Source organism: Zingiber officinale, chromosome 3B (assembly GCF_018446385.1).
Source record: "Zingiber officinale cultivar Zhangliang chromosome 3B, Zo_v1.1, whole genome shotgun sequence".
Classification (NCBI taxonomy): Eukaryota; Viridiplantae; Streptophyta; class Magnoliopsida; order Zingiberales; family Zingiberaceae; genus Zingiber; species Zingiber officinale.
In genome coordinates, this window is record NC_055991.1 from 19,546,240 (window position 1) to 19,618,328 (window position 72,089).

General features: G+C 38.3%; 1 protein-coding gene across 4 annotated transcripts; it reads left to right on the forward strand.

Annotated features, from left to right (window-relative positions):
* Positions 1-19,335: 19,335 nt before the first annotated feature.
* LOC122056087 lies at positions 19,336-45,334 on the forward strand. Of its 4 annotated transcripts, none has more exons than XM_042617868.1 (22): positions 19,336-19,506; positions 19,767-20,408; positions 20,619-21,288; positions 21,414-21,492; positions 24,242-24,354; positions 27,132-27,189; positions 27,304-27,446; positions 27,681-27,853; positions 27,946-28,085; positions 28,181-28,465; positions 29,743-29,892; positions 31,727-31,981; positions 32,154-32,294; positions 32,375-32,689; positions 32,828-33,001; positions 34,764-35,775; positions 35,880-36,070; positions 38,060-38,164; positions 39,041-40,411; positions 42,172-42,735; positions 42,813-43,023; positions 44,084-45,334. In XM_042617868.1, exons 2-22 carry the CDS (start codon positions 19,781-19,783, stop codon positions 45,010-45,012), a joined length of 7,707 nt encoding a protein of 2,568 aa, XP_042473802.1. In that variant the 5' UTR covers positions 19,336-19,506; positions 19,767-19,780; the 3' UTR covers positions 45,013-45,334. The 4 variants fall into 4 exon arrangements, with proteins under 4 accessions (XP_042473802.1, XP_042473803.1, XP_042473804.1 ...); XM_042617869.1 differs by having other exon boundaries at positions 20,673-21,288; XM_042617870.1 differs by lacking the exon at positions 19,336-19,506 and having other exon boundaries at positions 19,954-20,095; positions 20,178-20,408.
* The last annotated feature ends 26,755 nt before the right edge of the window (positions 45,335-72,089 follow it).

Sequence of the window (72,089 nt, forward strand, 5' to 3'; positions counted from 1 at the left end):
TTATTATTACTTATGCATTTTATATTACTGTACTAATCTCTATTTTATAGGAATATACTGTTTAAATCTGTTTTGCAGGTTTGGCCTGATCAGTCCCTAATGATGTGGCACAGATCAGCTCGGTCAGAAGCAGAGAAGGATACTAAGCTGATTGGTTGAATGAACCAGTAGATCGATCAACCGAACGATACCTCATCAATGCAGCATTAAGTGTGAATCTCGGCGAATAGGGAAATTCTTTGTTCGGTCGACCGAAAAAGGTGATTGGTTGACCAAACACTTTAATAACAATAAATTGCCGAAGATTGAATCAGTATCAAATCTCATCGAAGTTGGAAGGGAGCTAGTTCATGTTGGACCCCGTGGTAGTTTTGATGTGATCAACTAAGTTTAGGTTAGGTCCTTTTTATCTGATCCCTGTGTCTAAGTGTGCAGGAACTTAGGAGCACAAGAAGTCGAGCGGAAGACGCAGCTAGCAAGAAGGACGGCACGGGAAGGGAGCCGACGGGCTCGGTGCATCCGAAGGACGAGAGAGCTGCGGAAGAGTACACTGGTGGGCATGAAGAACGTGCGCGGCGTTCGAGGGTCGTAAAGTCGGGACGGAAGACTGCTCGAGGAGAAGGCCGGGAACTGGGTTCGGGTGAGCCCTATTCCGGTTGGCCAAAATCACCCAAAGAAGCCGAACCAGAGCAAGTCAACAGGAAGTTGACTTGTCAACGGTTCGGTCAACCGAACCCCATGATCGGTCGACCGAACCCCTTTTCATCAGAACCGTTGGTGACACATCAGAAGACACGTCAACAGCCAGCCTGACTGATCGATCGACCAAACACTCTGATCGATCGACCGAATCAAAGATAATCCACAGACTCAGTCGAGCATTTTGATCGGGCCAACTCAACTGGAGACCGTTGGTCGATCGATCGACTGAACGCAAGGATCGATCGACCAAACCTAAGCTCAATCCAGCGAGACTGCACCTGGACGGAAAGACTGGGTAGGTTCAGCAGGTTCGGTCGACCGAACCTAGGGATCGGTCGACCGATCCCTCTCAAGTCAAAACCTGATCCCGAAGATCAGCTTAGCTGATAAGCTTTAGAACCCCTATATAAAGGGGGTCTCGGGTAGCTATTGAAAATAACGAAATCGAACTACAACTCTTGTACTTACATTCTAGCAATAGTTTTGTGCTTCCAAGTGTGTAAAAGGCTTCTCCTCCTTCAGAGAAGGAGATTGTTCATAGCGCTTTATTACTGCCTTGGATTAACAACCTTCTTGGTTATAACCAAGTAAATAGCTGAGTCTTCCTTTTCTGTTCATATTTTAGTTTTGTTTAAATTTATAACTATTGCATTTATTTGAGTTTAAATTGGTCGAGGAGGGTATAGTTTTTATTTACATGCAATTCACCCCCTCTTGCCGGTCCCCGCTGCACCAACAAATGGTATCAGAGGCCAATAGCCTCAGAATGACTAACCACCGTCTGAAGCACAAAGATCAGAACAATGGCCGACGCGAACATTCATCCCCCAAAGTTCGACGGAGATTTCGCTACATGAAAGCGAAAAATGGAGGTATTCTTTAAAACAGATTTTGACATTCTTATTATAATGAAATATGGTTTTGCAGCTCCAAAAGATAAAGAAGAAAACCAATGGACGAAGAAGGAGCAGGCTGATTTCGTCGCTAACGGAAAGGCTGAGTTTCACTTGCTCAGCGTTCTTTCGCCCTAGGAGGTAAATCGAATCGGAAGCTATAACTCCGCAAAAGACTTTTGGGAAAAATTCTTGGAGCTCCACGAGGGTACCTCGGAAGCAAAGCTAGCGAGGCGCGACATCCTTCGGACACAACTAACGAACCTCCGGATGAACAATGGCGAGAAGGTAGCGCAACTCCAAGCAAGGATTAAGGAGCTAATATATAACTCAACTAATCAATCTTGGAGAAGAAGTAACGAACCGGGATTCCATTCGATACGCGCTCAATGCCTTCCCCAGAACTCCAGACTGGGCGTCCTTAATAGATGCATATTACATCTCTAAGGACTTTGAGATAAGTAGTTTAGAAAACTTATTTTCTACTTTCAAACTTCACGAGTCTCGACTTTCAGAGAAACCAGTAGAGAAGTCAAACCTCAACATTGCCCTACAAGCCGAAAAGGACGATCTCGACTCCGAAGTATCGATCGACGAAACCGAAGCGGCACTATTGTTAAGACGTTTCAGTAAATTTCTTAAAACTAATAAATTTAAATCACAGTCGAGGAAGCATCAATACAACAGAAGGACAGTCCGATGCTATAATTGTAATGAGGAAGGGCACATCAAGGATGACTGCCTCAAACTGAAGAAAAAGAACAAGGGGAAGCCTCAAAAGCCGATGCCCTCTACATGCAAGAGCCTGAAGGCTACATGAGACGATTCTTCATCCTCCGAGTCAGAAGCCGAAGCTTTCTCGAGACTAGCACTGGTGGCCAACCATCTCCTTGAAGATGACTCAGACTCAGAGATGAGCATAGATGAAGGGGGAGGATCATCAAAAGAGGAAAGCTACGATGAAGGGGGAGCCTCACCAAGTAAGGTAAGTGAGGTGCGTGCACTAAAACCTAAACAGTCATTTCAATTTATTATAGCTCTCTCTAAAGACTTAGCTAAATTAGAAAAAGAAAATATTGAATTGAAATTGAACTTAGCAAAAGCATGCCCACTAGAAATGTATGATAGTTTAAAATTAGAAAATGAAAACTTAAAAGTTGAAATTGAGAAATTGATAAATCATGATGCATGCTTAAATAAATTTCCAAAATCAAAATTAAGAATTTATGGAAAATTAAACTGGTATATTAGAAAACATCAGGGACAACTTAGGAAAGTTCCCAGAAATTATGTTCCCCCTAAATTTTTGAGTAATCCAGTAGGAAGGAATCTATACTGGATTGCAAAATCTTTACTAAATTAAAACTATATAAGTTAGAGCTTAACAGCGAGTAAATTAAACAATGAATTTATTTATGAAGCTTTGTTTAAGGAAGTGGTTATTGCTCCAATAACCAAGAAGATCTAGTGCCTCGCCACGACCTGGAAGCTGAAATATCGAAATAAAATGTTTAATTAATTTTATGAAAAAAGTATTAAAATTAGAATTAAATAATGCTTTGAAAAGTTTTTTTTAACATTTCCTTAGAAATTCTCCAAAAATTATTTTTTTTACTTAGAAAAATTCTCAGTCTTTGCTAAGTTAAAATCTCTTTTTAAACTTAGAAATTTTCAAAAGACTTTGACAATATTTTTGTACCCCGTTTTTGTTGTGATCAAAGGGGGAGGATAAGTGTAAGTTCAGTTAAGGGGGAGTTTAAAATTTTTTTGTTCAAACAATTAACTAACTAAATTTTGATGTTGCAATTACTTTAAATTACAAATTTATTTCTAAAATGTTAGTTTAGTAATTCCTTTAAATTACTATGTGTTTGTTTTTACACTAACCTAAACTTGGGTTGATACACATCAAAAAGGGGGAGATTGTTGGACCCCATGGTAGTTTTGATGTGATCAACCAAGTTTAGGTTAGGTCCTGTTTGTCTGATCCTTGAGTCTAAGTGTGCAGGAACTTAGGAGTGCAGGAAGTCGAGCGGAAGACGCAGCTAGCGAGAAGGACGACACGGGAAGGGAGCCGACGGGCTCGATGCGTCCGAAGGACGAGAGAGTTGCGTAAGAGTACACCGATGGGCGTGAAGAACGTGCGCGACATTCGAGGGACGTAAAGCTGGGATGAAAGACTGCTCGAGGAGAAGGTCGGGAACTGGGTTCGGGTGAGCCCTATTTCGGTTGGCCGAAATCACCCAAAGAAGTCGAACCAGAGCAAGTCAACAGGAAGTTGACTTATCAACGGTTCGATCGACCGAACCCCATGATCGGTCGACCGAACCCCTTTTCATCAGAACCGTTGGTGACACATCAGAAGACACGTCAGCAGCCAGCCGGACTGATCGATCGACCGATCACTCTGATCGATCGACCGAATCGAAGATAATCCACAGACTCAGTCGAGCATTTTGATCGGGCCAACTCAGCTGGAGACCATTGGGCGATCGGTCGACTGAACGCAAGGATCGGCCAACCGAACCTAAGCTCGATCCAGTGAGACTGCACTGGACGGAAAGACTGGGCAGGTTCAGCAGGTTCGGTCGACCGATCCCTCTCGAGTCAAAACCTGATCCCGAAGATCATGTTAGCTGATAAGCTTTAGAACCCCTATATAAAGGGGGTCTCGGGTAGCTAATGAAAATAACGAAATCGAACTACAACTCTTGTACTTACATTCTAGCAATAGTTCTGTGCTTCCAAGTGTGTAAAAGGCTTCTCCGCCTTCAGAGAAGGAGATTATTCATAGCGCTTTATTACTGCATTGGATTAACAACCTTCTTGGTTGTAACCAAGTAAATAGTTGAGTCTTCCTTTTCTGTTCATATTTTAGTTTTGTTTAAATTTATAACTATTGCATTTATTTGAGTTTAAATTGGTTGAGGAGGGTATAGTTTTTATTTACAGGCAATTCACCCCCCTCTTACCGGCATCGAAGACTCTTATAAAAGAGAGCTCGATGTCCGAGGCTGGGAACGTAATCTGTCGGGTTCAAAGTTCATCTCTCTGCAAGTTGCGATTCGTGCTCGACTACTCATCTACTACTCCAAGAAGTGTCGACTGAGTCTTAACTTTTATATATTGTTGGTATAACTTTCTTTTACTTGCATTGTACTTAATTCAAGTAAGATAGTAGGTTATTACTATCTTACTCGTCTTCTTGTACGCACTACTTCTTTCTGAGATTTTCAGAAATAAGAGATTTAGTGGATTGCCCATTGGTGCGATCAAGGATCGCGAGCCTTGGAGTAGGAGTTGACCTAGGCTCCGTACCAAGTAACCGAACCTGTTCTCTACTTTTCCGCTGCACGACTTTGTTTTAACGAGTAAAAGAATTTTTTTAAAAAGCGCGATATTCACCCCCCTCTATCGCACTCTGTCGATCCTACATTGACCTTTGTAGTAATCTAAAATTTAGAATATATGAATCATCAACTATTGAAATCTCCTCATCTAAGTCACTGTATTACTCTGGGGAAAGTTCATATTATTCAATATGCATATCATCAGTTAAAAATTCTTATACATATGTATTGCGTTGTAATTCCTCTGCAATCCGAATATAATGCTCTTGCTCCTCACTCCCAGTAGGCTCAAAGTATTTAACAAGTGTTGTACAAGGATTCAGAACTTTATCTTCTAGGATACTTGCTTCTTCATTTAGATCAAATACCAAATTCTTGTATTTTTATTTGTGTTTCGCAGACCACTATACTTAGATGACGATGGAATATTAGTTCTGGATAATTCTATTACATTAGCTCCACATCCCACGACAGAATTTGCATCAAGCGTATTCCATATCTTAGAGAAAATTTCTTTAGTAATATAATTGCCCTTGAAAAATAAATTATAAACTAAGTTAGCAAAGTTACAACTACATAATCAAGTGGTGCTATAATTCAAAGAGTAAGTAACGATAGATATGATGTATATACTAGATTTTTATATTTATTAATGGTTTTGACAGAATCTCACTGATGGACCTAGGTGTTAGGATATATACTAAAAGCCTAGCTTTTTGTATGAACATTTATTTTGAAATAAGAATCACATTGGCCAAATGTCTGCATTTAGTAAAATATAGTTGCCCATTTAATTTATATTGTAGATAGCATGGTGTGTGGTGTCACACAGAAGATCATGTTATCAGTTCCTTATAAATTATAAATAGTAGTTCACAACCAAGATGTATTGGGACACATCATTGGAATGGTTGTAGTGTAATTTGACATTAGTTTATCTTGACTATAAAATTACACTAGTACACTATGTGTGTATTGAGCTGGACCATTTAAGATTGTTCTTTTTATACTGATTGTATAAAAGAACACAACATTTGTTATTATGGATGTGCGTATTCTTAATCTCGATATAATAACAAGCACATATACTTAGTATTTATTTCTTTAATTTATCAATGGGTGAGATTTATTCATTAAATCAATAGGCCCGATAAGTTGGGAAATAATATTATTTATATGGTGTGTTGTTGATTATAGAAGAAAATTGTGTTGGTTGCTACTTAGAAAGCCTAGAGGTTCCACTGTACAAAAATTTTGTACAAAGGTCTGAACCTTTTCCTAGCTACCATGTGTTCTTTTAAATTAAATTTTGGATCGCCTGCGGAACTTAACACGTTTGATCCAAAACTTAATCTATTTGTTCTTTTAGGTTTTGACTTGGATCTCCTGCGGAACTTAACACGTTCGACCCAAATCACCTTAAGTTATTAATTTCATTAAATATTAATTTCCATAATTGGTTCCCAGTACTGACGTGGCGAGGCACATGGCCTTCTTGGATATGGGAGCAACCACCACCGACTAGACAAAACCTTTTATAGAAATCTAATATTTAATTTCCTAAAATAACTTTAGGTTAACCGAAAAGAACAATCAAATCACAAGGAAAAATAAAACAAAAGAACACAACTTCGAAAAACATATTCGAAATACTAGAATCGTAAGCCTCTTGTATTTGGTATTATTTCCAAAAATAACTAGTATGATACGGAAAGAAAAAATACTAGTTATACCTTATAGAAAGACCTCTTGATCTTCTACCGTATTCCTCTTCTAACCTCGGACGTTGTGTGGGCAACGATCTTCCGAGATGAGAATCCACCAAAGCACCTTCTTCTCCTTTCTTCAAGTTTCGGCCAAGCACAAAGCTTCCAAAAGATGAATATCTTTTTCCACCAACCAAGCTCCAAGGGATACAAGCTTTCTCTCCTTCTTCTTCTTCTTCTCCAAGTAGTATCCGGCCACCACAAGAACTCCAAGCAAATAGAGAAGGTTCGGCCACCACCAAGAGGAAGAGAGGAAGAGAGGTTGGCCGGCCACAACACCAAGGAAAAGAGGGAGAGAAATAATATAGGTTGTTCACCTTGAAGCCTTCTCTACCCCCTCTTTTATAATCCTTGGTCTTGGCAAATAAGGAAATTTAATTAAAAACTTCCTTAATTCTTTTTCCATGAAAAGGAAAAATTTATTTAATTAAAAACAATTTTCCTTTTCTCAATTTACATGGCCGGCCACACCAAAGCTACAAACAAGGAGAGTTTTAATTAATTAAAACTTCCTAATTTATCTCCAGAAATTTATAAAATTTCTCCAATAATTTAATCCATTCATGATTGGTTTATAAAAAGGAAATTTAATAAATTAAAATCTTTCTTTTAAACATGTGGATAAAAATAAAGTTATCTCTAAAAATTAAAATCTCTTTTAATCTACAAATAAGGAAAGATATCAAATCTTTTCTCAATCTTTTGTAGAAACTAATAAAAGAGAATTATTAATTTTTAAACTTTCTTTTAAATCATAAACATGGTTAAAAGGAAAGTTTTCTTAAAATTTAAAATCCTCCTTTAATCAACAAATAAGGAAAGATTTCAAATTTTAAACTCTCTTTTAAACATGTAGATGATTTACAAATAAGGAAAGTTTTTACCAAAAATTAAAACAATCCTTTTAATCTACAAATAAGGAAAGAGATTAATCTCTTCTCTTAATCTTTTGTAGAAAGTTATAAAAGGAAATTTTAATTTTTAAACTCTCTTTTAAAATCATGATATCCACATAAGAAATAATTTTAATAAAATCCTTTTAATATTCTAGTGGCCGGCCACCTAAGCTTGGGACCCAAGCTTTGGCCGGCCACCAACATGACTCATCCACTTGATCTTGGCGGCCCTAGCTTGGGTTTCAAGCTAGCTTGGCCGGCCCCATTGATGGGTAAGAAGGTGGGTATCACGGTGGGTATAAATCTCTATATACTAGAGGCTACGATAGGGACCGAGAGGAGGAATTGGTTTTGGTCTCCCGATGAAATTAAGCATCCCGTGTTCGCCCTGAACACACAACTTAATTTCATCAATAATAATTCATTCCACTAAAGAACTATTATTGAACTACCGCACCAATCCCAAATTACATTTTGGGCTCCTTCTTATTATGAGTGTGTTAGTCTCCCTGTGTTTAAGATATCAAATGTCCACTAATTAAGTGAGTTACTGACAACTCATTTAATTAATATCTAAGTCCAAGAGTAGTACCACTCAACCTTATTATCATGTCGGACTAAGTCCACCTGCAGGGTTTAACATGACAATCCTTATGAGCTCCTCTTGAGGACATTATCAACCTAGTATCTCTAGGACACAGTTTCCTTCTATAATCAACAACACACACTATAAGTGATACCATTTCCCAACTTATCGGGTTTATTGATTTATCGAACTAAATCTCACCCATTGATAAATTAAAGAAATAAATATCAAATATATGTGCTTATTATTATATTAGGATTAAGAGCACACACTTCCATAATAACTGAGGTCTTTATTCTTTTATAAAGTCAGTATAAAAGGAACGACCTCAAATGGTCATACTCAATACACTCTAAGTGTACTAGTGTAATCATATAGTTAACATAAACTAATACCTAATTACACTACGACCTTCCAATGGTTTGTTCCTTTCCATCTTGGTCGTGAGCTTCTGTTTATAATTTATAAGGAACCGATAACATGATCTTCTGTATGTGACACCACACACCATGTTATCTACAATATAAATTAATTGAGCAACTACATTTATCATAAATGTAGACATTTGACCAATGCGATTCTTATTTCTAGATTAATGTTTATACCAAAAGCTAGGCTTTTAGTATACACTCTAACAATCTCCCACTTATACTAAAAGACTAAGCTGCCATATCTGCTGCCATACATCTGATTCCCAACCCTTCAACATGTCCATCAAAAGCTCTTGCCTTAAGGACCTTAGTGAAAAGATCTATAGGTCATCACCTGATGCAATCTAGGCAGCAACAACTTCTCCTCGTTTATACGATTTCTCGTATTGGGTGGTACTTGCGCTCTATTGTGTTTACCTGCCTTATAGACTTATGGTTTCTTCGAGTTTGATACTGCACCAACATTATTACATTAAATTGTAACAATCTTTGGACAAACCAGAAATCATATCTAAGTCTATCTTGAGGTTATTGAGTCATTCAGCTTTTATGGCTACCTCAGAGGCTTGCCATATACTAAGCTTCTATGGTGGAGTCCAGAAAAACACCTATGCTTATCACTCTTCCATAGTTATGACTATACCTCCTAAAGTAATCACAAAACCCCGAGGTTGACTTATTATTATCCCTATCCGATTGGAAGCCAAAATCCATGCAACCCACTAGGACCAAATTAACTGCCTTGTAAGCTAGCATATAATCTCTAGCGCCTCTAAGGTACTTTAATATATGCTTTACTGCAGTCCAATGTCCTTGTCAAGGGTTACTTTGATATCTGCTAACTATGCCCTTGGCAAAACAAATTTCAGATCTCATGCATAGCATACATTAGGTTGTCTAACTGCCGAAGCATAAAGAACTGCCTACATGTCCTCAATCTCCTTTAATGTCATCGGAGACATCTCTTTAGATAAAGACACTCCATGCTTAAAAGGTAAGAAACCTTTTGAGGAGTTTTGCATGCTTAAAACGAGTAAGGATTTTTCCGATATATCAAGCTTGGAATAAATATATTTTTTCTTGTGATCCCTTATTACTTTGATCTTAAAAATATATACATTCTCCCAAGTCCTTTATATCGAATTATTTGGACAACCATACCCCTACTTCTGACAACATTTTGATATTGTTTCCAACTACCAAAAATGTTATCTACGTATAGTACAAGAAATACCACCACGTTTCCATCACATCTTTTGTATACACAAAACTTTATCCGTTTACTCAATAAATCCATAGGTGTGGATTACTTTGATAAACTGGATGTTCCAAGACCTTGAAGCTTTGTATCAGTCCATAGACTGATTGAGCTTGCACACAAGATGCTCTTAGCACTTTGCAATGAACCCTTCTGGTTGCTTTATATGGATGCTTTCTTCAAGACTTCCATTAAGGAATGTTGTCTTGACATCCACTTGCCAAATAGATAAAAGAATCCGGATAGACTTAAGCATGACTACCAGTGAAAAATGTTTCCTTTTTCATCAAGCCTTGCTTTGAAGGTTTCTTCCTTACTGTCTATCCCTCTTTTTCTATTATAGACCTTTTACACCCAAAGTCTTTTACACCACTTGGTGGTTCTACAAGCTTCCAGATTTTATTAGAATACATATATTCTAATTCTATTATTCATTACTCTTTGCCAAGATGCTTCATATTTATCTTGGAGTGCTTCGTCATATGTCCGGAGATCAGGTTCATGTCCTTTAGGGATCGAGTTCAAAAACTCTCCCAAAACATGAATCTTTTAAGGTTGCTTAACAACCCTCCCACTACGACAAGGCATTTTCTGCAATTGTGTATCATTTGTGATACGTGTTGCAGTTTTCTTGTGGTATCTCATCTTGTACAGTTGGTACTAGATTAGACATGTCTTTTATTATTTTCTTAAGAACAAATTTACTTATGAGCACGTGGTTCATTATATAGTCCTTTTCTAAAAATCAGTCATTGATGTTATCAATGACCTTCTGATTTTTAAGACTATAAACCTACTTTTGTTTATCTAGGATAACTTACAAACAAGTGAACTCCTATCCAACTTATCATTATCTCTCTTTAACATATATGCTGGATTACCTGAATCCGAATATGCTTCAAAATAGGCTTACGCCTATTCAACAATTCTATATGAGTAGAGAGTTATGACTTGGAAGGCACTATGTTCACTTTCATTTTCAGAGTTTATCCTTAAAACAAATTTGGTAATTTTCTTAATAACTCATCATCTATCTAATTATTCCATAAGAGTTCTTTTCCTTCTTTCTACTACACCATTCTGTTGGGGTGTACCAGATGCAGTTAGTTAGGATTGAAATCCAACTTCTGATAAGTGACTCCTAAAATCTCTCAAGAGGTACTTGCCACTACGATCTTCCATAGTGACTTTGTACTTTATTCCTCCGCATCAACCTTGTACTCTTTGAACTAATCAAAGTACTTAGTCTTGCGGTACATTAAGTAAATTTATTTGTATCTTGAATAGTTGTCTATAAATTAGACAAAATATTCAATACTACCTCTTGTCTGGATAGTCATAGGATCACACAAATCAGAATGAACCGATTTCAACATATTTTTGACTCCATACCCCTTAGACTTAAAAGCTTCTTGGTTATTTTTCTTCCAAGTAAGACTCGCAGGTTGGAAAGATTTCCACTACCAATGAACCCAAAAGTTCATCAGCTACCAATGAATCCTACTCAAGTACAACCTAGCTTTAGATGCCAAAGATGTAATTGGTTCATTTCCGAAGGTTGCTTTCTCTTAAAATTAGAATATGTGTTACTAATTTCTATTTGTTGCATCGTGGGAGCTATTGGATTATAAATTGTCAACCATCATACCAAAATAGATAACTTTCCTATTTTTCTTGATAACAACTTTGTTATCAAAATAGACATAATATCTATAATAGTTTAGAAACTGAAATCAGGTTCTTTCTAAACTTGGTACGTAAAGAAAATTACTTAAAATCCATATTTTATTCTTATCAAAGGATAAACATCTCCCACTGCAACAGTTACCACTTTTACAGTAGTGCCCATGTGGACGGTGATTTACCTTTCATTTAGTTGTCGGGTTTCCTGGAACCCTGCAATGAATTGCAGACATGATTAATGGCATCTTGCATCTACACTCCAGGTTCTGGTAGATAACACCACTAGACATGTTTCAACTAATGAATTAAATACACCTAAATTGTTCTTAGTTCTAAGAAGACAGTCTACCTTAATGTCCAAGTCCTATTTCCAATCATTACAATTGGGACTACTAAGTCTTTTTCTATAGTATGACTACTAGGGATTGACAAACATCCTAAGAATCACAAAAACATTTGGTCAAGATCAACTCTTTAAAATCTCCATGAATTTTGTGTATACAAAATCGAAGAGGAGATTTTATTCATTAATTTTATTATCTCGTCAACTTTACTTTATGACAAATAAAATTAATAGTTGATCTGTCTTTGATCAAATATTTGGTCAAAACTCTTTGAATTTAAAATAACATTGATTCCTCAAACAATATTATTTAAATTTACCAACACCTCAAACACCGTGAATTTTGCATGCCACGTTAGTGTGGACGTATACAAATTCAACATTTGTAAAAGGAGGGTTTTACCCATTAACTATCTTGTCAACGTATTTTTATGACAAATAAAATTATCTCAAACACCGTTAATTTTGTATGCCACGTTAGTGTGGACGTATACAAAATCAATCATTTGTAAGAGGGGTTTTAACCCTTTAATTTTATTATCTTGTCAACCTAGTTTTATGACAAATTAATAGTTGGTTTCATTTGGTCACACAAATAATAGCAGTGACTCCGATGGGGAGGATACTATTAGATGTGTCTAAGTGTATACCATTACTTGACACTAAGTCCATTAATAAGATTATGCCCCTTCCGTTGGGGAAGATCACACGCTCTTAATTAACTTCCTATAGTCATCCAAAAATGGAAGTCTGTTCTAGTGATCCACAAACAAGCTCATCCGTTATGGAGGAAGGCACTCAGAGCCAACGCGTAAGCTTGTTTGCATCACTTACAAACCAGTAATGGAGACCATGGGATTTATTTAAAATCCTCTCCCACTTAGTTATTTATAAACGAGGAATTTTAACTATGCTAGCCTACTAGTCATGTATACTAACATGCACACACAAACACAATATAAAAGCAATAAATAGAAAATCTAATTTTCAACTATGATGGCTTTTATATCTTGTTGTCCTCGTTGTGTTGTCATCCCATTCGGCTGCCAGATTTGGCGGCCTCTACCGGTTCGAGTTGTCGCATCCATCTTGCTCCTAGATCCGCTGCGCCTCGTCCTTAGAAGGTTCCACGCTTTGCAAGATTCGATCCATGACATAAATAGAATTTTACATTTTGATCCTATATTCCATAAAAGGAATGTACATGTATCTAGATCAAAATAAAATCCTAATAAAACTAAATACAGCTCCTGCTGTATTTTAATACAATCATGCACACACAGATAAATGCCCTTGACATGTCCAAGGGTCCAATCACACACATAATAACTAAAAGCCATAATAGTTGGATCCTGCATCCACAAAGTTAGCACATCCTACTATTAACCTGCCTAAATTATGTATGACATGTGCATAATTAAACTAATACCAAATACACAGAGGCAAAACCCTAGCTCTGATACCAATTGTTGGTTGCTACTCGGAAAGCCTAGAGGTTCCACTGTACAAAAATTTTGTACAAAGGTCTGAACCTTTTCCTAGCTACCATGTGTTCTTTTAAATTAAATTTTGGATCGCCTGCGGAACTTAACACGTTTGATCCAAAACTTAATCTATTTGTTCTTTTAGGTTTTGACTTGGATCTCCTGCGGAACTTAACACGTTCGACCCAAATCACCTTAAGTTATTAATTTCATTAAATATTAATTTCCATAATTGGTTCCCAGTACTGACGTGGCGAGGCACATGGCCTTCTTGGATATGGGAGCAACCACCACCGACTAGACAAAACCTTTTATAGAAATCTAATATTTAATTTCCTAAAATAACTTTAGGTTAACCGAAAAGAACAATCAAATCACAAGGAAAAATAAAACAAAAGAACACAACTTCGAAAAACATATTCGAAATACTAGAATCGTAAGCCTCTTGTATTTGGTATTATTTCCAAAAATAACTAGTATGATGCGGAAAAAAAAAATACTAGTTATACCTTTTAGAAAGACCTCTTGATCTTCTACCGTATTCCTCTTCTAACCTCGGACGTTGTGTGGGCAACGATCTTCCGAGATGAGAATCCACCAAAGCACCTTCTTCTCCTTTCTTCAAGTTTCGGCCAAGCACAAAGCTTCCAAAAGATGAATATCTTTTTCCACCAACCAAGCTCCAAGGGATACAAGCTTTCTCTCCTTCTTCTTCTTCTTCTCCAAGTAGTATCCGGCCACCACAAGAACTCCAAGCAAATAGAGAAGGTTCGGCCACCACCAAGAGGAAGAGAGGAAGAGAGGTTGGCCGGCCACAACACCAAGGAAAAGAGGGAGAGAAATAATATAGGTTGTTCACCTTGAAGCCTTCTCTACCCCCTCTTTTATAATCCTTGGTCTTGGCAAATAAGGAAATTTAATTAAAAACTTCCTTAATTCTTTTTCCATGAAAAGGAAAAATTTATTTAATTAAAAACAATTTTCCTTTTCTCAATTTACATGGCCGGCCACACCAAAGCTACAAACAAGGAGAGTTTTAATTAATTAAAACTTCCTAATTTGTCTCCAGAAATTTATAAAATTTCTCCAATAATTTAATCCATTCATGATTGGTTTATAAAAAGTAAATTTAATAAATTAAAATCTTTCTTTTAAACATGTGGATAAAAATAAAGTTATCTCTAAAAATTAAAATATCTTTTAATCTACAAATAAGGAAAGATATCAAATCTTTTCTCAATCTTTTGTAGAAACTAATAAAAGAGAATTATTAATTTTTAAACTTTCTTTTAAATCATAAACATGGTTAAAAGGAAAGTTTTCTTAAAATTTAAAATCCTCCTTTAATCAACAAATAAGGAAAGATTTCAAATTTTAAACTCTCTTTTAAACATGTAGATGATTTACAAATAAGGAAAGTTTTTACCAAAAATTAAAACAATCCTTTTAATCTACAAATAAGGAAAGAGATTAATCTCTTCTCTTAATCTTTTGTAGAAAGTTATAAAAGGAAATTTTTAATTTTTAAACTCTCTTTTAAAATCATGATATCCACATAAGAAATAATTTTAATAAAAATCCTTTTAATATTCTAGTGGTCGGCCACCTAAGCTTGGGACCCAAGCTTTGGCCGGCCACCTACATGACTCATCCACTTGATCTTGGCCGGCCCTAGCTTGGGTTCCAAGCTAGCTTGGCCGGTCCATTGGATGGGTAAGAAGGTGGGTATGCGGTGGGTATAAATCTCTATATACTAGAGGCTACGATAGGACGAGAGGAGGAATTGGTTTTGGTCTCCCGATGAAATTAAGCATCCGTGTCGCCCTCAACACACAACTTAATTTCATCAATAATATTCATTCCACTAAAGAACTATTATTGAACTCCCATCAATCCCAAATTACATTTGGGCTCCTTCTTATTATGAGTGTTAGTCTCCTGTTTAAGATATCAAATGTCCACTAATTAAGTGAGTTCGACAACTCATTTAATTAATATCTGTCCAAGAGTAGTACCACTCAACCTTATTATCATGTCGGACTAAGTCCACCGCAGGTTTAACATGACAATCCTTATGAGCTCCTCTTGAGGACATTATCAACCTAGTATCTCTAGGACACAGTTTCCTTCTATAATCAACAACACACACTATAAGTGATACCATTTCCCAACTTATCGGGTTTATTGATTTATCGAACTAAATCTCACCCATTGATAAATTAAAGAAATAAATATCAAATATATGTGCTTATTATTATATTAGGATTAAGAGCACACACTTCCATAATAACTGAGGTCTTTATTCTTTTATAAAGTCAGTATAAAAGGAACGACCTCAAATGGTCATACTCAATACACTCTAAGTGTACTAGTGTAATCATATAGTTAACATAAACTAATACCTAATTACACTACGACCTTCCAATGGTTTGTTCCTTTCCATCTTGGTCGTGAGCTTCTGTTTATAATTTATAAGGAACCGATAACATGATCTTCTGTATGTGACACCACACACCATGTTATCTACAATATAAATTAATTGAGCAACTACATTTATCATAAATGTAGACATTTGACCAATGCGATTCTTATTTCTAGATTAATGTTTATACCAAAAGCTAGGCTTTTAGTATACACTCTAACAAATTGTGTCTTAGTTATCTAGATTGATGATGCCCCTTTGAGGAGCTCATAAGGATTGTTATGTAAACCCTGCAGGTGTACTTAGTTCCGACATGACAATAAAGTTGAGTGGTACTACACTTGGAGCTAGATGTTAATTAAGTGAGTTGTTAGTAACTCATTTAATTAATGGACATTCGATATCTTAAACACAGGGAGATTAACGCACTCATGATAAGAAGGATCCCATAATGTAATATGGGATTGGTGCGGTAATTCAATAATAACTCTTTAGTGGTATGATTCATTATTGATAAACTTGAGTTGGGTGTTGGGTGGGCGAACACAAGAAGCTCAAGCTCATCAGGAGGTCAAAACCAATTCCTTCTCTCAGTCCCTGTTGTAGCCTCTTATTAAAAGCCTTTTTATCTATCCAAAGCCCAACTTCTTACCCAAGCTAGGGGCTGGCCACATCCTTGCTTGGTGCCCAAGCAAGGGGCCGGCCAAGCCCATCTTGGTTTCCAAGATGTGGCCGACCAAGTCTTGCTTGGTGACCAAGCAAGGGGCCAACCACTAAAGAAATAAAAAAGATTTTAATTTTTTGTTAAAATCTTTCCTTGTATAGCAATCTATAAAGGTTTTAAAAGAGATATTTTAATTTTAAAATCTTTCCTTTTTTTTTGGAGCCATCCACATAATTTTAAAAGAAAGTTTTAAATTTTAAAATCTTTCATTTTTTGTTGCCATATATATTGGTTTTAAAAGAGATATTTTAATTTTGGTAAAACTTTCCTTTTTTGTAACCATGATTTAAAAGAGAAGTTTAATCTTTAAACTTTCTTTTTGTAGTCATCACAATAGGAAATTTAAAAGAGAGAGATTTTAATTATTATTAAAATTTTCTTTTTTGCTATGATTGAAATTAAAAGGAAGTTTTAATTATGTTTAAAACTTTCATTTTTTGCATTCACCAATGATTATAAAAGAGAGGTAGATGGTGCCTTATGGAACAATAACACAATCAAAAGGTTCCCTCTTCTCTTTTCCTTGGTGGTCGACCCTTCTCTTTCTCTTCTCCCTTTGTTTTCTTCTCTTGAGGCCGACGACACATCAAGCTCCATCTTCTTGTGATCGGTTTGCTTGGAGGGGAAGAAGAAGAGAAGGAAGTTTCCTATTTTGGCATTCCTTGGGTGCCCAAAACTTGTAAGCAAAGAAGAAAGACTCGGGGTGGATTTCATCTTGGTAGATCGTCGCTCACACGACGTCCAAGAGGAGGAGAAGAATACAGCAGAAGATCAAGAGGTCTTTAATTTACAAAGAAAGGTATAACTAGTTCTTAATTCCGTAGCGAAACTAGTTTTTCTTTGTATGGATCCTGAAATACCTACACAAGAGGCTAGCGATTTCGTGTTTCATTTTTTGTGTTTCGATTTAATGTTTTGATCTTGTGCTTCTATTGAGATCTCTATAGTTAAACCTAGGGTTATTGTAAGAAGTTTAAATATCCAATTTCTTTGAAAGACTTTGTCTAGGAAGTGGTGGATGATCTCATACCCAAGAAAGCCGACTGTCTCGCCATGTTTAACCTGGAAGTCAATCCTTGAAATAGATATTTAATCAACTTCTGTAACATGGGATGAACTTGGATTAATAATGTTAAGTATCGTTTGCAATTCAAGTTTTAACTACTGAAGAACACATGAGTTGAACTTGAAGTAAAAATATTATGTTCCGTTTCCAATTCAAGTTTAACTCATGAGGAACACATAGGTTGTTAGGAAAGTTCTGTGCTTGTACAAATTTTTGTATAGGGAAAGCAGAACGAAATTTTGAGTAGCATCCAACACTATGGTTATTATATTTTTACAAAATTACAACCGATAGAAAGGGTTGAGCAAGAATAAGGTAGATATGGTGTAAAACTAAAGTTGTAATCAAGGATCAAAGTGTGTCTGATATAATAATATTAGATCCAACATGGGCCTGATATGGGATTAAATCAGACCCACATTTAAGATGACACTTATCATAACGTTGGAGCACCTCTAAGAGTCATAAATAAGTAATGGATAATACCATTTGAGTCCTTGCAACACCAGAAACTCATAGGACTTCAAATGAGTACAATCAAACATGTCTAGGTCCATCAGTGAGTTTGATCAAAACTCACTGACGGACCTAAGATATTTAGATTTATGCAAGCTTAGGAGAAGGTAGATATGGTATCAAATTAAAGTTTTGATCAATGAACAAAGTGAGCCTGATATATAATCATATCAGGTCCAACGTGTTGATTTTTACCATATTAGTCGAAACGTCCATGACCAAGGTCTAACTGAAATCTAACATCACAGTGGAGCATCTCATAAACTAATTAATGGAGGATACCATATTATAGGTGTTGTTCCATAATTCTTTCCCACACATCTATTGACATCATAAACATAATTTTTGTAATCACTTTTTGTTACAAAAGTGTACAATATATATTTTTTATACTACAAACCAATTTTACAATAACAAATTAATACGTACATTGCAAAATTTTTATCTATCTTCTTCTACCAATTTACTATTGCTTGAAATTTGTCCTTTAATGATAATGTTCTTCAACGATAATGTTTTTCAATGACATTGTTATTGAACGTTGTTGTTCTTTAAAGTTGCCTCTTGAAACTCTTACGATAATACTCCCACTCATTTGCAATCATGCTAAACTGCACGATGAGTTATGATAAGCAGAGGAGATTCGTGATGATGTCGTGTTTATAAGAGCAAGAAGATGTATGGATGAAGAGAGAGAGAGTGAGAACATGTATATCCGAACCACATAAATTATTTTTAAATAAAAATATAGTTCGGATCCATCGAAAAATGAGATTAGGAAAAGGGAGATTGGAAGGAGAGGTAGAATAAGAATCTTGTGTCATTTGATAAATACAAAACTATGATACCCATTTTGATAAATTCATAATTTGAGGTATGTCATTTGATAAATTGATGATTATAGATTAATATCCTCTTATTATTCATGACCATATAAACATTTTTGTTAATAAATTGTAAGGACGAAATAAATTTTTTTCCATATAATTAATATTCTTATTATACATAATAAATTTGAGTTTAGCACCCCGAGAAATTTATGATCGAGAAAATAAATATAAAACATTAAATTTTTAATATTTTTACAAATTATTTTAACACCAAAACAATCCTTAAAATAAAATTTAATAAAAAAAATATAATTTCATCATTTAAATTGTGTTAAAAAAAAAACTCCCTATTTATATGTTGAACTATCGAAGCAAACCCCGTCACGACGTCTCCTCCCTTCCCCTTCCATTGGAATTGGCTGCGCCGAAATCGCCGTGCTTGTACAAAAACCTTGAAAAATTGCCTCCTTTTGGCTCCCCCTCCCCGTAGTCCGGCGACAGAGACCGTGTTGGCGTCTAGGAGGGTTGGGTCGGACCAGGGGATTCATCGTCATCGGTAAGATGGTTAGGGCTGGCTGGGGGTTTTGTTTTTTTCACAAGCCTTTTATGTTTCTGTTTGGTTTTCTTCTGTTTGCTCACACCTTGCCGTCGTCTTCGATCGAAGAGTGCAACACTCTTCCTTCCTTCCGTTCCAATTTGTGCCGACTGTTTTGTCCTATGCCTATCGTGATAAGTTGTGTTCTAGACAGCATGCTATGTGCACTTCTTCAGTGTTTATTTTGGTTAGTTTATCTAAAGTTGTGTGCCTTTTGGCAGTCGGCATTGAATCTATGGTCCGCGCACCATCTCAAAGAAAAGATGGCATTGGTAGCTCCAAGAGCAAGGGAGCCCCTCCAAACACGAAAGATCTTCTTGATTTGGGCATCTCTCCGACAATGCAAAATGCTAATTCTAGTAGTAAAGTTTCTAGCGGCAGAGGGAAGAACAGAAAAGATATGGTCGCCTCTAGTAATGGACCCAAGGATTCCTCTACCTTGAGGAGATCCGCTAGGGAATTTCGCATGACAATTTCAACCACGTCAAATTCCAACTCGAGGAAATCAGAACGGCTGGAAAACCAAAGCTTGGCCACCCCTTCAAAGAAGGTGAAGATAGAAAGGGAAGTCAAGAAATTGTGTCAGAATTCTCTAAGAAGGTCAGAGAGGATTGACAAATCTTCTGCCTCAGGTTCCTCAAGTTCTAAGAAGGCTAGCAACAGCTCAGATTCCCCCGTGAAGAAGAAAGGTAATGTAGTGACGAATGGAAAAAAGAAGTCAGTTTTAGTTGCTGAAGGAGAGGTTAAGTCTAAAAATCTCAATGAGAGAACTCCTCTGACGGGTAAAAAGAGAAAGCAGATGACGGCTAGGACCTATAGAGCTTTATTATCTCCACAACCTGCTAAGAAAGTTAGAAAGTCAGGTATACATTTCTTGCTTGTTTGTACTACTAATTTTTTTTTTCACGAGTAAAAAGATTCCAGACAAAATTGTACTTATTGGCAACCTTTGTCTTGCTATGTTTAACCAGTATTTAGTGTCGGCCTTTGTGATTCTAGCTCAATGAATCTTTTGACTCTGGTTCTATATTGATTGTTTCATGCTACCTGACTTCTGCCTGGGCACCTTCTAGATTCTGCTGAAACACAGCATGAGTGTGATTCACTAGCTGTTAATTCTGAAACAGCGTTGGAGGGTGGAGATGGTTGCTGTCGAAAAAAGATCAGTGAGCAAAATGTGGAACTTTGCAAAATGGAGATAAAAGAAGATGCAGTGTGTTCTAGTTCAGGTTCAAAAGAAGATTCAGAGAAGACCCTGGGAGTTGAAGGAGATGCAACTTCAGCTTGTGTCGATGCAGCTCCAAACCTTATTAAAGCAGTAGAACCCAAGTATGCCGATAACTTGGAACATTTTAAATGCAGTAATAACTCATTGCAACCTACTCTTGGAGTAATTTCGATGGAAGAAACTTTACATGATGCATTTCAGAGAGTGTTGGATGGTGATGACAATGATCCTGATGCATGTGAAAAAAATGCTGAAGATTTGGAGATCTTTAAGCTAAAAGAATTTTCTTTTCCACATAGATCCAATTGTGCTGATACTTCAAGAGAAAATGAGATCAGTCCAGTGGCTTCCGCAAGCTCCCTGCCGACTCATTATCTTGATCCAGACATGGATTTGACACCAAAAGAAAAGGCTAAACTAGCTCAGGGAGTTCCTGCTGAAGATGTTTGTCTTTCAACCTCTTCCGCTAAGGGGGAAAATTTTGAGAAGTGCACGAAGTGTGTAAAGCTACAAAGGTGCTTGTATTATAATTATATCTTATTTTTATTCTTTTTTGTGCACACTTTGTTCTTTGATGTTGGGTGGGTGGTTTGATATGTAATTGCTAATTTTTGTTTAATGTGTTGCAAACTATGTGCAGGGTGCAAGACATGCTTGCTACGGATCCATGTTCCTGCATTGCTAAAAGGAAAAATGATTTATCTTTTGCTCCACTTGAGGTATAACCCAATTTCAGCATATTTATTTTGTTGCAATTTTGCCTTTCTCGAACTTAGCTTACATCATGTATATAGTGCAGAAATTGTTTTTATCTTGGATTTGCTGGTTTGTTTTGTTTACAATGCAGTTCAGTGGTTGTGATCAAATTCAATGTTTCATCTAATTCCAGATTCAATTTTTGGCGTAAGATGAAATGAGATTTAGCACCATGATACTGTGATCTCCACAGCTACTTGCCAAATGCTTGCTTTTCTGGATTGCTTATATTTCTAAAGTTTTGAATTTTGATAAACATCCCCATGATTGAGGCTGCTGAGTGCTTGGCATGCTCATCATCATGTATTTTTGGTGACATGCCATGGCCGAGGGTTCATCAACACTCAAAACACAGAAAGACTTAGAGGGTTACCTTGTACGATTAAATTAAGATAGAAAATAACGACCATACGGTGCACTTGTTCTCCTAAGTTATTATAAGCATATAACATTGTTTTGGTGGTAGGACATGACATGGCATAGATTTTGATGGTGTGATAAGAATCACAGCCCACCTTGGGCTGTTAGTACTCACTGCTTGTTGTTGTCATTGGCTGTGACAGTACCAGAATAGGACAATGTCAGTCTGTAACTAGAAAATAAAAGTTAACTAGTTTCAATGTAATTGTGAGATACTGAATATCTGCCTGTAATGCTCTTTAATTTGCCGAATCAACCACAATAGGAAGAATGAGGTGTTTAACTATTGATTGCCTGGAAACCCAATTTTTCTTATAAATCTGCCAATTTGTTCCATTTCTGGTCAACCACTCTTGTAATAAGTATGATAACAGCAAAAGAGAAGAAGAGGAATGAATTTGACACCAAGATGGTTAGGAGAGACAGAGAAATTGTGAGAGGTGGATCAGGACAAGAAATGTACTTGAAGGAGAGCTGCAGTGTGTTGATTGTTATTATCTCTTTGCTTGATAACAAAAGGAGAAGCAAAGGTAGGAGGGAAGGCTATGGAAGGACAAGAACATGCACAAGTTGTTGTAGGCTTTGTTTTGTTTTATCTCCATGTGTGAAGGCACAATGGTGAAAAAGAGAGTAATCATGCCCTTAAAGGGGCATTTTTTTAAGACAGCCCCATATGTGTTTGAGGTACTAGAAAGTGAGTCAAACTCTCAACACCATTATGTTAATAAACACAAACATTTCTAATATATAACTTACTAAGCAGAAACTGTAACATCAATGCATATAGCAGAATTTTAAAAGAATGGGGAAACGATACATATTACTCAATTGAGAGATAGTTCAACTTTGTCTTGCTGACCTGTAGTTTGGTTTCTGTCAATTGACCACTTGCTGTCATCTTTTTGTACATATTTGCGAGCTCCTGTTACCTTTCTTAGCTAATTACCTAAGTTCATATCTAATTTATTGATTGGGTTGGGCACATGCAATTTCATCCTTGCTCCACTTTTGGTGGAATCTTGTGTTCTTGCTGATTCTTTTCCCATTAAACAATTTCCTCATTTTTCGTGTCCGGCCTGCCACATGTCACCAATGAGAGAAGCACAAGAAACCATCAGCTAGAAGGATGAAAAAAAATAACAACCACTTCTGTGGGAGGATGAAATTGGGTGATTCCATCCAAATGGAAACCGGTTTTTCTCATCAGTTATAGCTCCCTTTTCTCTCAGGAAGAATGATTTTGCTTTTGTTAGCCTATAATGCACAAGAACAAACCAGTTTCTCCCATTAGCAACGTACGGACTGTGAAACCTAGTTTCTTGCAAGATGATGATATTCCTGAAATAAATCCAATCGGCACCACCTTCATTACAGTAAGCTAAAGCATCAAAAGATTGAGGGCTGGAAAAACATGTTGGGTTTTAGACTGGGCGCAGATTATCTTAATGTTAGAATGATATTGACAGGGATTGCCAGCGAAAGAGTAAATATTGATGGATGGTACTGCAAGTGGACTAATTATTATGAACTGAACAATTTTTCCTCAAAAAATGTGGGATTACTAAAATGCCAGTATTGTTTAGGTTACTCAGAATTTTATTTATATGTATATTCTGAACTCTCATAAGATAGAAAGTAATAATGTTGAAATAACATAAATTTATTAAATTTGAAATCAGTTAGTCTGTGAATGCACCATTAAAAGTTGCTTGCCAATTTCATTTCTTATAAGATTGTTTCTTTTTCTTTTCTTTGCTTTTTAATGTTTTTCTTTTGTTAGCCTATAATGCACAAGAACAAACCAGTTTCTCCCATCAGCAATGTACAGACTGTGAAACCTATTTTCTTGCAAGATGATGATATTCCTGAAGTAAATCCAATTGGCACCACCTACATTACAGTAAGCTAAAGCTTCAAAAAATTGAGGGCTGGAAAAACATGTTGGGTTTTAGACTCGGTGTAGATTATCTCAATGTTAGAATGATATTGACAGGGATTGTTAGTGAGAATCAATATTGATGGATGGTAATGCAAGTGGACTAATTATTATGAACCAAACAATTTTTCCTAAAAAATGTGTGATTAGTAAAATACCAGTATTGTTTAGGTTATTCAGAATATTATTTATATGTATATTCTGAACTCTCATAAGATAGAAAGGAATAATGTTGAAATAACATAAATTTATTAAATTTGAAATCAGTTAGTTTGTGAATGCACCATTAAAAGTTGCTAGCCAATTTCATTTCTTATAAGATTGTTTCCTTTTTTTTTCTTTGCTTTTTACTGTAGGTAGTTGATAAAAAATTTGCTCCAGAAACACTTGAAATTGATGCCAATACTATGAAAGAAGTTGAAGAAAAGGGAAGTCCATTGTCAAAAGAAGAATTAAATGGAGCAAAAAAGTATTGACATCTAAGCTTTCTTTTGTTCCTGTTATATGTTTTTCAATTTAGGGTAAACGATTACTTTCGTTCCTTAATTGGCTATTATTGCAGTTTACACATCTTAGCAATGTATGTCATGATGTGCATATGAAGGAATTAGTAATTAATTGAGGCCAAGTAAAATTAGCGTAACATGAGTACCAAAGTTAAAAAGATGAAATAGTGTATCTTATTGGGTTTATGTTTTAGCATGATCCATTTTACACTCAACTCAAAATGCTCCTCCCCAATAACACACACTGTAGTGTTTGGTCACTATAAATTTGATGTTCAAATTCGCTAAATACAAGCTTTCCAACTTATGTACCACTCTACCCTTTTATCTCAAGTTGAACTGCTCCTTCCCAATAACACACTTCCCAATAACACATACACTAGCGATTGATTACTATAAACTTGATACCATTAGCTATCCTTCTCACCCAACACACAATATTAGTAGTTTATTACACCACTCACAACATCCATAAGTATGCAGGGGTAGTGCACACATACACTCCATATTTAAGGCATATACTTGATGGACAATTATTCTCTTCCTCACAATTATTACTGTCAATCCCTCGAGATAAAACATTGACAAACCAACTGATAAATTCGAACACCACATTACATCCACCTCCAACGATGAAAACCTTCTCACTAGCAAAGCAAACACCAACTTGATGACTGAACAAACTACTCTGACAACATATAAAGGCACCTGATTTTTGACCGCTACATGACAATTCATTTATACAGGTTTTTAATGACCAAACCCCACCATGGATTAGTAACATCTAAAGAACCAAAGAAGAACATATTACCTACAATCCTCAATCATGATCTTTTGACATTGAAGCTTGGCTTGGTTGCACATACAATTGACATGTTACCATTTATGGATATAGATGCGGACATCCTACTTGATCAAGACAAAGCCAACCAAAAGAGAAAGATATCACTTAATTCTGGTAGTGGAGAGGCTCATCGTTATAATCTAGATCTATTTAACCTAGTTACTTTCTCCCTCTTTTCTCTCCTCTCTTCTCACATGGCAAGAGGGTCGATTCCTGACGAAGCCGATGGAAATACCCAAGGGCTTACTTCAGTGGGCCAGTCAGGAGTTGGATACCTAGTAGAAAAATGTTATTCTTTTTGTTATGCCCACTTAGATGAGAGAATTTGCATGTTGCCATGAGCTTGAAATCCTTAGACCCATATAACTTATTTATTTAACCTCACGAAACCTCTATATTAGTCCATAATTCACAATGTGAGATTAAGAGATACTTTAGGCTTGACTACCAAAATCTAGCTCATCCTAGAATCATCCCTAATTTGCAGAATGTGAAGTTTGATCTTGCTACACCATCAGATACATGACCCTTTTCACACCTCACCGCATATGATTATGCTTGCTCTAATACCAATTTTTTAAGCCTTAGATGAGAGATACAACCTCTTAACCTCTCAAGCTCAACCACTGACATAAAATACTTAAGCCCAAGTCAATAATAACCCATCCATCTAAATTGGAGTATCATATCTTCCTCATCGCTTTTCCTATCTTTCTTGTTTCCTATCTGCTCATGTTCCCTCCTTCCTCCTCTCAGCAAAGATTGTGCTCTGTAGAGTTGATTGTTAAATGGATGATGGTACCATCATCTTTTTCTTTCTCTCTTATATGCTTGCTCTCCCTCCTTCCTCCTCTTAGCAAAGATTGTGCTAAGAGTTGATTGTCAAATGGACGAAGGTACCATCATTAGAGATGTGCCCTTGGACAATGCCTCCTTTCTTCATACCCTCTCTCCCTTTTGCCTTGTTCTTTCTCCCCTCTCTTCTTTCTCTCGTGCCTCTTTCTCTCTTCTTCTTTCTTGCTTTGCTTCTCTCTCTTCTTCCTTCTCCCTCTTCTTTGTTGTTCTTCCTCTTCCCTGAACTCTTATTTGTCTTCCTACATCTTCCCTCCTATCACCCTCTTCTTTCTCTCTCCCCATTATTTCTTTCCCTCTTGCTCTCATGCTCTTTCTTCCTTCCTCTTCTTCTTGCATATTCCCCCCTATCTTCTCTTTTCCTTGGTCCCTTTACTCTCTATCTTAGTCTCTCGTTCCTCTTCCTCTCTCCTCTTTTCTTCTTCCTGCTTCCTCTACCACTTTTTTTCTTCGTCTTCTTCTTCTTCTTCCTCCTTGTTCATCTTTTATTCTTCCTTGTTGGAGCCTCGGTGAAGCTTTTTCTTGGGTCAATGGAAACAGTGAGAAAAGTGCAGGAAGATGAGAGGAAGAAGAAAAGAAGTAATAAAGAGAGAAAGATTGAAAAAGAAAACAAACCAATATTTCTTGACTAAAAACTGTCAACTGAATATCCTAGGAAGTTTTTTGTTACTTCAATTTGACAGAATAACACTATGTTCAAAATTGTGGGTTATTTTCATATAAATTCTAAAGGATAAAAAATTGATCTACGAAATTACAATAATACTTGTAGTTCATGCATGGTCATTTGAAGGGGAGCCTTGGCGCAACGGTAAAGATGTTGCTTTGTGACCAAAAGGTCACAGGTTCGAATCCTGAAAACAACCTCTTGCAAAAAGCAGGGTAAGGCTCCGTACAATGGATCCTTCCCCGAGACCCCGCATAGCGGGAGCTTCGTGCACCGGCTGCCCTTTTTTTCATGCATGGTCATTTACCCTTTAACTCATTTAATTAAATTGTTCTAGTAAGAGTGGATGGATCTAAATGTTTCTTCTACTTAAATAGGCCAAGTTGTTGTGTATCCCCAGTTTGTTCAACCAGTGTTGATGGCAATATGGAAAAGGTACTACATCTTTGCAACTATTTCTTTGCCATTCATTGAAAAGCATTGATTAGTTGGACTATGAGCTGCTTGATGTTATAGTTAATTGTTTGCTCTCTTGATATATTATATTAGGCGATTGAGAGTCCCTTATGTCATATTATGGGTAGCTCGAAGAAAGATGTTTGCTCAACCCTTATGAAGGAGCAGTTGGTTGAAATTCAAACAGATTGCCATCCTAATGCTTGTGTTTTTTGTAAACAACCAGAAGCAGAATTGTAAGTCTCTTTCTTCCACATCAATACAGTGTCTGTGCTAGTCGATGCATCGTAATTCTCAGATTGCTTATAACCCATAGTTTTTTTGTTGGCAATGCTTACCTAGAGCTTTTGTTTCTGTGTGAAGCTAAGATTGTCTGCTAATTAATAATCATATGGCAAGTTTTGCCTTGATAACTACAATGTTATTCTTATTTTATAACAGATCTTTTGGTAAATATCTTACAATCACAGGTTCTGTTGTGGTAAAGGATGCAGCATACGCTATCATATTTCTTGTTTGGATCCACCCTTACCAAATGCTCCTCCTGGTATTTGGCTGTGTGTTTCTTGTATAAAAAGGAAAATAGAGTTTGGTGTATACTCCATATCTGAAGGGATTGACTCTGTTTGGAATGTTAAAGAAGGTGAGGAAAATCAACAATTATTATACTATCTTGATAGACTATTAGGTCTCTCATAAGTTGATAATATTTACTTATCCATGTCATGGTTCTAGGAGGGCAGAATAGCAAACAATACCTTGTCAAGTATAATGGTCTTGCACACGTTCACAATCAATGGATTTCAGAAACACAGATGCTTCAGGAAGCTCCTTCACTTCTTTCTAAATTCAACAGGAAGTACCAAAAGAACCGGGTTCGTCCATTCATGAACTTAATTTTATTATTGTACTTTTTGTAGCATAGTGTATATTTCGTTGTACGTTTGTTGATTAACTTAATTCTTTTCAGGTCATTAGATGGAAGCAGGAGTGGACTGAGCCTTGTCGGCTACTTCAGAAACGATTGTTGATGGCCCAAGAACTAGCAGATCAATTTTTTGACAGACTTGGCAATAACTTTACAAAGTGCTACTGTGAGTGGTATGTGAAATGGAAAGGCCTTGGTTATGAAGACGCAACATGGGAGTTGGAGAGTTCACCATTTTTACACACACCCGAGGCACTGTCATTAATGAAAGATTATGAGGTTCGTCTAAATGGAAAAGCAGCATTTGATTCTTCAAATGGTGACAAGGTTGGTTATTATTCAAGGAGATGACCTTATATTGTATATATTTTTCTTCAATGCTCATTGAAGTACATTGAAATAACTTTATACTTTTTTTCCAAAAAGTGAAAAATTAAGTTCACTTCGTCTTTCTTTGGTAGGCAGTAGGCTGTGTACCCTGAACCAAGTCAGCTACTATTTAATAGAGATAGTTGACCCTTAGAGGGAAGTATCCTGATGATTGAAGACATAAATTACTGATTCATATACATATACATTTGGCTATAGATTTTGTTGCATATCACGCAATATGAGTTGCACATATTGTTCTAGTGGATGACCAATTTTCATTGCTGTCCATAAGTCTTATTTGCACATAAAATTTTCATGTTCCTAGATCTTCATTGTTGTGTGGTATATACATATCCACTAGAAAATTTTCATATTTCTAGATCTTCATTGTTGTGTGTTAATAAATAGTTGTCATTACTTTAGTCTGCTTCTCATGTGGGGAGTTTTGTTCACCTCTTTACGCAAGGTTACAAAAATATGTTGCTTATGTGTGACTCACTTGCCTAATTTCACACTTGCAATATTCATTGTGGTCAATGTCCAGCCATTGTGCATACTTCCAAGCAAGATTTTTTTGCTAGTTGCTTTATTTGGCTACTTTGACATGATTAAGTAATTGTACTATTTAAGCATAGTTTGATCATAAGAAAAGGAATCAACACGAGAGGTGAGATATAGTTAGAAAATTACCTAGTTGGAAGAGTTCCCTAATAAAGCCTCCAATAAGAGAGATTAAAAAGTATTATTATTGGAGCAAAAGGTGATATTGCTTACCGCAAGCAGCTCAGTATCACCATCCCCACGGCAAGATATAAGTAGGTAAATCACAGGGACATTTTGCCCTAGCGCAGCAACCCTTTGTAGACACCCAATGAGACATTTTGCATCCGTTGGGAATTGGCCCCAAGACCTATTAGAGTAAACACCCATGCAAGTACCAATTGCGCCAATTCGTGGAGGCAAAAAAAAAAGTATCATTATGATTACAGAGAAATAGGCCATAGGGATTGCGTTATCTTGTATTTAATCTTCCCATATCAAACATTGGTCCAGTTCATCTTAAATATGCTTAGTTATTGTTGTTGTAATTCTTAGAACTATTTGCCTACATATTTTATCCAATTCTGATTTACATGGGGAGCAATTATTTCTCATTTTCTGATTATACAGTGTATTAGCCTTTTGTGAATGCATGTGTTTTTTGCAGCTACTAACGAGACTTGTTATCCCAGGCTCTCGAGTTTAGGAGGAATCCATTTCATAAATTAGCACGGTTACCTGATGGTTGTCCTCGTGGTCTTCATAACCGTCATCTAGATTCTATCAATAAACTTCGTGAGTTTTGGCACAGAAGTCAAAATACCCTTTTCATAGATGATCAGGTATAATTTGATCTTCAAATGTTTAACATTTCCGTTGTTATATTTTCCTCACATTTTTGATTGAGCACCAAACATAAATTTTTGTTGAAATGTCATATAGTTGTAAAGCTAATGAAGCATGCTTTTATGCAATCATTACATATATAGATGTATTGCATTTCTATGCTCTACATGGTTATTTGCTTGAGGAACAATCAAGATACAATATGTTTTTTAATACTTGGAAAACCACTTAAAGATGTTTTGGCAAAACTTAAATAGTGTAGTCTGGTGTTTTTGTTTTCTTGTGCAATTGTTGTGTTAGGCGAATTGAAAAATTGTATGATTGTGGTAACCTTGGTCATAATTTTTATGAGGTAAAGGTGTTGGATGATTGAGAAATAACATAAAAAGTTTGTGATATTGAGATATGGTGTTGATATGGAGGATATGAAGAGTTATTATAAATAAATTTTATCTTATTTTATTATTATTAATCAAGTCTTTTTTTTTGTCTTCCTCGTTTGATGTGCATATTTATCATAGTTTTAACATTTTTTTTTGTCATATCCATACCGTCTTAAATGTCCCTCAATAGATGCAATTCTGATTTTCTCTCTAATATTTTGATTTCTTATCTGTCTATTCTCATATGTCCACACATTTACTTTAACATTCTCATCTATGCAACTCCCAACATTCAGTTCATATAACATAGCAAGTCTAATCGCTATTTTGTAAAACTTCCCTTTAAGTTTTAGATGATCACATAGAACACCCGACTCTATCCTCCATTTCAACTATCCTGCTTGTACTATATGCAAGACATTTCTTAATCCCTTGAATTTTTTGCAAAAAAAGATCCTAAATACTTAAAGCTCTAGTTCCAGATCCTAACAATTGTCTCAATACGTCTAATATTATTAAACTTAAATTTCATATATTCTGCCTTTACGTTATCATAATAGATAAAACAAAAAAATATTCCTATTCATGATAGTTAAGTTTGTGCAAGTAGATAACACTGATGAAAATGACAAATACATTCCTTAAATATATATGTTGAATTTATTGAAGTTAAGGGCCGTGTGTGTTTGCGTGCACACAAAGAGAGGCCATAGAAAACTCTTCTTACCATACTCATATAAGTATTTTAGGTGGCCTAATTAATACTAGTGCTACATACTACCTAGCGCTACAACCTTGAGTTGCAATCTGTCATTGATTTCTCTTATTTATTCTCTCCAAAATACATGACATACACTGCTACATTTCTATCAACTTAGTTGCAATCTGTCATTGATTTTTCTTATTTATTTTTTTGACATTATTGGTTCTCATGTGATTGGGATCATATATCTGCAACATGTGAAAACTCATGAAATCTAATTAATAACTATCTTTCCATTTGAACTATCTATTATTCTTGTTAGTTAGAGAATATGAATACTCAATAGCTATTGGGTATGCTGTGAAATGAGACAATGCTATTCTTGTTAGTTAGGATATGAATACTTCTTCATGGTTTGGACTTTTGCATCAACATTAGGCAAAGGGAAAAAGATTTGATTTTTTTTCCTCGTTATATGTTTGTCACACTCAAACTCCGCCCATGACGAACTAGTCATGACTGGTCCCAAGCCTAGATAAAGGAGGAGGGTTGCATTAGATTGCCGACCAGTGTTAAACTATAACAAATGTTAATGAAACCGACCCCATATAGTGGGATAAGGTTTGATTGTTATATTATATATGTTTTTCTCACTCAAATTAGTGACCATCCTATTTGTCTCTTGTAAGTTGCTACTCTTTTGTATTTAATTGCTACACTAACTATGTGAATTTTATTTTTCAGGAACGAGTTATTATATCCATCCTGCTCATTATGTCCTTGCAATCTTATGCATGTAGGCCTTTTCTCATCATCTGCCCATCAACTTCTCTCTCAGTATGGGAGTCAGAATTTCATCGCTTGGCACCTTCCATCAATTTTATTGTCTATAATGGGACCAAACATGCTCGCAATGTGATTCAAAATTTAGAATTTTATGAGGATGGTGGTCGTATAATGTTTCAAGTGCTTGTTTCACATGTTGATGCGATTCTCGAGGTAAATTGGTTATCTATTTGTAATTAGCAATTTTATTATCATTTTAATTTAAATGTTTTAATTGAAGACTTCATGCCCTAGAAAAATGCATTATATGCCTAAACACATTTTTGTTTACAATATTACTTGAAATTAATGAATTCAAACCTTTTGTCATGCCATGTAAATATAGGATTTTGATAAACTAGAATGTATTGGCTGGGAAGCTCTGTTTGTTGATGACGGCCAGAATTCTAAGATATCCAAACATTTGGAATGTCTTAAACGCTTTTCTACTGGATTCAGGCTTCTCCTTCTTAGTGATATGGTGAAAGTAAGTATTATTATCATCCCTTATGAATGCACGATTCTGTTCTTGTCAACTCTGTTAATGGTTTGTTAACTCTTGAACAGGATAAGATTGCTGAATACCTCAACCTCCTCTCATTTCTTGATTCAGGGATAGACAAGAACTCAGCATTTGCAACTAGTTCTGTCTCAAATGATGCTATTGATACACTTACTTTGAAAGAAAGATTATCACATTATGTTGCATATGAGCGGAAACCTGACTCTTCAAATTTTTTGGAGTACTGGATTCCTGTTCACCTTTCTAATGTGCAGCTTGAACAATATTGTGCTACTTTGATTTCAAGCACTATGTCTCTTCGTTCATGCTCAAAAGATCTTGTGGGAGCTCTTGGTGACATTCTCATCTCAACTAGGAAGGTTGGCCTTCAATTACTATTTGATTAACATCATGGGAGTTTGATAATTTGTCGGAGTTTGTATTTTACAGTTCTTGTTGTAGTTCATTAGCATATCAAAAGTTTTTTTTCACAAATTCTGTATTTTCTTTTGTGGCAGTGTTGTGACCATCCTTACCTTGTCGATGACAATTTGCAAGGTTCACTTACAAGAGATCTACAAGTTACTGAGTACTTGGATATTGGAGTAAATGCAAGTGGTAAGCTACAAGTACTTGACAAGATTCTTCAAATGGTTAAAGACCAAGGGTTAAGGGTGATAATTCTTTTTCAGGTTTGTGATATATTATCTTTTAGGCTTCTCTATGTAACTTCTGAATTCGTTTAGGTCATAGTGCTTGCACTTTGGCATTCATATAATGAAAGTGCATGTAATGCGCTAGTTAAGATATTGATTCTTTGTCTTTATGTGAATAGATGTGCTTTATTGCTACATGCTATATTCTTCTCTGTTTAAAATTGTTCAAATTTACTGGAGATAATGGGTTTTTGGTTATGAAACTAATTAAATTGTTACATTAACATTTTAAGATGAATATTATAATATACACTTTCAGTCTAAGACCAAGAGTACATGCAGTTTATTGTTTAAATCAAGCAGTTTATTGTTTTATTCATCTAAGATATTGTTACTAACATAAATTTTCTTTTTATAAAATGTAAATGAAAATTTGATTATTTACTTAATTTTGGTAAATTTTACTTTCATAATTTGGATCCTGGTTCAATATGTTTCTTGAGGGCCACATAAGTAATTTATTGGTTAGTGAATGGTGTGCAAAACATTTGTTAGACATTGATGAATGAGTGTTTGCAAGTATTCAATTTCTTCAATTTTCTTTTATTGGCTTGCTATGCATTTCTGGCTATCTTTCTACAAATGGATGGTCACATACTTCAAAATTTTAGAACACTTACAGAAATCTGAAGCAGATCTATTATCACATGCTTGGCATAGTCAGCATTAAATTAAGCTTCAATACAAAGATGCCATTTTTCTGTAAAAATACGAGGTTCCTTAACACTACTTTATTTAGTTTTAAGACAATATCATGTTAATTCAAAGAGGTATAAATAGATTAGTTGAAGCTTGAATTGCAGAAAGAAACTCAGAAAAATAATTATTTTAAATTGTGTATAACTAGAATTGAATATAGGGAAATGTAGTTTGGATAATAAGGAAAGAAGTGGGGGAATTGGACAGATGATTGCACATGGATTTAATGTAAGACCTTTAGATATCTTAGATCTATTATTAAACCAGAAAAAGATATTGAAGAAAAAGATATTAATGAAGATATCACTCGTATGATAAAGAGTGAGCATTTAAAACTAGGAGCTTTCAAAATTTGGGTATGCCTTTATGCAGTAGGTGAAATTTTATAAGATTTAAGTACGTTTTAACATACTCATGCATGACAGTGTTAAAAATGTCCATCTAATGGGGATGAGATGCTAAGATTATGCGTAAGTTATTAGAATATACCAATAGTGAAGTTGACCAAAAAGTATCGAAAGAATCCAAATACATTTTTGCCACAGTCATGCCTTCTGCATGACTACCCATCAAAATGAATATCCTCAATGCAGAGAATCTTAATTATAATACTCGGAGGAACTGATTTGGATAAAAATGAAAGATGTTGGTAATAACTTGACAATTTTTCAAAGCACGGACAAAAAATTTGAGATATAAAATGGTTTCTTCAGTTTGCATATACATTTTTTTCCATATACCCTAGAGTTTGTTGTTCCATCAATCAAAAAAAAAATTCAAGGAGGCCTAATCTCATCAAAAATAGCAATTAGGTTGAGAACTCAGGATTATCCTAATATTTAAGCATGCCCAGGTGGATGCCACTTAATTATGCGACTAAGGGGAGAGGACATTATCTCTTATTGTTTCAGTAATCAAAGGTCAAACAAACAGTAATGATTATTCAATTATTTTAAATATTGTGTTGTTGATATTACTGCAAGTTTTAGAATCTCATTCACAGTCATTTAATCCATTTTATGCCTTTTCAATGCAACAGACCATTGGAAGAACTGGAAAGATTTCGATTGGTGATATATTGGATGACTTTCTTCGTCAGAGATTTGGTGCTGAGTCATATGAGCGTGTGGACCAGGGATTAATCATGTCAAAGAGACTGGCTGTGTTGAACAAATTCAATGATAGGACGAGTGGAAGATTTGTATTCTTAATTGAAAATCGTGCTTGCTTACCAAGCATTAAAGTGTCATCAGTTGATGCCATAATTATCTATGATAGCGATTGGAACCCATTGAATGACCTACGTTCCCTCCAAAAGCTGACCATTGAATCACAGAACGATCAGATACTTGTTCTTCGTCTTTATTCATCCTTTACGGTAGAAGAGAAACTTCTGGTGTTAGCAAAACAGAACATGCTACGTGACAATAAAATTGAGAACGTAAACCCCAATGTCTGTCATTCACTGCTTAGTTGGGGTGCTTCATATCTCTTCCATAAACTAGATGAATTTCATCAACCTGATTACTCAGATAAATCAACTGAAGATTCCCCAGATAAAATGCTTTTGATTAATGATGTGAAGGAACTGTTATCATATGTACCAGACTATGCATCGTGTGAATGCTCTATTATAGTGAAGGCGCAGCAAAGTGGACCATCTTATTCAGGAAACATTATTTTGGTTGGCGAGAAAGGAGGAGCATCCTCCTTGGTTAATGATCCACCAAGATTTTGGTCAAATTTACTGGATGGAAGGTATCCTGAGTGGCGATACGTTTCAGACCCATTTCGTAGTCATAGAAGTTGTAGAAAGGTGCATAGTTTGAATGATTCTGCAAAGCAACCTGAACCAGAAAATGATGAACTAAAAAGGAGGAAGAATAAGGAAGTTAGTGGTAGTGCCGTTGGGAGAATATCTTCAAGCAGTTTGCCTCTAGGAAGAGAAGCTGAAGGCAAGAATACATTGTTGTCTGGAAATCCAATTCGGCCATCTATTAGATCATTAACTAGGACAGCAATTGTTCCAGATAGCTTGCTAACAAAGACTGGTATTGCAGTATTATTATTCCATTAATAATCTTGATGGGTAGTGTTTTTCATCTTTTGTTGTAGATCTTTGTTAATCCTTTTTTTTTGTGTGGGTGGAATTCAGTTGTTGCAGAAGTTCATTCTACAAGTCAACAAAATTCTGTGCTGCACGGGTCTCCAGTTTCTGGTGGTACTTCAGATGATACTCATGAAATTGACTCAGAAGTGGGAGAAAAATTACGCACTGCTCAGGGGAACCTTCATCTCTTACTGAAACCACAGTTATCAGAATTGTGTGAAATATTGAAACTTCCGGTAAGTTTGAAACTTCTGAAATGTGATAAGTTTCAACAATTGTTGTAGCTTTTGGAGTCTTTGCATCTTTTGTGAAATATGTATAGTTCATATTCTTCAGTTCAATTAACTAGCACTTCTTTTTTTCATCCTTCAACATTAATTAAAATCATCAGTGCTTAATTGCTTTAAGTGCACTAACAACTCATCTGAAAACACATTCCCACTAGAATGTTGTCATTTTGGTTCTACCCAATTTTGGTTTTGTTATAACTGTCTAATAAATGAGGCTTAGAAAGAATGGTAGTACAATAAAATTCATGGTTGTTAAAAGGTTGATACAAATATGAATTGCCCATGCTGGATTGGCATCAACAAAGGTTGATTCAATTATTCCTAAGAAATTGGCATCTTAAAAAGCTGAGAAGTTTAGAAAAAAACTAGAGTTCAACGAAAATGGTTAGAAATTACTTAAGTTTCACTAGAATATGAATGGAATAAATTCAAATTACTTAGGTTGATTCAATTCAAATTTGGTCATATTAAGAATGAAATTGGATGGTATTGAGTAAAATTTTGTCCAATTGAAATGATTTTGAAAATTCAAGTATTCTAAGATTCTCGTCCATCCCTACTTGATTCCTAGTGAATTCACACAAGGAGGGAGTTTCTGAACATACAAAAGTTTATTCAATGATACACAGTCTAAAAACTGCAGAAGTAACTATATCATGTCTAGATTGAAGAAACACAGTTGCTAAAGTAGTAAAAAATACAGAACTCAAAAAATTTATGTGATAACTCTAACTTCAATAACAATAGTGTCTCAGCAGCAAATGAAGCATTATTCCTAATAACTTGACTCGATGCCTCTTCTAGTCTCAGGTAGGGTTGTAAATGAATCGAACATATGTGAACAAGCTTAGTGTTCGGCTTGGTAAGAGCTTGTTTATGTTTATTCAATATACACAAGATTAATTAAATGAACAAGCTTGAACAACTCGTTTAACTAAACGAACAAGCTTGACCACATGTATTTAGCTCACTTGTTTGCGAACGACGTTCGTGGACCATGTTCATCGATAAAACTCTTATCAACTTGTTAAATAAATAAACAAACTTTCAAAATGAACAAATAAATTTGTGTTATCAAGCTTAATAACTAATCAGCAAGCTTAAAATGTAAAAGTTTCAAGTAATCAATAAAACTTGAATTGAGAGATTGATAATATCTAAACGAACCAAGCTCAAGCCAAGCTCAAGCTCATAAAAAAAGGAACTAAGTCAAGCTTGAACAATCATTTTAACGACTTGGTTCATTTTAGGCTTGGGTTGGCTCAGTTACCTTATCAAATAAGCTTGAACACCATAAAACTTGGCTCGGCTTGACTTGTTTACAGCCCTGGTCTCAGGATGATCTGAAGTCTTGTTTAAAAGTACAATTTTCAACAAAATTGGTAAAAGAGCCTCCCAAAGGAAATCAACTAAAAGATTAGCCAAGTATATAAATAAGAAAGGTGAATGCAGATACTTCATAACTTTTCATATATATATATTCATCTCTATGATGTGTCAAATTCTATCTCAAACTTTTATGTAAACTCTTGAATGGAGAAGCTGCTTGCTATGCGATAAAGGGGTGTATACCACTTATATCAATTGAGGGGTGGCGTTAGCAGTTCGGTTGGAACTAATGACCTTGTTGACAAACAGATTTGTGTGATTTTTGTATGATGCTTACTGATATACTTGAAGTGCTCCAAAACTTCTATATATTCTTTTACCAAAAAAAAAACCAACAGCAAACAGGCTAACATGAGTTTGTTATTTTTGATTTGGATTTAATATGAAATTCATCCTTTCCTGTGTCTTCTTTCTCAAAACCTTCCTTATAATCTTTTCAAGCAGCAATATTAATTTTCTAATGGTAAAATAGGGGGTTTATTCATATTTTTTTATTTATATGAGCAGTTTTATGTGGTTTCTTTGTTGGATGATTTATAATTGCAGGAGAATGTGAAGGATATGACTCAACTTTTTCTTGAGTATATAATGCATAATCATCATGTCAGTCCTGAACCAGAAATAATCTTGCAGGCCTTCAAGATCTCACTGGTTAGAACAACCTTCAATATCTTTATTTCTGTTGAAAATGTGCTTGTACTTTTGCTGCACTTGTATATTTCAATATATATACTTCATCTTCAAGTTTCTATTTCTGAATGTTATTTTTACAGAAGCAAGAGAACTCATGGAATAGAATTGTCTTATCAGAAATGGATCCATTAACCAATTTTTTCTTCTTTTCCCTAAAAAGTCAAGCTTTTGCTTGCCTGACATCTATTTCATGTCTTAGGTACATACCACGGGGACTTAGATTTGTGTTTGTTTCCTATAATTTATAGAAGGAAGTGTAGTTGAAGTTTTGGTCTACACTATCTCCACACGGGTGTCCATCAAAGTGTGTGACAGGGTTGTTTTTTTAACACTCTTACATGAGATCAACATACATGTGCAACACATGCTATGGAACAGTTATTTGATTCCTATTTTAATTTGATGTTTAATGCATATATTTTGTAGCTCCTATCAAACTTTTTAAATCAAATAAATTAGATTTCATTACTGGCCTTTTATGAGATCTCGAGTATCTCTAGGTTGTGTCTACCTTCAGTAGTCAAAATTCTCCATATGCTTCCTCTATGTAAATCAGATTATTTGTTCAAAGTTTGTAACACAGTTTTTAGTTTTTATTCTCTCTTGCCATAGATAAGAGATTAATTTGATCTTTGCAAACATTGGATTGGCCAAAACAAAGTATATAATTAGTAAAATGAAGCTGAACTCTGCAAAACATTTATCTTGAATGCAACCCTTCTCTTGGTTTAATTTGGTCTCTGTTGATTTTGTACTTTGTTCTTTTGTGATCTACCAGCAGTTATGTGCTCTTTATCTGACTTTTGAAATCTGCTTTTCTTTGGGCCTTGAAAGTGTTGGCGAGCTGCTTCCTTCTTGAAGCACAAGATTGACCATGAGGAATCACTTGCGCTTGCAAGGAAGTACTTGAACTTCATGTGTGATGGAGAGCAAGCGTCTAATATTTATTCCAAATTAAGAATTCTAAAGAAGAAGTTTTCACAGAAGGATGGGGCTGCAAGGGAAAAATATGAGCCTGATTTATTAGAGCATCAACCACCTTCATATGGAGCTGATCTTACTGAAGAACATGTCTTCAAGATGTCATTAAATTCTTCAGGGCATGTTTCTGAACTTGAGAAAGGTGAACCTAGTGAGGATCTAGGACAGAGTGTTCTTGAGCAATTAATAATGCCAGAGCAGGAGCAAGTACCTACATATGCGACTCATACAGATTTTCAGGAGCACCCTGGCTCTGGAAATGATGAATTTATTAGAAATCAAATTAATTTGATTAACAAAATTTGCTCAAGAAGGGAAGCAGATCTCTTTGTCAAGCAACGTAAAGAAATTTTAGATTTCAACATCGACAAGGAAAAGATGGAGATGAGTCTTAAAAAGGAATATGAGAAAGGGATTGAGCCTTTTCTCTTGGTCAATGATTCAGCTGAAAAAGATCATAATATTAGATTATATTCGGAAATTTTTTCAAAGAAAATGGCTGCACTTGGTAATCACATGAGTTTGCAATATCAAAAACTGAAAAATATGCAGTCAGTTGCAAAGGATAAGGAGTGTCAGATAAAGAATCACGGGTTGGAAGAAGCCAAGGCTGGTAAATTAGAGGCTGTTAAATTAGTTGAATTTTTTCAGAACATTCCATTGTCAGATTCTGGATTCACACTGGAGGAGTTCAAAGTGTTGGGCCAAGATAATTCTCATGATGATTTGGAAATTGGAACATACGAGTCTAACACAACTGGGCCTTTTCAAAATGAACAAACCGGCAATGTGTTAACTGTGTGCAACTTAGTTAGCACTGAACTGCCTTCAAAAAATTCTGAAGTTGCTGCAGTTTCTTCTCCTGGAGTAGCTGGCTGCCTTTCAGGTCAATATGATATATTTATTTCCCAGTCCAACAGAATGGATGAAGTACTTAGAGATATGTCTTTGGAAGTTCCACATAGTGTTCCATTTTCAGATATGATTGACATGAACATGGATACTGATGCTCTTGCTTCTGAGTTACCTATCATGGACATAGTGACTAATGTGGTTGATGGTATGGCTACCAATCGTGGAACAGCAATAACTGACAAGCAGGGCTTTGAAGATGATTCAGAAAGATCATGCTTGAGAACATGCCCATCTCAAAATATCGATCAAGGCACACATATGGACAACTGCGACGGTGCATGCTTGGCAACTTTCTCTACAGAGAACCAGGTGAACTTTCCTTGGTAAATTTTGAAAATTAGTTATCATCAAGTCACTTTGTGTAACTAATTAGCAAAAAAAGTCTCATTAGTTTCTGATTTCTTAATCACTTGGCATCTTTGTTAACTCATTTATTTTCCTGATTAAATGAACAAACTGCAGTTATGATGCAATCAACAAATGGTAGTGCTTCATTATACATTAAATCTTGACAAGTGAACTATAAAGCAAATTGAGGTTTTGTTTGTTCTGTTGTATGCAATATTTAGGACATAGATGACATGATTGCTCTTCCAGGATGTCATGCATGGATGTACATGCATTATTTCATTCTTGCTTTTATATGTTCGAAGCAATACATGTTTGGTCTAACATACTGAAAAAAGTTGCAGATAGTAACTAAGAAAATCTCTAGAAACTGCAGTCTAGAAAAAAAATGAGCCTTATACAATCTAGACAAAGTGAATTTATAAATTACTGTATGAAACTTAAATGTTTGAGACAATCAAGCTGTTGGATGCCATCAACAAATGTAGACACCAACAGATGGCCTCCGTGGAAGAAACATAGAATCTAACAACATTTGTTATAGGAAAATGTTGTATGACAATTATGGAGCTTATCATCGCTATCCTTACATCATCTTTTGCTTTTCATTCCTTCAACAAACAAGATGGTTGCAAACCTTCTTCAAGGGTCAAGAACCATCATTTTATCATTGCCTCACCAGCTAATCAAAATGATTGTGTAGTTGATGTTGGATGGAAGATTAGAATGACCCCAAATCCATAATGAATCTCCTATACTGAAAGCTCAATTTAACATGAAGTGAAGTGATCTGGGAAACTTACAACTAGATTTGCCTATTTTTTTTTAAAGTATAACTACGGAAATCTTATGCTAAGGTTTTCAGAATTCATATCCAATAAGCAGTAGCATATAGAGACAGTTTGACAACTGCAAACTTAGAATTGCCTAATAAAATTTAGCTTCTTGCTAGGCTAGCAAAACTATACATAAACTGTGGTATGATACAAATTTTTATCTTGCATAATTTGAGAAATGTTGCTTGCTTCATCATGTTTTTCAACAGCAACAACCAATCCTTATCCCATTAGGTGGTGTCGGCTATATAGATTCTTTTACGCTATTGGGCTCTATTCCCTACTATATCATCATCTATACTTAAATAAATTTTATCTTATTTTATTGTTACTAACCAAGTCTGTTTTTGATCTTGCTCTTCCTCTTTTTTGTTTTTTTTTGTTTTTTTTGTATTTTTCACTTAATAAAATAATTGGATGACATTGACATAAGGTACCACCTATATCTATTCCAGAGTTGTCACAAAAAACTTGAAATTACTTAGTTAGGTGTGCACTTGCATAGACTACTAGAATATCTGTGTTTCTTGTTTCCATTGTTAATTTTTCAGCATAATGTTTTTGTGGCAATAACACAGCTTGTGAAGTTGATTGAGACCTATAGTGTATTTCACACTAGCTCCTTTTCCACTTTTGTGTGTATTGTTGTTGTGTTACATTTTTTTGATTCTGTTTCCCTAAGGTGGAGTTTGATAGCATTAATTTGTAGGTAGGCTCAGTAGAACAGCTATGGACAGTTAATTCCAGTTTTAAATAATGTCTATTTCACTTAACCTTTGTTATCTTTCTTCTGTATAGCAGATGCAAAGTATTTGATAGAATCACACGATCAAATCTTTGCATTAAGCACTAATTCTGACAATCTGTCTGGTTGTGCACCAACAGGAACTTTGTATAGATGAGCATGAAAGGACTGAAAATTCACCTGTTTTGGATGGCCAACGCATTGGGTCTTCTCAAGAAATTCCCACATCAAATTCATCTGATTTTCTCAACTTCGAAGATGAACTGACCACCAATAACATTTCTGTCTCAGATTATTTTGACAATCCACTGCCTGTTGATAGAGTCCCTGTGTTTGCACACTGTGAAGATAGTATAGCTGCATCTCGAATTCAACAAGAGCCTTCTGGGCAGATGAGCAGTTCTTTGCAAAATGACATGCCAGTGTCCGGGCTCGCGATGCTATCTTCTGATCTTGAGCAGTCTAATCATTCCTTTGTCCCCCAGATTGTAGATCATTCAATTTTACAAAATTCTCATATCAGAATGCAGAGAAGCATTGGAGATGTAACAGATATTTCTAGACAACCAGAATCAAATTGTTATCCCCTCTTTCCTCTTATACAATTAATGCCAACTAGAAATCTTCAACCAGAACCACTGAAGAATGAACTAGCAAGAATACGGATGCATGAGGATAGAATTGGCAAGATGCATGAGGATATGGTTTGCTTTATATCAGTTATTTTAAATGCTTTTCTACATGACCTTTACTCATGATAACCTTATGTTTTTTTTTTCAGAAATTGAAACTCAAACTTGAGTGTGAACAAGAGTTGCTGAAGGTACGGAAAAAATATGATATGCTTCTTCAGGATGCAGAGTCAGAATATGTGCAGTGTAAGGAGAAGCTTGGGACCATCTATAGTAAAGTGTTCATGAATCAAGTTTTGGCAGAAGAGTTTAGGGCCAAATTCGTTGAGAACAAAGGGCGGTCTTCTTTGACCTCACAAGGTAGGATACTTAGCAAAAACTCTTCAGTTAGGAAAGTATGGCCTGCGGATTGATGTTCTTACTCAGCTTCTTTGTCTTACTAATTTATATTCATACTAAATCCTACCCTTTTAGTTCTTAAAATTTTGAACGTAATTCAATATTAATATGACATTGTACTTATCACGTGTATGCTTGCAAAGATGAGTAATACATTTTGATTTTTTTTTTCCACGGGCAATGAGTTTCTGGTGGAGAAAATGCAACGAAAATTATCATCTGTTTGTTAGTGACCAAAACCAATTTGAGGAGCACTTTTTTTTATAACAGTTTCATTTTTTTTAGATAATTTTTTAGAACATTGGACAGGAAGTGAAATAGATTGCATGATATAGGCATTACTTGGGCCTTATACTGTCAAAATAAGAAAGTAGCCTTCTTGAATCTACATACACCATGTATATCTTTCAATAATGGTTGATCTTTATTAAGCTTGAATAGTATTTTCCTTCTACACGTATCATCCATCCCATGTGTACCCTCTTCGCTTAGGTTGTGAAGATCTCCACATCTGTGGCATGGGCTAAAGATGTTTTATTGAAGCTAGATGTTCTATGTTCATAGTCCCGTATGGACAAGTGCTTTGCTCAATGATGTGCCTATATTGATAGGGCATCCTCCTGAATGAGTTGAGCTAAACTCTGATATAAAGCTGTGTTATGTGCCAGGTATAGAAGAATAGCTACCAAGAACCAGTTTGCAGTCACTTGACCTTTAGAGACTTGTTGACAAATTTGGTTCCATTACTAAGCTAGGGCACTGACTTATCTTTTAGTAAACATATTATCTTGCTGCCATGACCAAAAATTCACTGGCTTGTGTAGATGCACTGCCATTTTTAGTTGTCAGCGCTCAATTTGTGACAGTAATTGTTTAAAATTCTTCTTGACATTGAAGTTCCATATGCCATCCTAGGTTGAGTATTTTGAAAGTAGCCTTGGTTGTGAAAGCACCTGCTTTTGTTCTAATTTTGAGACAGTTGAATGTTCACATTGTACTTGTTAATTTGTTTAAATTACAGGCCAGCGATCATTGCATCATTTACCTCAGGCCTCCCAAACTCAATTTGTACAGAGGGCTGCATTATCAACAACTTCCGTGTCTAGCTCACTTCCAGTTACTCATCCGGCAGTTGCTAACCTTCCTTCAGATATGCTTCTCTCAGCAGCTAACTCACTTCCAGTTACTCACCCATCAGCTACAATTCCACTTCCAGTTACTTTCCCAGCAACTGCTAACCTGCCTCCTGCTACTCATCCGTCAGCTTCTAGTATGCTTCCAGTTACTCACCCATCAGCTACAATTCCGTCAGCTTCTAGTATGCTTCCAGATACTCATCCATCAGCTGCACAATCAAACTTACTTACCTCATTAAGACTTCGAGCACCATCCATCCCTTCTGGTCAGACGGTCTGCAGAACATCTTCAGTTTTCTCAAGTAATTCCGTTCGACCTCACTTTGGATCCATGCTTCCTACAAAAACAAACATTCAGGGCGGAAGTGAAACCCGTGCACCTGCTCCACATCTCCAACGATTTAGAGCCAATGCATCACTGACATCTCCGAGTATTGTTCATACGAGCAGGGCAAGTCAGCATTACCCTCTTGCCAATATTGGCTCAGCCGCCATGGGACAGGTTGCAGCTAACCCTAACCTACAACCGTGTTTTGTGCCAACCAGTGGACCAGGACAACCTGCCTTCTTGAATTCTTTACCTGTTTTTCAAGATGTCTCTTTGTCTAGCGTTGGATTGCCTTTGGATGTCAGGGACACCAGCGTTGGAGCAAATCAGCAAAGCTCATTTCAGATAGCTGATTTAGTCCCAATGTTCGATAGAAGTTCATCCAAGCTTCCATCAAGAACTTCTGGTTTGCCTCAGTCATCTGCCGATGTCGATAGGCACAGTGCTAACTCAGGTGTTGTATGTATATCAGATGATGAGAGTTGATGCTGTCAATAAGGATTCTTAATTCTAGTTGTCCATTCCCGAATTCTGTATGCTTCTGTAAATAACAGGTAACAACCTCAGGCATGCTTGACTGACCATTTTGAGATCAGAAGGTCAGAAGTTAGGTTAGGTAGGTTTTCATTAACTGTCTAGGTGATTTGGCTTTTCTTGTGTTCAAGCAATGAATCAGAGTTTTATCTATTCGTTCTCATGACCCTGTTCTGTTATCATCGACTGGATACTTGTAATCAAGAAGCTTGTAGCCAAAAATGGCATTATTTGATCACCGCATCTTAGTTCGATACAGATTATATTCTATGTATTTACAAATTTCTAGAGAGTCCAACTCAAAAGTGGTGCAGAATGTGTATATGTAAAATGTGCACCTGCTCAATTGATTGAACAGTTGGTACAATAGTGCATTATTACTAGCTTGCTGTTGACTTTCTAATTGACTTGGAAGAGCCTTCACCATCAGTTGGCAAACACATCCCATTCTAAAGGTAATTTTCCCTACAAAAATTAGAGAATAACTAGTTTTCTAGTGAATCTCCATCTTTTATTTCTACAAATCTCTTGTAAATATCATTTGTTTAAGCAAAACTTATATTAATGATACTTAAATTAAATACTTAAAGTGTTCTTATTATATGATACGATGATGAAGAGAGACTCCACCAAAGAAGGGTCAAAGGAGGAAAAGGTCTGTTAATGTGGAAGTCTAGGTCAAAAATAGTCAAATGCCTTGGTTGGCTGATTGGACTAGACAATCGGGAGTCTCTCGGTTGGCCGGGCGAAGATGTTGAACTGTCATCCTCTGGTAGTGGCGACTGAAGTTAAGAGGTAAGCGGCAATCCACAGTAGGCCAGTCCTCGTCGTTTGAGTGGCATGGTCGGTTGGACAAGGTGATCATTGACAGTTGAGAGGCAGAGAATGGGACAAGCCAGCAGCTCCGAATGGCATGATCGAATGGGGGGACAACCAATCCAAGCAAAATTCGATCGGCCTATAGTGGGATCTAACTGCATATCTCATTATACCCTTTTGGAGGTTAGTACCGCTGACAATAGAGCATGTCTAACAGGTAAATCGTACTTTAGAAGTTTTTCGCCTGTCACATCGCGCTCGCTTAAGGAAAGATGTCAGAGACATTTTTTGACTTGTCTTTTCTTAGGACACTTTGGAAAATGTGCATACGCTTTGGGAGACATGCACAGACACTTCAGTGACACTATAAAAGAGGGTTCTTATCTATAGGTGGAGGTATGTACAACTTTGCTATTCTACATGTTCTTTCCTACAATATTCTTACTATTCTTCACTGTGCTGGAAACTGACTTGAGTGTTGGAGGGCTAACGTCGTGAACCCCTTCCCGGTTCGGCACTAACGACTTTTGTATTGTTGAATCGCGTAGAATCACTGTTTAGTCAACTACACAGCTACGCTCCCAGCTTGCTAACTTCTTCGCTTTCGGACAGGATCATATTTATTGCAGTCTGTGAAAATTTCTACCTGAATCCGAAACGTGAAGATGGAGGATGCTGGACGACTTACAACGGTAACACTAACATAAGAAGATTTGGAGATGTTGATACAAGCCCAGGCTGTGAAGATGGTGGAGTAGCAGTAAACAGCAGCCGAAGGCCAAGCGAACGATCCCGTAACGTCAATGACAGGATAGCAAGCTGATCCTAGAGCCAGAGCGAAAAAGCCAAACAACAGCCTGACTGGTGCCGTCCGTGATGCTCTGAACGCGTAAATCCTCTACCATCGGGCATTATTCTGCATGCCCTCGGAAGAGCAAGGACGAGCGCAAAAGACACAAGGGTCCTCTTCAGAGGAAGCGCCTGTCCAGGACTGGCAGAAAGGCAAAGCACCCCGGCTTGACGACTCTCCCAAGCAGATAAATAGACAGTTCTCTCAAGAGATCCTGGACGACCAACTGCCATCTCACTATAGACCACTGACAATCAGGGAGTATACGGGGGTGACCGACCCTGACGACCATCTGATCAACTTCGACAACATGGCCACATTACACCAATTTACTGACGGAGTCAAGTACCGAGTATTCCTCACCACGCTCTCCTGATCGGCACAGTGGTGGTTCAGGCACTTGCTGATCGGATCCATTTGTAGCTTAAAGAATTCTTAATGACTTTTCTACAATATTTTGCAAGTAGCCATCGCTATCAGAAGACGAACGTCAACCTGTTCGCGGTTAAACAAGTGCCCATGGGGGCATTGCAGGCCTACATAAAGAGGTTCAACCAAGAGACTATGGACATCCCATCGGCCACCCTGAAAATCTTGTAAGTTCCTTTTCCTAGGGACTTACAGATGACGACTTCTTTCGATCTCTCATCCGAAATCCCCCAAGAGTCTTCGACCGACTGCTTAGGTGGGCTACTAAGTACATTAATGTGGAGGAGGCTTAGCCAGCTCGAAAGAAAGAAGTGATTCCTGAGTCGATGGTCACCACGTAGCGTTGAGCGGTTCACATCCACCAGCTGCCAAAGGGGCCCTGAGCGGATGCCACTCAGTAACATTAGGAGCCTATAGCCCATGCAGTCCAGCATGTTGAAGCCGAGCCAGCGAAATCGACTAAGTCCAGACCATGGACACCTCTATTCTGCAACTACCACCGCTCGGTGACCCATAACACTAGGATTGTTATCGTTTCAAATTGAAGCCACGTCGACAGACTCCTCCAAGATTCCACAGTCGATCCCCATCTCCAAACCGCCACCATCATCGCTGATTGGGAGGATAGCACGAGGAGGCTAGGCTGACATCGAAGGAGCATCGCAATAGCCCCAACGAAGAGATTACGAGAGGCCTGCTCGAGCCTCATCTAAGCGATCTGCACGTCAGCTCGGGAAGAAGAGAATCACAGCAACGTTGCTCGGGGCGACATCGGTATGATCATAAGAGATCCGAATGACGGTTATTCCAACCGAGCTCACAAGGCACATGCTTGGCGATTAGAAATCCATGCTGTCCGATGCAACCAAGAGAGAGCAGATGGGCTAGAGATCAATTTTGCCCTTGAGATTTGGAGGGAGTATAGGTTCCTCATGACGATGCCTTGATCATCCGAGCGGTAATTGCTAACTAAAATATTCACCGTACTTTTGTAGATATTGGTAGCTCGGTGAACATTATATTCAAGAAGATGTTTGATCAATTGCAAATCGATCGGATCGAGCTGCAGCCCATGATAACGCCCTTATATAGGTTCACGGGTAACGAAGTGTTGTCGATCGGTCAGGCCCGGTTGGCCATATCCCTTGTAGAGGAGTCGCTCAAGAGGACGAAAATGGCGAACTTCATTGTGGTAGACGCTTTGTCTGCCTACAATTGTTAGAGTGTATACTAAAAGTCTAACTTTTTGTATAAACTTTTATTTTGAAATAAGAATCACATTGGTTAAACGTCTACATTTATACTAAGTGCAGTTGCCCATTTAATTTATATTGTAGATAACATGGTATGAGGAGACACACAGAAGATCATGTTATCAGTTCTTTATAAATTATAAATAGTAGCTCACAACCAAGATGGAATGGAACAAACCATTGGAGTGGTTGTAATGTAATTTGGTATTAGTTTATCTTGACTATAAAATTACACTAGTACACTATGAGTGTATTGAGCAGGACCATTTGAGGTAGTTTATTTTTATACTGACTATATAAAAGAACAAAATCTCTATTATTATGGAAGTGTGTACTCTTAATCATGATATAATAACAAACACGTATACTTAATATTTATTTCTTTAATTTATCAAAGGGTGTGATTTAGTTCGTTAAATCAATAGTCCCGATAAGTTGGGAAATGATATTATTTATATGGTGTGTTGTTGATTATAGAATGAAACTGTCCTAGTAATCTAGGTTGATGATGCCCCCTTGATGAGCTCATAAGGATTATCATATAAACCCTGCAGGTGGACTTAGTTCGACATGATGATAATGTTGAGTGGTACTACTCTTGGAGCTAGATATTAATTAAGTGAGTTGTCAGTAACTCATTTAATTAGTGGACATTCAATATCTTAAACATAAGGAGACTAACACACTCATGATAAGAAGGAGCCCATATTATAATATGAGATTGGTGATGTAGTGCAATAATAACTCTTTAGTGGAATGAGATATTATTGATGAACTTGAGTTGGATGTTCGGGGCGAACACGGGAAGCTCAAGCTCATTGGGAGACCAAAACCAATTCCTCCTCTAGGTCCCTATTGTACCTATTGTAGCCTTTTATATAAAACCTTATATCCACCTAAAAGCCTAGCTTCTTAAGGCCCAAGCTAGGGTCGGCCAAGCCTTGCTTGGAGACCAAGCAAGGGGTCGACCAAGCTAAGCTTGGAGCCCAAGCTAGGGCCGGCCAAGCCTTACTTGGTGCCCAAGCAAGGGGCTGGCCACACACAAGAAGAAAAGGAAGTTTTATTTTTTTGTAAAATCTTTTCTTTTATAGAGATCCATAAAAAGGATTTAAAAGGATAATTTTAATATAAAATTTTTCTTTTTTAGATTGGTCACAAAAGGAAATAAAAGAAGTTTTTATTTTGTTAAAAACTTTCCTTTTATGATGGTTTTAAAAGAGAGTTTTAAATTTAATTTTTTTTCCTTTTATAGCTTTCTACAAAGGAATAAAAGAGAGATTTGAAATCTTTCCTTATTTGTAGTTATCTATAATGTGAAAGAAAGATTTTAATTTTTGTTATAAAACTTTCCTTTTTGTAACCATGTTTTATTTTAAATCTTTTCTTTTTATAGATATCCATAAAATGATTTAAAAGAGAGAGATATTTTAATTTATAAAACATCCCTTTTATAACTACCCACAAAAGGGATTTTAAAAGAGAGATTTTAATTTTGTTTAAAATCTTTCCTTGCTTGGAGCACAAGCTTGTGGCCGGCCATGTCATGGGAGAAAAGGAAGTTTTATTTTTTATTATAAAATTTTCTTTTTTTGACAAGATTAAGGAATATAAAAGAGAAGGAGGGGAGTGCCTCACCTGATAATACATCTTCTATTCCTCTCTATTCTTCCTTGGTGGCCGACCCTTGTTTTTTTTCTTCTCTCCTTTTGTTTTCTCTCTTGGAGGCCGGCGACATCAATTGTGGGAGATCTCTTGGTGGCCGGTTGCTTGAAGGAGAAGAAGAAGAGAAGGAAGCTCTCTTGTCTAGCATCCCTTGGAGGTTATTTGGTGGCCGTATCTTGGAAGCCTTGGAAGAAGCTTAAGTGGATTTCATCTTGGAAGATCGTCGCCCACACGAAGTCCAAGAGAAGGAGAGGAATACAATAGAAGATCAAGAGGTCTATAAGCTATAAAAGGTATAACTAGTTATTAGTTTCCGTATCATAACTAGTTCATCTTTTGTATAGATTTTGAAAAACCAAACACAAGAGGTTATCGGTTTTAAATTATCGTTTTGTTATCGATTTTATTTTTCGATTTCATGTTTCGATAATGTGTTTCTATTGAGGTCTCTATAGTTGAACCTAGTTTACTATAAGAAATTAAATATCCGATTTCTTTGTGAGGCTTTGTCTAGGAAGTGGTAGATGATCCCATACCCAAGAAGGCCTAGCGCCTCGCCATGTTTAACTTGGAAGCCAATCTTTGAAATAGATATTTGATAACTTCTGTAATATGATTTAACTTAGGAAGATCACATCGGTTGAACTTGGAGTAAGAATGTTAAGTTTCGTTCCCAATCCAAGTTTAACTTCTAAAAGGAAATTTGGATTAATAATGTTAAGCATCGTTTGCAATCCAAATTTAACTTTAGTAGAGCACATGGGTAGCTAGGATAGTTCTATGTTTGTACAATTTTTGTATAGGGGAACTAGGATGGTATTCCGAGTAGCAACCAACAACAATGTCATATTAGGTCGACCGACACTGAACGAGTTTCGAGCGGTCGTCTCTGTATTTTGCTAAAAGATTAAATTTCCTGTAGATAACTTGGTCAGTGAAGTTAAGGGCGACTAGTTGGCGGCTCTTTGATGTTACGTGGAAATGGTGAAAATTGAGTTGCGAGCCGCTCTGAAGGCCCAATGACTGGAGGTTAATGCAATTTTAGAAGAGCCTCTTGCGCTGATCTAATAGAGGAAGTGCAAGTGCACCCCAGCTGATCGGAGGCCACTACCTTTATAGCCGCCGATCTAAGTGTGGAGAAGAAGGCGACACTGATTGCCTATCTAAGGCAAAACCATGATGTATTCACATGGGTGACTCACGAGCTCCCGGGTATCTCGTCGGCCATCGCGCAGCATGAATTGCACGTTCGACTAGACGCCAGGAAAGTGAAGCAAAAGAAAAGAGATTTCAGCACCGAGCAGAACCAGATCATCCTATCGGAGGTGGAAAAGCTACTATAAGCCGAGCACATCCGTGAAATGCAATTCCTGAGTTGGCTAGTCAATGTGATGTTGTTCTCCAAACTGGATAACAATGGTGGGTCTACATAGACTTCCGAGACCTGAACAAAGTCTGCCCGAAAGACTACTACTCGTTGCCACACATCGATCAAATGGTGGATTCCATGGTAGTATGCGAGCTGATTTGCATGCTGGATGCATATCAAGGCTACCATTAGGTTTCGATTGCCAGGGAAGATCAAGAAAATGTTAACTTCATCACAATGGATGAGACCTTCTGCTACAATGATATGCCATTGGGGCTGAAGAACGCCGGAGCCACCTATCGTTGGTTGATGAATAAGGTGTTCTGGAGGTAGATCGACCGAAACATGGAGGTATACATTGACGATATTTTGATCAAATCTCTCCGAGCTGTTGATCTCTGTGCAGATATTGAGGAAACTTGCCGAATGCTGAGGAAGTACGGAGTCAAGCTTAATTCTAGCAAGTGCATGTTCGGAGTGAGGAGTGGACGCTTCCTCGGTTACATTGTTACCAAACGGGGAATTGAGGCAAAGCTAAGCAAAGTGAAGGCGCTGTAGGATATGCCCCTCCGTGCAACCTAAAAGAAGGTCAATGACTAACCAGTCGGATAACAGGTTTGTCAAGATTCATCTCCAAGTCATCCGACCAAAGTCATTCATTCTTCAAAATCCTATGTCAAGCCACAGAGTTTCAGTGGGATGCGGAATGCGACAAAGCGCTGGAGAAACTTAAGAACTATTTAACTTCTTTACTTGTATTAACAAAGTCCATCGCTGGTGAGCCACTCTGGATGTACCTGTCGTCCACAGAGCGATCAATCAGATCAGCGTTGGTGCGATAGAACGACGTCGAACAACAGTCGATGTATTTCTTGAGTCACTTATTGAAAGATGTTGAATGCCGCAACACTTGTCTCGAGAAGTTGTCATATGGACTGGTCCTTGGCATTCGGAGGTTACGACCTGATTTTCTCTCGCACCCCATAATAGTGTTAACTAAAGTGTGCTAGGGAAAGTACTCCTCAACCCAGAGGCGTCCAGACGGCTAATCAAGTGGACTATCAAGATGAGTGAGTTTGATATACAGTACTAACCTAGAGTGGCAATTAAGGCACAAGCTTTAGCCGATTTCGTAACTAAAGTCCAAAACCCCGAGCCTATAGTAGTTTGGAGAGTATATGTAGATGGATCATCCACCCGATAGGGCAACGGGGTGGGCTTACTCTTGATATCGCTATGCAAAGATCGAGTGCAGATATCCGTTTGGTTGGACTATCGAGCTACTAATAATGACGCGGAATACGAAGCACTGATTGCTAGCCTACAGGAAACCAACCATGTCGGAGCCATATAGGTCATTTTACACTCCGCCAACTGGCAGCCCAACAACTCTCAGGTACTTTCGAAATAAATAACGCTAGGTTAAAGTTATACGCTGAGGCTTTCGAGAAGTTAAAGGTGAGATTCCAAGAAGTGACCATGAAAAAAATCCCCTGGGCGGACAACCAATACACGCACGAGTTGGCCAAGTTAGCCAGTTCATTGAACCTGGTGGTGTGGGATAACCGGATAAGCCGATTGAGCATGTGAAGTTGGTAGCTCACATCGAAAGATCAATTGAAATGGGAGCCTTAGATGATTGGAGGGCACCCTTGATTGAGTTCCTCCGATCAGGCAATGTGTCGGCCGACCGGGAGCAGACTCAGTTGTAAAAAAGAGAGCCAGATGGTTCACATTAGTGGGAGATCACCTGTACAAAAGAACCTTTTCGAGACCATTGTTGAAATACATCAGATCATAAGACATTCAATACATCCTGCAAGAAATTCACCATGGCTCCTGTAGAAGTCACCCGGGTTGCCGTTCATTGGCAAGAAAAATCCTATTGGCAGGCTATTTTTGGCCTACCTTACAAGTCGATGCCGCTCAAATGGTGGTGACCTGCCTATCTTGGTAGAAATATCAGAACATACCACACAAGCCTACTGAAGAACCGAAGGCCTCCATTGTCTCTTGCCCGTTCGATCAGTGGGGCATGGATATCGTCGGGCCTTTCTCCTTGATGACCAGATAGAGGAAATTCCTTCTTGTGGTTATAGACTACTTCTCCAAATGGGTGGAAGCATAGTTGCTTACCAAGATAACCAAGCAGATGGTTATGAAGTTTTTGTTGCAGAACATTGTGTACCGGTTCGACATCCCTCATAAGCTCATTTCCAACAACGGAAGACAATTTTAAGGACGGAGGCTCGGAGAGTGATGTGTCGGTTATGGTATTACACAAGCCTTCACTTTAGTAGCCTACTCTCAAAGTAATGGCCAGGCGGAAGTCGCCAATAGAGAAATACTCAGAGGACTCAGGGATCGACTCGACAACGTTGGAGGAAGTTGGGTGGATGAACTGTCGAGCGTACTGTGGGCCTATTGCACCACACCTAGAGAATCTATCAGCATAATCCCGTTCCACTTGGTGATAATCCCGTTCCACTTGGTGTAGGGGGGAGGGAGGGGGGGGGGGAAGAGTGGTGCCGGTAGATATAGGAATTGAGTCCGATCGGAGGCATCTCTACGACGAGAAAAATTCTGAGCGATGCCTTATGGAATTAGACCTAATTAACAAAATCAGGGATAAAGTAGTTGTTTGACTAATGGCCTACCGGTAAAGGATAAAGCAGAACTATAACAGAAGGGTAATTACGAGATCCTTCCAGGTCGACGATTTAGTTTGAAAAAAAGTAAAATCGGTTGGCGACCTTAGCAAGCTAGAAGCTGTAGGACCGTTGTGGCCGGCTAGAAGGGGGGGTTGAATAGCCTGTAAAACTAAAACAAAAGTACCCATCTCGAACTCTTAAACTAACACTTGCATAAAATAAAAGCAATAAATAAAATCAGAAAAGTAAAAGGCATACCGAGATTTACTTGGTTACAACCGGGGAGATTGTTAATTCAAGAAAGAGTAGCACTAGTGTCTCCTTCTGGCGGAGAAGCCTTTTACAGCAATGAAGCGCACAACATAAGCTAAACTACAGAAAAGCGTACAAGTGTAGAAAGAATGCTTGAGTTTTGAATTGATTGAGAGCTTTTGGACCAAGGTTATATTTATAGCCTTGGTCGGGGCGCCTAGAAGGGTTCTGGGCGCCCTGGGGGGGGGGGATAAATTTTATCCCCCAACGTTCAGATCGAGATTTGACTCGATTTGGTCAAAATTTAATCTCCGGGCGCCCGGAAGGGTTCTGGGCGCCCTGGGCTAGTCCGGGTGCCCCCGACTGCTCCGGGCGCCCCGGACCCTAAGTCAACTCCGGTTGACTTTTTTCGCCTCAGTCCGGGTCTTCAACTCCGGTTCCGCTCGCTTGGGTGATCTTTGTCATCTGAAATAGGGCTCACCCGAACCCAACTTCCGGTCTTCTCGAGCGGGCTTCCTTCCGGCTTCTCGTCCCTCGGAATCACCGCGTGGTTCCTTCTCGTCCGCCGGCGTATTCATCCGCAGTCTTCGTCCCTCGGACGCACCGCGTGCAGTCCTTCTCGCTAGCTGCTTCTCTTGCTCCCCGAGCAATCTTCCGCTTCGACTTTCGTCCCTCGGAACCACCGCACGCTTCCTTCTCGTCCGCCGGTGTACTCTTCTGCAGCACCTCATCCCTCGGACGCACTGCGTGCCGTCCTTCTCGCTGGCTGCGTCTTCCGCTCGACTACCTGTGCTCCTAAGCTCCTGCACACTTAGACACAAGGTTAGAAACACATAGGACCTAACTTAACTTATTGATCACACCAAAACAACCTTGGGGTTCCAACAATCTCCCCCTTTTTGGTGTGAGCAACCCAAGTTAAGATAGGGTAAAAATAGACATAAAATAAACTTAACTAAATTTGCAATTTAAGTGCAAAAAATAAAACAAGTTAATATTTTAGTCTACCTCCCCCTAGACTTATACTAATCCTTCTCACCCTTTGATCACAAACAAAATGGGGTTTCCAGAAAAAATCTAAGGGTTAAAAACTTAGATTTTCTAAGTGAAAAAAAAATTCTAACTTAGACATTTTTTGCAAAATCATTAAAAAAAATTTCTAAAAAAAAAATTTAAGTAGACATTTTCAATTTCATAACAACCTTTTTAAAAAAATATCTTATGAGAATTTTTTAAGTAATTAAATTTCTAAGTGAATTTCACGTAAAATATTTTTCTATGTATAAAAATATTTTAAGAGAAAAAAATATTTGAAAAACTTTGAAAGCATTAATTAATTCTAATTTTAATGCTTTGACAGAAAGTTAATTAAACATTTATTTCAATATTTTGGCTTCCAGGTCATGGTGAGGCACTAGACCTTCTTGGTTATTGGGGCAACAACCACTTCCTTAGACAAAGCCTCATAGAGAAATTCATTGTTTAATTTTCTCACTGAAAGTGCTAATTTTTATTAATATTTAGACTAAGCAAGATTTAGGAACCCAATAAAGGTTCCAACCTACTGGATTAACTAAAAAATTTTTAGGGACATACTTTCTTGAAATGTTCCTAATTTGGCCCGGGTGATATCTAAAATACCAATTTAAATTATTAGATCTTTTAAAATTGGTTTTAGATGAACATGCATAGTTTTTCAAGTTGTCTATTTGATTTTTCAAATTTTGATTTTCTAATTGTAATTTTTCATTTTCCAATTTTGATTTATCTAATTCTTCTAAAGGGCAGGATTTAGCTAAAATTATTTTTAAATTTTTTATTTCTTTTTCTAATTTACAGCAGTCTTTAGTTAATAATTTAACAAACTTAAAAAGTTTATCGGGAGGAAGAGAACGTACCTGACTTATCTTGTCGAGTTCGTTGTCCGTGTCTCCCCCTGAACTGCTGCTTTCTTCTGACGAAGCTCCCCCTTCATCGATGCTCTCGATGCTCATCTCGGAAGAGCTTGAATTGCAGTCGTCGTCTTGATGACTTGCCATCAGTGCGAGTCCGGAGAATGCCTCGACTTCCGATTCGGACGACGTATCATTCCACGTCGCCTTTAGGGCCTTTCGCTTTTGGATATGCTTCTTACCCTTCTCCTTGTTCTTCAGCTTGGGGCAGTTGTCCTTGACGTGCCCTTCTTCGTCGCAGTGGTAGCAGCGGATCATCCTTTTCTTCTTCCCCTACAGATGGTTAGTAGATCTAGATTTACAAAGTTTCTTGAGTCTTCTTACCATCATTACCATTTCCTCGTCGTCGAGAGAAGATTCCGACTCGAGTTCGTCTCTCGAAGCTTTGAGGGCGACGTTGTTCTTGGGCTCCTTCATTCCTGCACATCTTGACTCATGTACTTCAAATGTTGAAAAGAATTCTTCTAACAAATTTTTTCTAAATCTTTAGAAATGTAAAAGGCATCTACTAATGATGCCCATTTGGCATTTCTAGGAAAGGAATTCAGTGCGTACCTGAGCGAATCTCGGTTACTTACCTTTTCTTCGAGATTCAAAAGTCCAGTAATAATTTCTTTTATTCTCGAGTGCAGATGCGCGACTGACTCGTCTTCCCCAAGTCGCAGGCTGGTGAGCTGATTGCGAAGCAGATCTCTTCTGGCGAGCTTGGCTTCGAACGCCCCTTCGTGTAGCTCGAGGAACTTCTCCCAAAGTTCCTTTGTCGAGTCGTAGTGCCCGATCCTGTTGACTTCTTGAGGTGGAAGAACGCTTAGCAGATGGTATTCTGCTTTGTCGTTCGCTACGAATTCCGCCTGCTCCTTTTTTGTCCATTGACATTTTCCCTTACCTTCTGGAGCTACAAAGCCAGATTCCATTGTTAAAGTTAATTCAAAGTCTGTTGTAAAAAATACCTGCATCAGATTCTTCCAGGTAGCGAAGTCCCCTTCGTATTTCGGCGGGTGGATGCTTTGTCCGTCCATCTCGTTGTTTCGTTCGACGGTTAGTCCTCTTGAAGCGTCTCTGCTCTGATACCACTTGTAGGACCGTTGCGGCCGGCTAGAAGGGGGGTTGAATAGCCCTGTAAAACTAAAACAAAAGTACCATTCTCGAACTCTTAAACTAACACTTACATAAAATAAAAGCAATAAATAAAATCAGAAAAGTAAAAGGCACACCGAGATTTACTTGGTTACAACCGGGGAGGTTGTTAATCCAAGAAAGCGTAGCACTAGTGTCTCCTTCTGGCGGAGAAGCCTTTTACAGCAATGAAGCGCACAACAGAAGCTAAACTACAGAAAAGCGTACAAGTGTAGAAAGAATGCTTGAGTTCTGAATTGATTGAGAGCTTTTGAACCAAGGCTATATTTATAGCCTTGGTCGGGGCGCCTGGAAAAGTTCCGGGCGCCCTGGGAGGGGGATAAATTTTATCCCCCAATGTTCAGATCGATATTTGACTCGATCTGGTCAAAATTTAATCTCCGGGCGCTCGGAAGGGTTCCGGGCGCCCCGGGCTGGTCCGGGCGCCCCGGACAGTTCCGGGCGCCCCGGACCCTAAGTCAACTCCGATTGACTTTTTTCGCCTCGGTCCGGGTCTTCAACTCCGGTTCCGCTCGCTTGGGTGATCTCTGCCATCTGGAATAGGGCTCACCCGAACCCAACTTCCGGTCTTCTCAAGCGGGCTTCCTTCCGACTTCTCGTCCCTCGGAATCGCCGCGTGTTTCCTTCTCGTCCGCCGGCGTACTCATCCACAGTCTTCGTCCCTCGGACGCACCGCGTGCCGTCCTTCTCGCTAGCTGCGTCTCTTGCTCCCCGAGCAATCTTTCGCTCCGGCTTTCGTCCCTCGGAACCACCGCACGCTTCCTTCTCATCCACCGGTGTACTCTTTCGTAGCACCTCGTCCCTCGGACGCACCGCGTGCCGTTCTTCTCGCTGGCTGCATCTTCCGCTCGCCTACCTGTGCTCCTAAGCTCCTGCACACTTAGACACAAGGTTAGAAACACACAGGACCTAACTTAACTTGTTGATCACACCAAAATAACCTTGGGGTTCCAACAGAAGCCTCTTGAGGAGGACCATATAAAGTGATCTAGAAGCTCAGTTCATGATCTTATTATTTACAGGATGAAAATGGGAGGGATTTAGAACGACCTTTGAGTGCAAACCATCTACAATTCTACCGGGCTGGGTAGTAAGTTGGTGATTGAATTCATATAAATTGTAAAAATATTTGTCCTATGAATGCAAGAAGGTTTAAATGAAAATTTTCTATGTGCTAAATACTTACGTGCTGTTTGGCCGTGTTATAAGCGAGCGAAGCCCTTGCGCCAAATGTGTCAAAGACTCACATGTTGTTCGACCTTGTTATAAGCGGGCGAAACCCTTGCACCAAAGGGGTCAAAGACTCACGTGCCATTCGGCCGTGTTATAAGCGAGCGAAGTCCTCACACCAAAGGTGTCAAAGATTCACGTGTTGTTTGGCCATGTTATAAGTGAGCGAAGCTCTCACGCCAAAGGTGTCAAAGACTCATGTGTCATTCGATCGTGTTATAAGCAAGTAAAGCCCTCGTGCTAAGTGTCAAAGACTCTCGACCCATTCGAGCGAATTATAAGTGAGCTAAGCTCTCGCGCCTCCAAATTCTTGTGCCGCTCGGTCAAGTTATAAGCGAGCAAATCCCTCGCGCCTAAGTGTCAAAGTCTCTCGACTCGTTCGGGCGAGATATAAGTGAGCTAAGCTCTCACTTTTCCTGACTCTTGAGCCACTCGGTTAAGTTATAAGCGAGCAAAGCCCTAGCGCTTAAAGACTCTCGACCCATTTGGATGAGTTATAAGTGAGTTAAACTCTCAGACCTCTAGACTCTTGAGCTGCTCGGCCAAGTTATAAGCGAGCAAAGCCCTCGCGCCTAAGTGAAGTGAGCTAAGCTCTCATGTTTCTAGATTCTTGTGCTGGTCGGCCAAGTTATGAACGAGAAAAGCCCTCGCGTTAAGTGTCAAAGACTCATATGTTGTTCAATCGTGTTATAAGTAAGCTCAACTTTCGTTCAACATATTACGTGAACAAATCAAAAAGGCTAAGTCTCTTACGCTAAGAATAAGCTAAAAGATAGTAGAACTCCATAACAGAGAACACAAAAGCGCTGAACGGGCATGCATGGATTCATACTTAGAAGATTTTTTATAGGTACAAGAAGCTGCTACCAAACTTAAGAAGAGCTATGAAAGATAGTCAAGCATGTTGTCCGAAAGCGAATCTGCGATCTTCACCCTTTTTATAATTTTGTTCGAAGTCTCGGGAGAGAGGTAGCCACCATCCTTCAGCTATTGGAGGGTTTCATCAATGTCATAGTCAAATAGGCAGTGAGTCCGATCGGTGAACATCTGGTTGAAGTATGGGGAATGAAGGTACTTCACCCTGAAAGATTCTTGCTGATCGGGCTCCTTCTCCTTGAACTTGTTGAATGCCACCTTAGATGCCTCCAACTCAGCCTTCAGTGCGATCAACTCGGCATCTTTCTCATCAATTATTCGTTTGTGCTCCCCAAGCCGAAGCTTGCTCGCCATCTGCTCAACGATTCAGCTGACTTGCTCGTCCACTAAAGCTACTTCTACCTCTTCAAGCTTCTTTACCAAGACCTGAGCTTCCTTGTTTTTGATATTCAGGTCTTCAATGACTCAGAGCATCCTAACATCAGAAGAATTAATCTTTGACTCAAAGTGATGAGCCTGCTCGGTTAGCCGATCGAGTTGGAGAGCTTGATCATGATTTTTGTTCTTTTCCACTATGACCGCCCGCTCGGACCCCAGTAGTTGCTCGAAGCTCATGTCTAAATCCTTCTTTAGTTGGGTCACCTTCGCAGTTAACTACTCGACTCGAGCCCGTGAGATGTCTGTTTACCCGACGGGGGCTCGCAACTGCCGATTCTTGTGCTCCAGGAAGGCCAGCTTTTGGCACATAGTCAGACTCTTCACCCAGAATTACAATCTAAAGAAGCCAGTTATTGCCGATCGGGAAAAGTAAAGAAAAGATTCCGGCTAAACTTACCATAGTTGCTTTCTGACTAAAATTGTCAGCAAGCTCCCTGGGTGAAATGGTCACCACTCTGGCCCTAGCGTTTGCCAAGGTCTATGCTAGGGGGCCTTGAATTTTAATTTGGTGCTTGAGGGAGCGTGGCTCGATGTCATTTGGATGGTGCTACTTGTCGGTTGGCAAGCGGATGATGGCCTTGATGTGTCTACGGTCGCTCGGATCTGAAGGCTCCGAGGTGGCCAAGCCCTTGGACTTGGACATCACGGAGGAACGAATAATGGAGGTAGGGGCCTCTGCACTCACAAATGGGGGCGACATATAGGCAATCAGCTGCTTGAATATTGTCGCGGTCGGTAGTCCAGACAAAGAAGGAGTCCGATCAGAAGGAAGAGTCTGTAGGACATCCTCCCTATTAGGAATGAAGGAGGAAGAAGTCTAGCCTTGCTTGGACGGAGGACGGGGAGTCACTGTGGGAACATGGGCCTGCAGAGTCGAAGTTGTCGAGCGGGAGGAAGACTCTACTTGGTGCCTCTTGCGGTGCTGGATTAACGGCTCGACATAGGTGGCTGACTTTGATGGAACCGCGATCAACGCCATAAAGGGGCACTCGGGCGGCAGCTCGCCAAGGTTGGCCGGTACGTTGCTGGCCACCACCCGACTTCCCCCTGCTTTGTAGGTCGACTCGTTGGAATGCTTAACCGGCAACAGACTGCGACTCTCCAAATTGGCCACTCCTTTGGCGTTTATCTCTGCATTAGAAAGCTTACACTTGCCGCTCAACAATGCCCCATTCATGATTTGATCTACAAAAAAGAAAGAGAAATTAGTTAGATTCAAAGATGACAGGAAGAAAATTGATGTACCTAGAGGGGCGGGCAGTCGTGTTCGGATAGGGCTTATCCCGAACACATACAAGACTCCCTCTAACAACAACCTATGTATGTGATACTTTTGACCGACCAAATTCACGGCTACTTGGAGGAAAGCCAACTCACCTCGGTATCTCCCGAGCGGAGGAGGTTTCGACAATTCTATCAACCATCTAGTCAGAAAGACGGGCTGGTCGGGAAGACAAATGAAGAAGTAGTGCTCTTTCCAGTGTTTATTTGAGGTGGACATTTTGTCAAAATAAACAGTGCCCACTTGGGCTTGAAAAAAGGAAGGTGCCCGGCTCAGACAACTTTGGATAGTAAAAATAGTGAAATATATGGGGTACAAGGGGAATCCCGTACAGATGAAAGAATACAACACCCCGCACAGTAATCTAAAGGAATTGGGCACTAACTGGTACAAGAAAATATGAAAGTGTCTACAAACTTTCGAGAAGAAGAGATGGATGGAAAAATGTAGGCCGACAAAGAAATGATCTTTGAAGAAGGGAAGAAAGCCATCTAGAGGTGTATGGGGACGAGCATAAGTAGAGGGGATGGTGATTTGGTAATCATCAGGAATGTGGTAGGTGAGTTTTATTTGACCGATCTCGTCATTATTAAAATTAGACGTAGTAGAGGTGTACCATAGCCCAGGGACAGTCGGGGAGGAGGGAGGGAGAAGGAGAACGCGCCATGAAATAAAAGACAAAAAGTGGAAATCGAAAGGGAGAAAGAAAGGAAGCTTACTGAAGAAAGATCGTCGGCGACAAGTAAGGGACCAAGAGCAGGGAAATGAACGAAGGGAAGACGAAGGCAATATAGGATTTAAGAAGGAGACAAAGGGTTTAGAAACCCTGGACACAACCATCCTCAGCCATCCGATTAAGGGTTTTCGAAAAACAAGGTTTAATCATGACCGTTGATTTTGAAAAGGCAGCTGTCGCATCGAATTCAAACAGTTGCTCATTACATCACACATGCGGCAGCAGGGAAAAGTGATGCGTGACATTCGATTATAGGTGATATTAATGGGGACGCATAATTAAAGGGCATGGCCAAGTGTGCTTTACATTAATGGTTGGGGATTTGAACGGTTTTTGAGAAATTATGGTGATGTCAGCAACACTAAGTGGGGGTGAGCAATTAAAGCTGAGATTAGAAGGAAGTTAAAAAATGACTAAGTGTTGGCTAAAGTTGATCATAGCAGCATCAACCTCAGAGTATAAAGTGATTGATCAGAGCAAAGATCAAAAGGAAGTTGAAAAGTGGCTAAGTGTTGTCCATGATAGATCCAAGCGATATCAGCCTCGGCGTATGCAGAGCCGATCGGAAGAGTGATCAGAAAGAAGTGCAAATATGGCTAAAGTGCCTTTCATAGTCGAGCATCGACTCTAAATCCTAGCACCTCTTGTCGGAGAAAAGGCAGCTTCTCGACAAACGGTAAGAATAGTGGGCATCACAACCGAGTGATGGCTCTAAACCCTAGGACATCTAGTCAAAGAGAATTCTGCTTCTTGATAAGTAAAAGGAACTATGAAAGCCAAGTGGTGGTTCTAAACCCTAGTGCGTTCGGTCAATGAGAGTGTTCACGAAGAACATCGAAAGTTCAGTTAGTGGGACTTACAATCTCCTTCGACTAAATTTAAAGGGAAGGCTTGTGATACAGTGATGAAGAGGGGCCTCACCAAAGAAGGGTCAAAAGGGGAAAAGGCCTGCAAATGTGGAAGTCAAGGTCAAAAATGGTCAAAGTCCCTGGTTGGCCGATCATACCAGATGATCAGGAGTCCCTTGTTGGTTGGGCGAAGATATTGAATGACCACCCTCTGGTAGCGGCAATTGAAGTTAAAAGGTAAGCGACAATCCAAGGCAGGCCAGTCATCTCCGATCGAGCGGCATGGCTGGTCGGACAAAGGTGACCACTGACAGTCGAGAGGTAGAGAATGGGACAAGCCAGCAACTTTGAACGACATGACCGAACGGGGACAACCAGTCCGAACAGTATCTGATCGGCCTACAGTAGGAGCCAACTGCATATCTCATTGTACCCTTTTGGAGATTAGAATCACTGACAATAGAGTATGTCCAACTGACAAATCATACTTTAGAAGCTTCCCGCCTGTCACACTAGAGATTTGCATGCTCGCTTAAGGTGTCAGAGATACTTTTTGATTTATCTTTTCTTAGGACACTTGGAAAAATGTGCATACGCTTTGGAAGACTTGCACAAACACTATAGTGATACTATAAAAGGGGTTCCCATCTATAGGCGGAGATATGCAAAACTTTACTATTCTACACGTTCTTTGCTACAACATTCTTACTATTCTTCGCTGTACCGGGAACTGACTTGAGCATCGGATGACCAACACCAGAAATAGCTCGACACTAATGCCTTTTGTGCTGTAGGACCACGTAGAATCATCATTTAGTCAATCACACAGCTACGCCCCCAACTTTCAATTATCTCTAATTCATTATATATATATTTTTAACTATTCGTTCACATCCACATGTAATATCAAATTATATATCAAGAGTGATAGCCTCCTTTATGTGAGAGGCTATGGGCGATGTCCGACGATCTTACGCAGTTAATTTCTTTTTAATCTCTCTTTGCATGCAATAATTTTTTTTCTTTCCTTTAATGACATGTAAAGTGATTCTGATTTCTACAAATCATGATCTACATGGTGTTGGTTTATAGCCAGCATCATATCCACCTTGGTGCGGGCCAAAACCATTTGATATTGATTTTTATAAATCAGTACCAAGATGATTGTGATGTTGATTTTTATAAATCAGTACCAGTTTGGTGCTAAATTGATTTGTACAAATCAACACCAAGTGGTGCTGATAGCTATACATGATGCTGGTTTATAGTCATCAACACCATTTGATATTGATTTCTATAAACAATATATATAAAATTTTAAATGATCTATCCGCAAATCAAAATAAAAAAATCACAATTTTGCGCTTCTGTGAGTGTTGCCCATATCTGTGGCACATGAGATATCTGAAGGATAACATCAAGCTATATATATAGTGATACGTTGTGCAACTCATCCTTGCACGCCTATGCACGATGGGTGCTCAAGGCGTCTGGAAGTGATCCAGAGGCCTCAATATTTAGGTACATCACTTTTTTTAAGTAAAAAATTCCTTAAATATTAAATCCCAAATATTATACTCCAAATGTCCTACACTCTGAGCATCTAAATATTTTTTTATCTTGAATACTATAGTAACTCCTGAAGTCTAAAGGCAAAATTTTATTGTTTAATCTCGAGAAAAAAAATGTTATATATATATATATATATATATATATATATATATATATATATATATGTGGATTGTGCAAAATTTAAATTTCTCAGAAGAGTAATCAAATTAATTAGCTCTTAATTAAGACAGCACTTCCCTGGCTCAGTCTTACTATCTAAACTAATAAACAATTTAAAAATTATAAAAATATTTCCCAAACATAACCAGGCAAAGATCAGGTGACTGTCTCTCTCAAGATAATTTCTTTGTTGGTAGAAAATCCGTTTTTTGGCATTTGGAATTTTTTCTTTTATTAAGACAAATAGAACATTAATTTTGTTGACTGTATGCAATGAATTAGGTGGTTATGTTTTTCATTAATGCTTCAATTTGCATAAAATCTAAGAACTGATCTAAGCAATATAATATATTTGTGGGCAAAGATTTAAGGAAGTGCCTTAAATTTTTAAGATCTAGTGCTAGCTCTTGATTTTTATAATCAATGAAGGGCGCTCCCTAATTAATAGTACTTATCGATCCAAAATACTTCTATATATTTCTACTATAGTTAATGAAACACCTATTGATAGTTTTAAAACTATAGATATTTCGTGATAATTTTAAAATTTTTAAAATTTGCTTAATTTTTACTCTTACATATATCTTTTTCTGTTAATGTCAAAATTACAATATGCCTAGCATATTTCTAGATATATAATATAACTCTAACATGAATTATATATGACTCTATTAATCAAGAGCTTTAGATAGATATACGGTATAAAACATGCAATAATTAATCAAATAGAAACTATCATTAAGATTGTCGATCTCTTGCTTACTGAATGTCTAGTGAATTAGGTGTAACCACTGTACAAATACAATTAATGTGAAGATATGCTTGCTACATATATGTTAATAATAACTAATGGAGAGTTTATCAAGTAATTAGTAGTTAATTTGCAATCATGTTGATAAGAAAATAATGCATTGGCTTGTAACTGACGATATTTATATATCTTACTATTTTATTAAGAATCTTCCCTTTTGCTAACTAAATTTGGTAAAGTTTAAAATGAAAGTACGTTAATATCCTTTTTACTATTCATATCGAAAATAATTATAATATTTATTAGTAATTTTCATAAATATATCAATCAGTGATGTAGAATTCGAAACTCAGCTGCGGTGTATTATTCAGATTTTTTCTCATTAATCAATTAGAAATCTAGAGTTCTTTTTAGTTCCACATCTTAGAATTGGCAACACTGCGCGTAGAGAAGTTTCTATAAATACCTTGGGTCGACGATGTTAAAAAATATATTTTTCTCAGATTTTTGACTAAGATTAAGTATGATATTAAATTATTTTTTTTATAAGGGGCTAAAATTAAGTGTAATATTTATTCTTATCAATTTAATATTTGATATAAAAAATTAAATTAATTTTTTTATAAAAGAGAATATATTATTCGCACACGTTCATGTATTATATTACACATACAAATAGGTAAACAGAATAAAGAGCCTAGCTCACATCGCACAGTCACTAGTTTATATTAAGAAAGTGTGGAATACAAGCTAGTTTTAAATTTCAACTATTGTAGTTTGTTCATTTTCTTGCAATCATTTTAATTGAGAGCCTTCAGAATTTTCATCACCTAACTCAAACAGATTATACCCATAAAAAAAAAAAAAATTGAAGTTTTGTTTTAAGATTTTCAAATTCCATAGAATTATATACATCCCCTGCATAAAATGGTTACATATTTAAAGCATAATTATTAATCTTAAAGCACATCTAACTCATTTTAAATTAAAAAAAAATGGGGCTCAAATTAAACATCTTCCAACTAATGCGCCATGTTAATAATAATGTTACAAGAGAGCTAGGTAAGCTCGATCGATCCAAAGAATAAACTGATGGATTGCTGAACTAACTTAGATGAATCTGTTGGGCAAAACCCGTTACAATCAGTGTGATTTTGCAACTCTTCTGAGTGCGTACCAAAGTCACAAGAACTTACAATCAAGTAGGTTTAAGCAGATAATCTCAAACTGTCGACTCTAACGAGCCGAGTCACGCGCCGAGTAGATGAGTCGTGGACACCGTGAGTTGTCTGTTGGGACCTTAGATGGCTAGAGGGGGGTGAATAGCCTCTTTGAAAAACACTAAACAACACTTTCTTCAAGAACTTGTTAGCACAGCGGAATTAGAAAACTAAAACAGGAAAACACAGCACACTAACTCAGAAATTTATGAGGTTCGGGGATAACTTGCCCCTACTCCTCGGCGTGTCCGTAAGGTGGACGAATCCTCTTGATCTTTCGGTAGATCACACCCCGGAAGCTATCCGGCTAAAGGATTCTCCTTCTCGGTGGAGTAACCTCTCCACAAAGTCTTTAACAGCAGTAAGAAATTTAAGCACAAGACTTACAGTAGTGGCTCAAGTGAAAATGATCAAGGGAAGCTCACAGCCACAATCAGCGAAGAACAAGCGCACTGCTTCAATCTTCCAGAGAGTTTTTTTTTCACAGTGTTTTTCACAGCAAGAGCACAAAAAGCATTGTCCCGAGAGCCTCTCCTCTCCACCTTCATATGCCTCTCTGCTCTGTAACGGATCTCTGCCAAACCTGCAGCAAATCCCTGCAAATCCCTGCAACCGTCCACGACGTCGCCAATCACACTTCTTCCTTGTCTGATTGTCTCAGCTCCCACCAATGGCATCATCGTTTCCACTGGTACCTCTGAGCTTGAACCTATCAGCACAAGTCAAGCTGATTTCGACCAAACGGCTGCCAGCAGATCGCAAACGAGACGTTGCTACCAAAACTGGTTTGTCCGCAGCGAGACACAGCAAAAGCCTTTTGTTGCCTTCTACTAATGATCCTTAATTTGAATTCACCCAACATCGTAATCTGTAACCTGAAACTTCGAGAAAACTTGCAGCAGATGGTTAGAAACGAACGAATCAGAAACAATAAGAGAAAGCGCATGCAAAACAAGCCATACTGTGGATCGGTCTGCAGACCGATCCATGTTTTCTGGATCATCTCTGATCGGTCTGCGGACCGATCAGGAACTAATCTGATCGGTCCCCAGACCGATCAGGCTTCGCTCTTTCCGAAAGTGCGCAGATTCTGATCGGTCTGCGGACCGATCAGGAACTAATCTGATCGGTCCCCAGACCGATCAGATGTCGCTCGTCCCGGTGCTTAAAGCCTCCCGATCGGTCTGCATCGATCGGTGAAATCTCGAGACTCGATTGATTTCGATCGGTCCGCAGCCGATCGAAAACCTGATGGGCTCGACGATTTCGATCGGCCGCACCGTCGCAAACGCTCGCAGCCATCGACATTCCTGATCGGTCGGCGGACCGATCAGTGCACCTTTGGATCGGTCCGCACCGATCCGTGTCCAGTTTCCTGGATCGACCGATCCAGCCACTGACTCAGACCGTCGAGCCCTCTCGACCTAGTCCGGAGGAACGAGCTCCCTAGCTCTCTCGACTTCGCATGCCAAGCTTCCTTCTTGGACTTTTCAACACGGATGTCCGATCACCCTTGATCCATCCGGATTTTCCTTGCCCGGCTTCACTCACGGGACTTGCACCTAGCTTCACTCACTAGGGTTTTACCTGGCTTCACTCACCAGGATTTCCAATCTGCCTGGCTTCACTCACCAGGACTTTCCAACTGCCTAACATCCCAGTTAGGACTTTCTCAATCAGGTCAACCTAGTTCAACCTAGATTAGTAATTAATCTGAGTTAAATATCTGATACAAACTTAAATCAGTGTCAACAGCAAAACAACATCCAGGTCAGACTGTATCAACAATCTCCCCCTTTTTGTTGTTTGACAACACGATTTAAGTTTAGATCAGAAATGCTCATTTACCCATAATTTTAGGGAAATCGGGATCCTCCCCCTAAGACGGATACACCACCAAGTCAATGACGGGAATCAAGATCCTTCCCGTTATCCTCTCCCCTAAAATCAAGCTTTCATACATTTCTAAACTTAGGTATCCTCTCCCCCTTTGTCAAACACCGAAAAGGTGCAAATGAGGTGACAAAAACTAGAAAAGGCTCCCCCTTAATCCATACTGCCTTCTTTTAACTGACCTAGAGTTCCCTCTAAGGTCACAATACGATAGTAAGAAAGACAAAAGATACAATCAAATCATGGCATAGGAACAGCATATATAAAAAAAAAACATAGAAAATGAAGCATAATAAGGAGCAAGCAAATATAAAACCGAGGAGCATAAATATATGAGTAGCATCAGAAGTACAAATATCCAGGTCAGACTAACACATAGCATCCAAAATACATACAGACTAGGTGACACACAGACTACATCAATCAACGTCCTCAACATGAGGAGCATCATCATCATCGGCAGGAAGGGTGAAATCCTGAGGCAGCACGCTGGAGGATGAATAGCCTGGGTAAGACTGCGGAGGCGGGTAGCGTGCCATCCATCCGAGTAGCAACTGCTGTGTCACCACCTGATGACTACGCATATCATCGAAGCGCTGGTCAATATGCCCGCGCAGGTCATCGTAGCGCTGGTCTATCCGAATACGCAGTCCATCGAACTCAGCAGCCACCATCTCCTCGTGTCGATCAAAGCGACTCTCCAGCTCGGCGATCTGCCAGCGCAGATCAGGATCCGCCTCGCCAATGTCAGCAGGAGGAGCAGCTGCAACCTGTCGTGGAGGTCCCCGTGGTAACTCACCTAAAGCTCTTCCATCCTTCCACTGAACATCCCCATTTCGCCCTATGATTCCAGACTTGGAAAATGCCCTTTTTCCAAGTCGGCAATCCTGCCTGACCATTTTGATTGTTCTACCCTTAGAGACATCAACCTGAAGGGTCTCAAGCCAATCAGTAATTATATGCCCATAAGGCATATAAATAGTGAAGCCGCTAGGCTGAGAATAGGATATGATTGAGGAGTAGATGCTCGACATGATATCAAAATCGAGACGCCGACGCAAACCATAGAGCATAAGACAATGATATGATCGGATCTCAGATAAGGGTTTAGATGTGATAGGTAGAAGGCAGTTCGTGACAATTTTAAAAAGAATGTAATCTTGAGGAGATAATCTCAAGGCTGCAAAAGTAGGGAAGTCAACATCTAGCTCATCTAGCCCTTGTCTAGGCTGTCTGAAGAAGTACTCATATATGTCGTCAGGTGAGATATCAAACGGTGGAAGTAATTGTTCTGGTAAGTCAGGAAATATCGAAAAAACATCACCGGAACACCTCCGACAATCGAGATACTCAAAGAAAGATGAGATACTGAAATCAAGAGTCCGCTTAGCAACTCTTGTTTTAAAACCTTGATCACTAGTCTCATGAAGGTTATTATAGAACTCAGAGACCAGGTCATAGTTGATATCTCGTTCCAAGTAGACTAGTGAATCGAGTTTGTAGTATGCTATGATTTCGGACACTTGTGGGCAAAATTCGTCCATGAATTTTCTATCCACGGACCTACAAGGGAGTAATTTGAAAGTCCTTTGTTGAAAAGCTTGCTCAGACTGGCGGTTTGGGAATCTACTGGAACTAGCTGGTTGGGGTCGAGAGGGAGCAGGAGAAGTTTTGGATTTGGATTTCTTGGTTGATTCCTTAGAGGTTCCCTCACCATCAGTGGGTTTCTTCCTAAGGGGATTCAATGTGGTAAAATGGGGCAATGAGTGAGCACCGGAGCCACCAACAAATACGAACCGAGACAAACACAACAACAGAAGATGAGAAATGAAAACACAATGCCAAGTTCTATAGAGGTAGGAGTTACCTTGGAGCCATGGAACTCTCGGCTAGGGCTTCCGAGGGCTGGAGCTTCGGCGTGCGAGGAGGAGAGAAAAGGGAGGACCGGTGGGGAGAGACGGCTAGGGTTCGCGTGAATGAGGGAAAGAAGGGATCGGGAGGTTTTAAGGGTTAAGATAGGTGTACAGTGAAGAAAGGATCGGACGGTTGTCCGATCAGAAGGTGATCAGTAGCATTCAGCGAAGCTGATCGGTCCCCGGACCGATCAGGGAACTTCCTGATCGGTCCGTAGACCGATCAGAGATCGATCAGAAAGGTTGAAGAGGTTGAGACTCTCCTGATCGGTCCCTGGACCGATCAGATGTGAATCGTCGCGTGAGATCCTCCTGACCGGTCCCTGGACCGATCAGATGTGTCGCGTGAGATCCTCCTGATCGGTCCCTGGACCGATCAGATGTGTCGCGTGAGAACCTCCTGATCGGTCACTGGACCGATCAGTGAGCCAACAGAAAGCACGAAGATATCTGGAGGACCCCTGATCGGACTGTGGACCGATCAGAGAGTCTCCTGATCGGTCGTGAGACCGATCAGTGTCTGATAATTCAGATTTCTGATATCTGAATTCGAGCAACTGATTTCGCAGTCGTTTCTCTCGAGAATTCTGAAAATTCAGAACTTCTCAAATTCAGAACACAGAACTTAAACATCTACGAACAAGAACATTTCCTAATTGCAAGCTCTGAAAGTCCTAACATTCTAGGTTTTTTTTTTTATTAAGTTACAAGTTAGTTTCAGACATTTCAGAGTTTCAAAACCTGAAATATCCAACCCTGTCATGTTTAGTTTCAAATTTATCAAAATATATCCTAAATTACTATTCTTACATTATCAACTCATCTTATCATTAAAGATACCAATCCAAAGTGTCAATCAACACATCAATCATGATTAGATAATTTCTAGACAAAAGTCCAACCAAGATTACTTGGTTGGAATATATGAGTAAGATCTAGGAGTCAACTACACATGAATTATGTAATGACCTTCCCCATACTCAATTTATGTCTCTTCAACCTACTTATTCAAGGAATGCATAATACATTTTGAATAAATTGGTTGTTCCTAGCATCTCACCCCATTTCTAGCAAACAAAAACAATTTGTTAAACCTTATCGTTTGTGTGAGATGTCCCCAAATTGCCCAAATCAGTTTCCCAATTACTCTTGTCATTTTAATAGTCCTTATTGATCATGGTGAAGTTCTAATGACCTAAGGAGCCAAACACATTCCCAACTCCCTCCTTAAATGACTAAATTCATTCTCCGGAAGGGGTTTTGTGAAGATATCGGCTAGGTTTGACTTTGACTCCACATATGTGAGCACAATTTCTCCCCTAGCTACGTGATCTCTTATGAAGTGATGACGCACTTCAATGTGTTTGGTCCTCGAATGATGGACTGGATTTTTAGTTAGGTTGATTGTGCTAATGTTGTCGCATAGCACTTGTACACCCTTATAAGAGAGTCCATAATCCTCTAGGGTGTGTATCATCCACAACAACCGTGATACACTCTCTCCCATGGCAATATATTCAGCCTCGGTCGTGGAGAGAGCAACACAATGTTGCTTCCGACTTGACCAACTAACTAAACATGAACCTAAAAATTGGCAACCCCCACTCGTACTTTTCCGATCCAATTTGCACCCAGCATAATCGGAGTCGGTATAACCTATCAAGTCAAATGATTCAGTACGAGGGTACCAAAGACCTACTCTAATTGTGCCTTTAAGGTATCTCAGAATTCTCTTAA

Excerpts from the sequence above, each read along its gene's own strand:
- LOC122056087 (XM_042617868.1), top strand. The coding sequence starts at position 19,781 with ATGGTCCGCGCACCATCTCAAAGAAAAGATGGCATTGGTAGCTCCAAG. Across the intron at positions 28,466-29,742 it reads ATTCTTCAAATGGTGACAAG|GCTCTCGAGTTTAGGAGGAA; the intron begins GTTGGTTATTAT and ends TTGTTATCCCAG. Across the intron at positions 29,893-31,726 it reads CCCTTTTCATAGATGATCAG|GAACGAGTTATTATATCCAT; the intron begins GTATAATTTGAT and ends TTTATTTTTCAG.